The sequence below is a fragment of the Amblyomma maculatum genome, chromosome 3 (genome assembly GCF_055883805.1).
Source record: "Amblyomma maculatum isolate TAMU_Amacu chromosome 3, ASM5588380v1, whole genome shotgun sequence".
NCBI lineage: Eukaryota > Metazoa > Arthropoda > Arachnida > Ixodida > Ixodidae > Amblyomma > Amblyomma maculatum.
This window is the reverse complement of record NC_139346.1, coordinates 72,726,551-72,798,639: the sequence shown is the minus strand read 5'-3', so window position 1 is coordinate 72,798,639 and position 72,089 is coordinate 72,726,551.

The following is a 72,089-nucleotide window of genomic DNA, read 5'->3' as shown; positions in this document are numbered from 1 at the left end:
CGGCATCGGTTTAGATCTTCTAAATTCTGCCGGTCCTATCTTAGACTTGGTGAATACTTCCCTTGGTCCTCCTCTCGGGCCAATTACCGCAATCTTAAGTATAGCGACACTGTTCTATGCACCACACATTGTACAGGTGAAAATTCTAAGCAATGAATAAAAGTTACGAACTTACGCTTAGAAATACAGGCGACTTTACAGACGATAAGCGGTGATAAGTCGCTTAGGAGAACTGCAGTGAAAAGTAGCCTCTAGCTGCTGAAGAGATTATTGTTATTGCAGTGAAGTGCAGCGGGAACCGAGCTAGGAAAAGCTGAAGTAATCAACTAACGCTGTCCGCGTAGATGAGCAGTCCCTAAACCGCACTCTTCCCCGCTCAAAGTGCATCTGCTCCCCGCAGCGCGAGAGGAAGAATACGGAGCGGAATGAGCGCGCGAAGGCGTCTTCTGTGAGCACAGAAAGGCGTGCTGTGTGAATGGGCCTCGCTGCTGCAGCACGTAGAACACCTACACACGAGGGACGAGGTATGCGGAGGAAGAATTCTCGAACAAGAACGTGACCGCTCTTTTCCTTGCCGAGAGACCCGGGGCTGAGTGGATGAAATAAAAGGGGGATTGCATCCTTTCCTCCTACCTCAGTAGTAAGGCCGGCGGTCTAAGATTCCCCCGTCTCATGGTTCTCTAAGTGCCATGAATATTACAAGCAACTTCAGCAAGCGTTTTCAGTGGCGTTCTGTGCGAGGTATGTGTATTAGTACCGCACATTTTGCTTCAGCGGCTTTCTAAAGCTTGATGCTAATTCTCCATGAATGACCGGCCGCCTGGGAAGATGCGTCTTTCTTTGAACAATTGCCAATACTTATACCATTGCACACGTGTTGTTCTTTTTTTCCGATTTTAAAACCCTTAAACCAACTAACCAGTCTGAACACTACTAAGGTTTTGAAACAAATCATAAAGCGCTACGCTAGGGTGTGTTTTGCACGTTAGTTGAATTTGTAATGCTCTGTTTGAATCAGTGTGAAAATGACTACGAATAATTCTCAGCCATTAGCAAGTGGAAATGAAGGCATTGTGCTGACCAAAACAACAAAACAAAACTGTGAGCTAGCCTCAATCATTTGAGGAACAAATTTAGCAGTGTTGAGAAGCACTGCTCGTCCGCAAGTCATTAGAACTGTGAAATAAATGGTGTCTACTTCTAGCGAACGTTAAAGGTCAGAGGCCACTGCATCAATTTTATGTACAGCGCCATGCTGTCAGTTTTCTCCTCATGACAACGCCTATAAAGTGGGGTCTACTGCTACCTATTGGCAATCATGGCAAGAGTAATAGGGTTGACATATGCACATGCGTATCGTTTTTCACCATTCTTAGGACATATGTTTTACATCAAGACATTCATAATACTTGCATTGTTTTTGTTCCCGTACTTATCCGGGATTAGTACAAACGCCATCGGAGTTGACAAAGTGGTTCTTTCCACCAAATAGACCAGGCCCACACGTGTTCTGTGAATATGTGACCAGGAAATAGCTATTGATTGATTGATTGATTAAAACTTTAATTTCCACCGATTTAGGAGGCCCCCTCCCCGCTCCTGGCACGCAGGCCTGAGGAACGGGGGCTGGAACCTCCGCGACTAAGGACTGGCGAATATACATTGGTTATTCGCGGCCTCAGCCGCCAGGCGAACGGCTTTCTGCTGGTCAGCGGGGACTTCGCTTCGCAGCAGGGTTACCCAGGCTTCTCTGCTTTTAATGTTGTCCCTAGCGCCCGGAGACTTAGGGCATTCCCAAATTATATGGTCGAGGGTCCCCCTCGCTTCGCAGGCTTTACATTTATCGTTTTTTCTCTCCTCTATCTGGGTGTGAAACAACCAGACAGGGTTCGGGAAATTTCCGGCTTGTAATCGCCGCCAGGCTATGGCCTCTTTATTATTTAAGCTAGGATCCGGTGGCGGCATCAGACGTCTTCCTAATCTATAATTTTCGATTATTTCTTTATAGGTTTGCAACGGTTCGTCCATCGCCTGGCAGTCGGGCGGCTCCGCGTTTGCCCGGAAGTAGAGATCTCGGGCTAAATCATGGGCCGCCTCGTTTCCGGGGACGGACGTGTGTGCTGGGACCCAAATTAGGGTGATTTTGCGATCGATTTTAGTTGCAGCTTTTAGAATTCCGGCGGCTTCTTGTGAGACCCTGCCTTTTCCGATATTCCAGAGAGCAGTTTTACTGTCGCTAAAGATCAATCTAGCCTTCGTTCCCACGCAAGCGAGCGCTATTGCGACCTCTTCAGCCGTGTCTATGTTTCTACTTCGGATGGTGGCGGAGACGACTGGTGCACCGCTACCATCGACTACCGCGGCGACTGCCGCCCCTGATAGGCCGCTGGCAGCGTCTACGTAGGCAACTTCTTTTACTCTGAATTCTTCTGCACTTTTAACCAGTGCTTCTGCTCTCTTCTCCCGTCTCTCCTTGTGGTATTCTGGGTGCATGTTGCGGGGGAGAGGACGGACAATGATGTTCTCGCGACATTGTGGTGGTAGGGCAACCTTGTCGGCTGTGCCCTTATCTATTTTTCAACCCACCCTATCTAAGATGGTTCGACCCGTGCTCGATCTACTTAATCTGTCATGTTGGGCGATTCTCACCGCTTCAGCAAGTTCCGTCCAGCTATTATGCACTCCCATTTCTATCAAGCATTCCGTAGAAGAGGAGATGGGTAGACCCAGCGCCCTCTTGACTCAACGCCTGATGAGTGCGTCTATCTTATCTTTTTCATTGGTCCTGATGTTGAGGAACGGTGTGGCATAGCATATTCGACTTATTATGTACGTCTGCATCAGTCTCAAGCGGCTTCTCTCTTTGAGGCCTCTGCCTTTGAATGCAATCCTCCTAAATATTACTGTTACTTGCGCCGCGTAGGTAGTGAGTTTCTCTATCGTTCCGTCGTAATACCCGTCCTCTTGAATAAATAGTCCGAGGATTCTGATTTGCTGAACTCTTGGTACGGTTTTGCCGTCGACCCTAATTTCTACGTTAAAGTCACCCTCGCACCTCATTGATTTTGGATTATATATGAAAAGTTCGGATTTTTGCGGAGAGCACGAAAGACCCCTTTCGGCCGCGTAGGACACAATGGTGTCCGCCGCCGCCTGTAGGCGTTCCTCTATGCTACCATCGCTGCCATTGTTCATCCAGAGAATAAAGTCGTCCGCGTAAATGCTGAACTTCAGGTTTTTTATGACTTTAAGAGCGGCAGGAAGGCCTCTCATCACCACGTTAAAAAGGAAGGGGGAGAGCACCGAGCCTTGCGGAGTTCCTTTACTTCCCAGGTGGACAGTGGGGGATTCTAGGTTCTGAAACTTTAGTTTTAACGTCCTGTTTGTCAGGAAATTCATTACGTAATTATATGTCCTCTCGCCGACTCCTAATTCCTGTAGTCCCGCGAGAATTGCCTGGTGTTTTACGTTGTCAAATGCTTTTGTTAGATCTAGTGCTAGAATTACCTTCGCGTCTCTGGATTTCGAGTCAATTATGTCATGTTGTAATCGGAGCATTACATCCTGTGTGCACAGGCCCGGTCGGAACCCGACCATCTCGTGCGGCCACAGGTCGTTTTTCTCCATGAAATCAGTTAGCCTTGTTTGGATTACGCGTTCCATAAGCTTTCCAATGCATGAGGTTAGAGAAATAGGTCTGAGATTTTCCAATTTCGGGGGCTTGCCAGGTTTTGGAATTAGCACAACGTTCGCAGTTTTCCACTGCTGGGGAAGACGACCGCTACTCCATACTTCTTGCATGTAGTTGGTGAGTGCCGTTATGGAAGCGTCGTCTAGGTTTCGTAGCATTTTATTTGTTATTCCATCGGGGCCGGGAGCTGATCGCGTCTTTAAGCTAAGAATTTCGGCTCTAACTTCGGCTTCTGAGATGGGCGCGTCGAGGGCCTCGTTCGGTTGGCCCGCGTATTGCCTAAGAGGGAGGGATGTTGTATCGCCGACATATGTGTCTACGAGTTTAGGTATTAGTTCCGCGTCAGTCCCCTCGAACGCGTGTCTTGCCTTTGCTATTGTTGTGTTTGACTGTGTTTTCGAACTGTCGGGATTAAGAAGATATCGTAACAGGCTCCACGTCTTTGAAAGGCTCATGTTGCCCTCCATTTCATCGCACCTGTTACACCAGTTTTGCTCGCAGAGTTTAATTGCATAATCCTAAATTTCTTTATTATGCCTGGCTATTTTTCGCCTTAGGTTTCGGTTCCATCTCTGACACCGGAGACGTCTTTAAAAACCTTTTTTTGCTTCCCACATGTGTAGGAGTTTCCTGTCGACTGTTTTCGGTGCATCGTCCCCCTCTAGTGTAATGGTAGCGGATTTAACGTGGTGCATGAGGGTTTCTGCCCAATCGTCGATATTTTCAATATTTTCGTCGATGTTTGCAGATTCCCTAATTTGTCTGAATTTCTCCCATTCGATTGCGCTGATGATTACCAGCCAACGCAGATATGCGCTTTATATCCCTCTCTGTCAACAGGAGGCTGGAGGCTCTCAAGATCGGTTATAGGCTTGATGAATTCATACACACTGCCTTAAGCGCATAAATAGGGTCTGTAAAATTTCGTTCTCAGTTTTTATATTTTCTGAGTGGCCACGAATGATTAGTTTTTGTTGCGCATGAGATAGCATTAAACTAAGCACATGGTGGCAAATATACACGCGTCCTCATTTCTCAGCCTTACCATTCTGTGTCTATAAATGAAAACACAGCGAACTCTAATGATACCAAAAATAAGTTTTAATATTACTTTCGGACACGACGTAAACATTATTTTCATAAACCCGCTGCATACTTGCGGTTAACACAGCACATGACCAAACAAGCTTGAAGAAGGCGGACTATGTTTACAAGATCACTGCGTGTATTACTTTGCCAAAGGCAGAGTCAAGCCGCAGTGCGATTGCCTTAAGCGCACTGCACACATAAGCTGACCCCTCCTGCTCAATGCAGTGAATTAAAAAGAGCGTATTAGCAAGCACGTTCGATTTTAGTCCGAAAATGCTTATACGATCGTTTAAGCCAAGCACCGATCTTTCTAATTATTTAGCTAATTGCAGCCCACAGATAAAGAATATAAAGGGCGACTTGTATGCCAAGCGGCTCACGACTACTATTCTGGGCACTGACTTGAACTGCTGGAGCGACACTTGCACAATAAAGATTGCCTCTAAATGCGCCCCTCGTGAAGCGGGTACTCTTTTTCCTCTGCATGAATGAAACTACCTCCTCTTAAACGTTAGGTCAAGCTGGAACGCCTCCACACTTGTGCCGCGACTATTACGAGGCCCTTGCCCAGTTATTAGCAGCCCTGAGCAGCGCACTTCGTTTCGCGCGTGTTTTGTCTTAAATATAAGGACAGCAACACAAATTTTGTGACTTGCTAGTAGGATAACTCGTACTACCGTGTATGGACGCGTAATAAGAAGTCTCCCACATCCTGTATATTTTCGCGTCCCATGGAAAATAAGATAGCCTGGGACAATTCAGTTCGGGTTAATTTTTTGATAGCACGCAAAACGTAATACATAAATCTTGTTCTTTTCCCTCCGTTTTTCTCGTTGATTAACGTTCGTTTCTACTTTTGCTGTTTGATTACATTTATTAGACTATGATACTACCTTCAAAAATGTTAGTTCGTAACTGACATTTAGTTATTAGTGCAAATCACAATAGAGAACATCATAATGACAAACGGCGGAGAGTATAAGGAGACAGGTGCACAACCTGGCAGGAAAAGCTTTGCTCGTCAAATAAGCATTCCTTCCACGCGCTTTTCGAGCGGCGAATCTATGAAGGTTATTTTCTCGTTGAGTATTTCATAAACGTTTGAAATCACTAAACATGCCGCAGCTTTCTTTACCACTATAAATACAGCAGACATCCAACATCAATCTCCTGCTTCGTATTGCAGATACCTGCTCTTTGCGCAAGGCGCGTATTATATTAGAGCTTGAATTCTGAAATCGCTTTCGTAATCGCCATTTTACTGCATTCTTTCCGTGGCGGCTGGACCTCCTAAAAAAGGATTTCACTCCATTTTATTTCCTTCATCGAGGGTAAAATGCTTATAGTTGAGCTGTTGCGTGCTGGACGTGCTGCGAGGGCGTTAAGGGCGTCTAATTATTCCCTGTGTAGTTCGCTTCGTTTATGGTTCTAGCGGGAAAGCTCTTTCTACGACAGAAATCTTTCAGAGAGGCGAAGTTAAGAGTGTTATATAAAAGTGTTCTACCTCGGCAGCTTCATTCTTCTTTAACATATAAGTGACTCTTGGTCGTGTCTTGATCAATACAATTCCTTTAGAATGCTTATTTTATTATTTTTTGTGTGTCATGTACAACTACTCTGGAAAATTGTGATAGGCGTTTAACGTAAACCAAGTAGACACGATAGCGCATCTGTATAGGCTTGTCGACTAATAATCTTGCTTTGTGTTTATAAATCGCATCCGCAGAAACTCTTCTCCTCTTCACAATTACTAGAAATTTCTGTAAAATCAATGTGGAAGCCCCTCTATTGCTGTGTAAGCCAACTGAAGATGGCGGATATTGTTTCCTGTTGCCAATGTGGAATATCACCGGCCTGTTGTGGGTATACCGCGTTTTTCTCGAGTGTCTCATCAGCACTTGACCGACAGGTTAAGAAGCAAGGAAGGAAGGGGGGGGGGGGGATGCGTGTGGGGATGAGGGCACATGCCATTTTCCCTAAAGAGAAAACGGAGAACAGCCCTTTTACTATCGTATAATTTCTTTAATATCTATTTATGCCTAACATTTGATTAATAGTTTAACGTTTTCACGAAATACTTTAAAGATAGAAACACTCTTTCAGCTTTTTTATTCATAATTCGATACATTATTTGCAGTTTTCAGCCAGTAGTCAAGAGGTTTGCTTAGTAAAAGGTGATAAAGCTTTCCAATCACTGTGGATGTTATTGGCAAGAAAAAAATGTTCCTCCAAGGTAATGCCTGCCCTGTTAAGTTACTAAATATTGTCACAAGGAATACAGAGGGTAGGTGTCATGCGGGGAAGGAAATGTTTGTTCTAAAATCTCACTATCCGCAGTTTTTGCCATTCAAAATCGGCAACATCTCTCCGGGGTTTCGTAATCGTTCGCATCATACTCCCATGCTCCTATGTCAATATTTGTCAGGCGTGCCTGTATGGTAAAGCGGTGGATAGGCGCCCACACTTTTAAAGCCAGCCTATGAACGTTGCAAAGTGATGACGTAAACCTCACATAGAGTTAAGGGGAAGAGAAAATTAGATTGTGCGAGCAAATAGGCCTATTAGATCTCTCGAGTCACTGAGTGGACGGTAAGCCCTGAGAAGCGAAGGGAAAGATTCCATCGATTCCCGCTGGGGAAATCGCTTCTTCACACCCCGGGGCATTTTTTGATCTCCAGCGTCGCATCTACTCTCCCCAGGCTTATTTCTTTCTGCTTAGTGCAATGATATGGTTCCTCGCACTATGTTGCCAACGCAAGTTTTTTGCTGTGGCTGTAGCGATGCAAGCAATATATGTGGGAGGAAGGAATCACTCCGAAGCCTATGGTGCGTAAATGAGAAAGCGCCAGAGACGATACTCTCAGGGAAATATATATGTGGAAGCGCAGTCAGCCAATGTCGGATGTTCTTGACCTGCCCAAGTAAATAAAACATTTATGTCGCAACAATTTTGCTCGTTCCATGTGAATTATTTTTCTCGACCGATCATACAATTCAAGCGTTTAGAAACTGATTCTTTCCGTTATATTACCATCTACAGTATGAATTTATTTTATCCCTTTCTCAAATTTGTGACCTAAACAACAAAGCGTAAACTCTAATTCAAAAGAGAGGCATCATCTTCACACGACATCCCGCATTTCAGACCAGTTTTGATATTGGTCGCAATAAATTTGGTGCGGCCGTGACTCAACCATTTCTTTCAAGCTAAGCCATATTACAACATTCTTGCGGCTTATTGTTCTGTTTGAAGAAATTGCTTTTTCTTGCGAGGGAATAATGGCTATCGATATATTCGAGGCAAATATTTTACCGGTCTGTAGTGCATTTAGCACCCGTTCTCGCATGAATGCTCCAGGATCGCCTTTATTCTTCTGTTCCTACCTCTGGAAGAGCTATATAATGCCGCTATTGAATAAATGGTGTGCGGAAGGTTTCTCGAAACGAGCCAGCAAGAAGAATGAATAAGGCTCCTGGAGGCGCATTTTCTTTCCTTCCCTTTCCATTTCATTTTTTTCTTTTGCATGTCGTTATTATTCTGGTCACCCTTAATGCCCACACTGATAAACCAAACAGCTTGCTTTTTATCAGTCCTAAAGGCAAAGGCTGCAGCTCTATAAAAAAGCAGCATAAAATTCCGAGCCGCTCGATTCTGCTGAACACAATTATGAGGCTTTAACTCATGAAGCACCATGAAAAAGTAGGTGCTTCATCTGTAAGAGGTATGCGAATTGATCGATGGCGCCATCTGTTGTCACAATGTTGCGCCATTTTTTAAAAGCTAAAGCTTTTTCAATGATGCCTCCTAGGCGCCGTAACTTTTGTACTCCCCTCTGTAGCTGCATTGCCCTGCGTCAAATGACCTTGAACGTGGAGAAATCACGTGAAAGCTATCACGTCACATAGCCGCCGCCGGAGCCGAACGCTCGCTCCTGCCCAGTAGTGATGTGATAACTTTTTATTCGACCAGATAAGGAGACTCCCTAGTCTGCCCAGTCGTGTGGTAGACATGAAGTCACTCAAGCGCAGCCAGGCCAGAGCTGAAGTAGCGATCGCTTTCGTGGGAACGGAAACTGGCTTAATTACAAGTGAGACCCAAAACCACCTCTGAAATTTCGGAACGGGAAGGGTAAATCGTTATTATTTGTAAACTGGCACACCAGTCCGCCCCTGGCAACGAGGCAGCGCACGAAGTATCCCGAGATCTGTACTTCCGGGTATCCGTGAAGCCGTCGGACAGTAACAGAATCGACGAGAGGTAGCTAACTTATGCAGAAATTGTTGAAAACTACTGATTGAACAAGAGGTCGCGGCTACCACCTGACCAAATATTGAAAATCTAGCGACTGTCACTACAGGCGTACGCAAAGGTGACTTCGATTTTGCTGGAAAACTGGAAAGTGGAGCAAAATTGAAGATTTGAGAGCGCCGAACCGGAATGCTGTGTCTCTTGCTGAAGGCGTCGGCGTTCGCGACGCATCGCATCTACTTACTATTTGTGGTATACAGAGCCTTGTTTTATTACCAGGCAGACCACACCTATGCCTCCGGCGAAACCTTGTAGGCCATATTCGTAGGCGCTGCCGTACGTCCCGTTGTGAGGATTGCCGACGCTTCTGTCACACCGCAGAAGAGTGTGTCGATATCTATGCGGATAAACTGCGGCATCGTGTGCGGCCCCTCGACGACGGTGTATTAGGGCATATAATAAACGCCACGGAAGTTGTCGACGCGGCTGATATCTTTTCAGCCGCTACTATGAACAAGGCTTCTACAGCTAACACACCAGTTGTTCCCCAGGGTACTCCAAGGAGGGTGAGGAGAAAATAGAAGAACGCGAGACGCTGCCTCGTTGTGCGACGCCGAATCCTGCACATATGGGGAGCCGGCCACCTGCTCTAATCCTACCAACGATGCTGAAAGTTATTCTGGCCCCTGAGGTCAAAGCTGAGGAAGAGCTTGCAGGTAAGGCAACTGTGCCTGCAACTGAGGCCATCCCTCCTGTTGAAGAGCATCTTCATGAGCGCCGGGCACATTGCGCATCTGACTCAAGTGTAGATGGTGATGTGGTAAGCGTGTAGCATCGCTGGCTCCCGCGCACGTCCAAACACGAGGGGTAGTGCCAACGTTCGCGTTCCCGCAGTTGTGGCGGAGGTCCGAAAGCGACATTGCCGTTTGAGGACAGACAAATGCAAGTCTAGTTAGCACTTGTGTGGTCACCATTGCGACCGCTGAGGGGCTGGTGTTTACAACGTTGATTCAGGGAGGCCTTAGGTCTCATCAGAAGCAGGCGGATTTTCCAGCAGCATGTGATTTGATCCTATCGCCATCTAGGAAATGAAGATTCAGAGTGAGCATATGCATAGAGGGTACTACGGCCATTTTTGTCTGACTACAATGTTATTGCGACGTATGCTGTTGATTGTTCGACGGGTTGCTTCTTGGTTTTCAGAAAATATCTCCAATATTCTGCGTTATCTCACTGTAGTGACTCTGAAGGGCGGCTAATAAGCTGTGATTTTTCGCTCTACAGGAAGCAGTGGAGTTTTCAATATTTATGCTCCCAAAAGCGCTGCTGAGCCTGTTGATATGTTTGAGCACCCTCATAGATTGTGATAATGATGTGATAATGGACGACTTTAATTGTGTATGTTACCTGAGTGATTGTACCGTAACTAGTGCACACCGAGAAAGAAGTGGTGAAGTGTGGTCGTAAGTTATAGATGACACAGGACTCACTGATACAGCGACCTCATGCCATGCAACTAAACTATTCATGCATATTCAGAGGAGGTCCCACGCGCGCCTAGACAGGACTTTTGTTTCTTCCTCGCTGGTTTCCCGTGATATGTTACGTGAAACTGTATCGGTTTCTTTTTCAGATCATTGTAAGGTGGTCGCTCCACTGGGGAGAACTTACTGTTCAAAATTTAGGCCGCAGTGGGAGCTTTGGAAGCTAAATTCTTTGCTTGAAAATGACCACAAGTTCGCCTTTTGAATACGCTCACAGCTGAAAGCGTGTTGGCAAGTGTCAGACTAATATTTATTGTTTGGAAGGTGTTTAAACTGGAGATGCGAGCAATAGCCATTGAAAGTGCGTATGTTAGGTCCTTTGGCAAGACATTTCAAGGGAGGACATTGCAGAAGAGTTTGTATAACCTCTATGAATTAGAATGTGAGGCACCTGGAGGGTATTTAGACAAAATGGCTAGTATAAAGTACGACTTACAAAATAGGACGCTGAAACAAACAGGGGGCTCGAGCTTGATCTCGCACAAATCCCCTACGCGGCAAGCTCTACTTGACGAGCATCGTCATACTACTGTCAAGTTGATATCGGGAATGATGTCCTATGGCACCCTTCTAAATAAAACGTGTGATATGATCTCTGTGTTTGTCAGCTATTACATGGCACTGTTCAGTGACGCGTCTGCTACTCTCACTTCTGACCTACTAGTTAACTTCAAAGCCCTTATAACGCATTTAACAGATGATGAGTGCTTTGTCATAAATGGTCCTTTCACTTTGGGAGAAATATAAGAGACAATTGACCAGTTACCTCTCTCTAAATTAGCAGTCTTTGATGGCATATTATGCAAGTTTTATAAAGCATTTAAACCTTTGCTGAGCCCTGTATTGGTGCTGATCTTCGCTTTAAGTTTAGATGTAGGGCTTTTTCCTCAATCCTTCACTAAGAATCACACAGTCTTAATTCTAAAGGGTACGAATAAAGGAAAATTGCTCTCAGTGGATGGCTACAGGCCAATCGCTTTGGCAAATGTGGGCTACAAAACTTTGGCGGAAGTTCTATCAAATCGTTGACAACATGCGATGACGGTTGTCATTGGCCCTCATCAGACGTGTGGCTCGGGGCCCGCTCCATACAAAATAAGATGCATATTGAACGTACAATTCTCGAATCTTGCTCTGGCTCTCATGTGCAGATTGCTCTACTCCAGATTGTCCTTTGCGAAGGCATTTCATCGTGTCCGGCATGCATTTCTCGGCACTAAAAGCACAATTAAACTTACGCTCCCTAGCCTCACGGCGTAGAATCGCGCGTCTTAACCTTTTTCATAAATTTTTTTATTCTTTGCCATCTGATAACACGTACATAAAGAGAGCCCACCGTATCTCCCGCTCCAGCCACATTAATGCAGTGTATCCCCCTCAAACTCACACTACTACTTTTCAGCAGTCTTTTTTCTTGCGCACCGCACAGGACTAGAATGGCCTGCCCACCGAAGTCGCTACAGTCATCGACCCCAAAATATTCAAACGGCTCATTGAAAACATCTCATATTGATCATCGACCCCAAAATTTTCAAGTGCATCATCGAAAACATCTCATTAAAATTTTTGTTATACTTATATGCCCTGTAACGCCCACTCCCTCATGTAATGTCTCATCAGAGACCTTTGAGGAATAAATAAATAAATAAATATATAAATAAATAAATAAATAAATAAATATATAAATAAATAAATAAATAAATAAATAAATAAATAAATAAATAAATAAATAAATAAATAAATAAATAAATAAATAAATAAATAAATAAATTAATTAATTAATTTTCTCTTCTCGATCGTGCCAATGTTGGACCGACTGTACCAAAAGGGGTGCAACTTCGTCTCGCCAATTGTTTCACTCTATTGATTGTTAATGGTTACCTCTCAGATCTTGTGCAATTCGATCATCCTTGAAACAAGGCTGTCCTATTTCACCGCTACTCTCTGCCCGCAACCTACAGACACTTTGTTTGAGTATACTGCGAGGCAACAATATCCGTGGTTATGTTGCCTTTAGTGATGAAGTCAAAGTGCTTGCGTACGCCGATGATTTGGCGTTTTTCTGCACAGACAAAGCCAGCATTGACAAAAATATAACCACCATTCAGCAGTTTGGCATTGTATCTGGCGCTCAAATGAATAAGTCTAAGAGTTCGGGTCTGTGGTTTGGATCATGGGGAGCAATGCCGACTCATTATGCTGGAATTGAATGGTCTCGTGTTGCCCCTAAATGCCTTGGAGTTCCCCTTCATGCATTCAAGTTTAGTGGGCGTTACTGAAAAGAGCGGGTCACGGCACTCAAAAGCTGTGCTCGGACTTCTGTTCCGCACCGCCTATCAATTTTTGGCCAAGAACAGGCATGTAACATGTTTCTGGTGACAAAACTTTATTATGTTTTACAGGTACTCCATTGCGCGAGGAATTACATCCACAGTTTTTACCGGACGTTTGCGACGTTCATATGGTCGTCAAGTTTTGAGCCTATGCGGCGCGATAACTTATTCAGGCCTGTTTCTGATGGCGGACTAGGTTTGACACATCTCTATGTCAGACAGTTAGTTGCTCGTTTCCTCGTTTCCTCTTTTTCCGTAATAGCTCCCATCCAATTATCAGAGCATCCCTGCAAACCAAATTTTTGAACCTTCTTTCGAACTGAGTGGTCTCTTCCAAGTTTACCGATTGACCCTTATTATTTGGCTTTATGAAAGAAGTTAACAATTCAGCGCGTTTTCTGGCGTTTCGTTTTTCTTATAAACACTTGTTTTCTGTTTCACAGAAAAAAATTATAAAAATAATTGATATCTATGTTGTTCTCGCCTCCCCTATATCGTTTACTCTACTCTAATTCAATGGGGCATAATGTGCTCACAAGAGCACGGAAAATGCCGATCTCGCCTTCTACTAAATTGGTTTTCTTGAAACTTCATGGCGAAGTTGTACCTGTTAAATTGTGGCTTCAGAAAATATTTTCGTTTCTCCTGTTAATTGTCGGCTATTTGATACACCTAAAATAATCGAACACTGTTTTTATTGCCTGCAAAGATGCAATACTATTTTGGGACGTTCTGCAAAGAGCGCTGTAGGCTTTAGTTGGAATTCCCGCAGTGTGCGTTAATTATAGGCCACCCAACATGGCCATCGACCCTTTGACGTGATTTCCCTCCTTGGAGTGCACAGCCTGTGGAAAACGCGTATGGTAATTCGAAAAGGTGAGCTTCTCGTTTCCCCCCGTACTCCTTTCGGCCAAATGGTGCACCAGCTTAAAGACACGTAGGATGCCTCGATGAACGTCTCATGCTAGTATCGAGACACCCTAGAGACACGAAGATGGGGACTATCAAACGGACTGGGTGCCATTGTTGATGCGTTGTCTTTCTTTGCCACAATTTTAGTGAATTTGCGATAAGTCGTATTCCAGTTGTATGGTGTTATGTTGTATGCTTCAATTGGACTTTTCAGCTACAGGCTTATTACTTTGTAAACAATTTATATAGCTCTTTCCTGCATTTAAAGAAATTTATATACCTCTTTCCTGCATTTAAAGAAAATGTAATAAATACTACGCTGAAAACAAAACCCCAGGCGTCGCGCTGTTGGAAAAGTGCTCAGTTGGTGATGTGGGACATGCAGGTTCGATTCCTGGTGGCGAAGTTTTTTAGAGTGAAAGCCTTTAATGCTTCATCGTGGTCGACAGAAGATTTGTCAGCAGAGGTGTCGCGCTTTCGAAAGCGAGAATTAAAAAAAAAAAATGAACGTTCTCTCCACCGGGAGTCGAACCTCCTTATTTGCATCCCTATCCCAGCGCTCTACAAACTGCGTCATGCGCCGGAGGTTTTTTTCTTTATTGCATTGAAGTACTTCGAGCAATTTAATCAGGTCGCATTCCGCAATCTGTAAATACACAGTTACGCGAGCATCGAATCTTCAAATACTGTTCCTAATATCCGTTTTCTAAAATGAAGATGATAGCGAGCTTCCGCGAGTGGCTGATACTGAGCATTTCCTTTCCTGTAAGCGAATTATAAAACGCCGGTGAACATTGGTGCGTTCAATGAAATGCTGACTATGTTCGACAAGGGGCGGCGGTGTTTAAGTGGTAGTGGTGGTGCTAAAATCTTTAGTGAAGGTCAAAAAATAAATAAAATTATGTCGCCATCATTCCATGGGTGGCCTTCCGGCTGCTGGTCGTGGTCTCCAGGTCACGCCTTGCAGAGACTTCCCCTATCCAGGTCGCAAGAAGCTGTTGAATATGCGGCTCTGAGCTGGCCAAAGCAGCCTACCACAGCTGCGGGCGGTTTAGTTGCCAGGAGACGGGGGGAAAGTGAGCCGGACAAGAGTACAGAATGTGAGCATATTCTGCTCGGGGAGAGTTGCAAAGCATGAATTTGGGCGAGAATTCACCGGGGTGAATAAGGACAAGGCGTACAGGAGAGAGGAAAGTGGGGCCTGTAATGGCGCCACGTATTCTGTTCGATTTTAGATAGGGATTTGTGAGGGTGAGGGAGGGATAAGAGGGAGTTGCGGTAGTGGAGGGTGATGTCATGGAAGGTGAGGAGGTAGTCACGTGTGTCCATCCCGGAGAGGAGGGGGCCAGCTCGGTCGGTCATCTCGTGAGCGATGAAATTTACCGCCTCATTTCCAGGGTACCCTGCGTGAGACGGAAACCAGAAGAGTTGCAACGGGAAGGGGGAGGAGTGCTTAACAATATTGAGCGCAGAGGAAGAGATTCTACCCCTTGCGGACAGAGGTCTTAGAGTCGCTAAATATGAAAAGGGCCGGTGTGTTGGCAATGGCGAAGGCGATTGCTGCTTCCTCTGCGGCAGTGAAAGTGAGAGCAGGGATATGGCGACGGACAGGGAGGCTCGTGAATTGGAAATAGTGACCAGGGCATAGGCGAGGTGCGAGAGGTAGGGTGCCGCATTAACATGCACGGCGTCAGACTGTGTACCTTACTGGCACCAGAGGGTGGAGGCGTGGGCAGATCGGCGAGCCGCATGATGCTCAGGGTGCATGTCCTTGGGAAGGGGCTCGACAGTGAGCATGAAGAAGAGAGAGCTGGGCAAGGGATGGGTGACACAGATAGGGGAGACAGGGGTCAAGCGAAGGGAAGTAACAAGGGCTCTGCTAGGGGTGGTGCGAGATAAACGACCGCGTTGTGCCACGCGATGCGCCTCCACAAGTTCTGAAAGAGTATTGTGGACGCCCATCGCCAGCAGACAAGAGGAGGGGGCCGAAGTTGGAAGCCCAAGAGCCGACTTATAGGTTTGGCGGATGAGACAGTTGAGCTTGTCTTCGTCGGCACGAAATAGAAAGAGGTAGGGGAGGGAGTAGACAAGGCGGCTTAGCACAAAGGCCTGCACAAAACGACGGAGGTCGTGTTCGCGCATGCCGTAGTGTCGGTTAGTGACCCGCCGGATCAGCCGTATAATCTGCTGGACGGTGGTAGGAAGGCGGGAGAGGACAGTAGTGTGTTTGCCATTGGATTGGAAAAAGAGACCGAGAATAAGGATGCAAGAGACAGAATGGATGGGATGTCCGTCGATAGTGATATTAAGGTTTGGAGATGGGGTTGGAACTATGCCTAGAGCTCCGACTTGTACGGGTGGTGGTAAAATTATTTTGATGAAAATGTTTAGGAGGTTGTAGCGGTGGTTGGAGTCCTCAGGCCGGAACCTCATTGGCATAGGCTGCTGTCCGCGCTCTTTCGATGAATTCGTTTTGACCCCTTGCGTCCGAGCTGGTCAGAGCTGCCTCCCACCCCTCCTGCGTGGGCTGGTTATTATAGTGACAGTCTGATTTCGATGGCATGCCCACACAATATGGCACAGGTTGGCCTTCTCCCCGCAGAATTTGCATTGTGAGTCAAATGACTCTGGTTCTATAGAGTGGGGTCTTCGTGGGTTGTTAAAAGTGTTGGTCTGTAGCTTGAGGAGGTGTACCCCCTCCTCCTTGTCTAGTGGCTTTGCCGGTGGAGGGTAGACCCGGTGAGATAATCTTAAGTGTTGAAGTATTTCAGTGTAGGTTAGCAATAAGGTAGGAGGTTCCACGAGATACGTATTGGGTGTCCGAGGGAGAAATGCTCGGGCTGAGGCGTGTGCGCTCTCGTTAATTCCCTGAGATGCCCTAGTGACCTGATACCCATACTAAGTGTCTATGCCTGGGTTGGTTGCCACGGGTGTAACTATCCTGCAGGGTTTTTGCGGCTAGCGGTACAATCGTGCTCCTGAGGTAATTGTGATATGCTGTCTGCGAACTGTAAGAATGTATTCTGAGGTAGTGTGTGTTGCAGCCAGGGCAATCGCCACTTCTACCGCAGTCACTGTGTCTTTGCTGGCAATATTAGTCCATCTACAGTTTGATTTTGGTGCACTACCGCAACGGCCGCCATTCCCTGTTCAGGACCTTCAGGATCGACATAAAACACGCCCTCGCGCCCGCCGTAGTGCCTTTTCATAGCTTTCTCTCGTGCTTGTCGTTTTGGCTGGTGAAAATCAGGGTGCATATTCCTCGGCAGTAAAGCTTCCTTGACTTGTCCTCTCCATGAGGCTGGGGTGGCGCTTTTAGGGTCTAGCTGCTGGGGGCAATTGATGTTCAAGTCGTTCAAGACTTGTCGGCCAGTCAGATGCGTGGAGAGTCGTACCACCTGCGCCATGAGGTGGGCCTCTACTAGCTGGTCAATCGTGTTGTGGACGCCCAGTCGTAAAAGCCGGTCCGTCGATGTCATAAGAGGGAGGCCCAGGGCCTTCTTGTAAGCTGTTCTTAGTATGACGTCGAGGTTCTTGATGTCAAACTTCCTGAGATTGAGGTAGGGTGCTGAATAGATGGTGCGGCTCACAACGAAGGCCTGCACTAGTCGGAAAGTGTCTTCTTCGCGCATCCCTGATCTCCGCGTCGTTATTCTGGCGATCACCTTGGCGACTAGCTCACTCACGAGGCGGAGTTTCTGGACGGCGACATGATTGTTGTCCTTGTTATTGATGCACAGACCAAGTATCTTGACGGTCTGAACTTCCTTTATTTATTGTGCTGGCGGAAGACTAGGAGTTCACATTTTTCGAGAGAGCAGGTTAGTCCACATGCTCGTGCATAATTCGGAACTATTGTTGCCGCTGTTTGTAGTTTTTCTTCAATCATTCCTATACTACCCGTGGTTCTCAAGATGGTTACATCGTCAGCGTACAGGGCGTGTCGTATGCCCTGCATCTGATTTAGAAGAGGTGGAAGATTCCGGAGTGCAATACTGAACAGAAGTGGGGTAATACTGCCTCTTGCGGAGTGCCCCTCGTGCCCATCTTGACAAGCGTTGTTTGTTTAGTGCCGACGCTGATGTTGACCGTTCTGTCTTTAAGGAAATCATAGATGTATGAGAAGACTCGCTGGCCACAGTTCGTGGTCTGGAGGTTCTGGATGATTGTGGAGTGTTTGACATTGTCAAAGGCGACTTTGAGGTCGAGGGATAGAAGTGCTCGGTCACTGTTTCTGCGTGTTGGATCAATGACTTCGCGTTTGCGTTAGCGCATCATGGGTGGACAGATGTGCTCTGAATCCAAACATCGTGTGTGGCAGTAGCTCGTGGTTCTCCAGATAGCTGGAGACGCGCGTGGACTGTCTTTTCCATGAGTTTGCCTGCGCACAACGTGAGGGATATGGGGCGTAGGTTTTCAATGCTGATTTTCTTGCCGGGTTTGGGGATAAAGTGTACATTGGTGTTTTCCATGCCTGTGGAATCGCGCCGACGCACCAGCATTCGTTAACCTAATCCGTTAGTTGCTACAATGCCTCCATGCCGAGGTTGGTTAGAAGTCCGACCGTAATTTTGTCTTCTCCCGGGGCTGTACCTCGGCGCATATCTGCTAGTGCTGCTATGATTTCTTCTAAAGTGGTCTTTATCTAGGTCTTCGTTAGGTTCCCACCGGGTATTCTGGATTTGAGGGTGCTGCGTCTCTGGAAGTGCAGATATACCGACGCGTGAGTTCATCCACGAGTTCGTCATGCGTGCCTTGAAAGTTGTGTAAGGCACGATGCAAATGTCTACGTTGTTCACACTTCGATTTCGGTGGATCAATTAGGCATCGCAGAAGGTTCCACGTAGTCTTGCTGTCTAGACGACCTTTGAGGGATTCGCACCTTTTAAGCCAATTAGTGCGAGCGAGGTCTCATAGGTATTGGTCTGCTTGAGTAGTTAGCTTCACTATTCGAATTGAGTTTTCGATTGTGTCTTTGTTTCTTCCACCATTTTTGAGACTACGTCTAGCTTCCCAAAGGTGTAGGAGATGGTTGTCAACAGCTAGGTGGTCTTCCGTGGTGGCAAGAGTTTTTGTGAGGTTTTCTTTAAGGTCGAGAATGGATACCGCCCACTCTTCGTAACTAGTTATTTGTCCCGATGTAACTACTTTAGTGTCCCTCCTGAATTTCTCCCAGTATGTCACTCTGCTTGCCCACGTGCTTTGCTGTGCTTGTTGCTTTCAAAGATGGTCTGCAGAATGCGGTGATCGCTGCCTAAGGTCTCTCCCGTATTAAGCCACTCATAGTTGCGGGCGTTCCGGACGAGCGTGAGGTCGTTGTAGGTATCCCGAGTTATGCTGGTACCGACTCGAGTCGGAGACTGCTGATCAGTAAGTAAGGTAAGTGCCATGTCAGCGATGGCGGAAGCTATTTTTCTGCCTTTAATGTATTCCTTTGGATACCCCAATAATGGGCTAGAGGGAAGCGTTAAAGTCGCCAACTATAGCGAGGGGAGCTGTATGAGCTTCTCTTAATGCTTTGATAAAGATAGCGTCAAAGGCTAGGCGGCGCTGTTTCCGATGACTATATATATTTAGTATATAGGTGCCCTTGCTATTAGGGTGCTGTGGTAGCAAATTTACGAAGGTATATTCAATCTCGCTGTGTAGATCGAGGTCTACAGTGGTTGCTGTGCATGATTTATGGACCAAAATGCATGTCGAGGGGTTTCTGTTATGTGTTGAATATCCTCTGATCTTAGTCCTCATATTCACTTCTTACAGGGCTATTATTTACGGCGCATGACAGTAAGAGTCTATGTATTATTGTAATATTTCCCTCTTACACTTTAGTCCCCTGCAGTTCCATTGTAGGATGGTGAGTTTAGGTCTTGGTTGTGGCGCCATTTTGAGGATTAGAATGGTGTGCCTGATCCTGTGGTGAATGTTCAGGTTCTTTATTAAGTTCAGAGATGACTAGGTGACGATTTCCCATTTTGCCCTGTAGTTTTGTGCTCTTGTTGTGAGGAACATCAGAATATTCCTGTATATTTCGGTCAATTCTAATCTCCTGCGCTTGCATCTTGATTAGAAAGGGTTCAAGTTTTTCCACCATGGGCTTGATGACTGATTATAATATGCTTTTGATTATCGTCTCGATCATAATTTGTAACTTATCCCCCATGAGATCTTGGACTGTGCTTTCCAAGTGGGCAATGCGATCCTGTGTTTCGGTTTTTTTCGGTAAATGGGGGCATGGGTGCCTGTGGTGCTGCTGCCTGCTGTTGTGGTACCTGCGGCATTGGCGCCTACTGTGACGTCTCTAGTGCAGTTTACCTGTCAATGGTGCCAGTATTTAGCTGCTGTGGGTACGCAGGGTGTACCTCTTCCTTGTCCTCCTACATCGGACATACCTGTTGCTTCAATGGGAGTAATGAGTTGTTCGGGTTAGCTGCGATGCCTAATTCCTCTTTTAGTTTCCTATTTTCTGACTTTAGTTTCGACCTCTTTTAAGTTGTTAGTAAGCCAACGCTTCGGGGGAGGAGGCAGCTACATCTGCCCAGCTCACCTTGCCGTCGTTGCGCTCTTCCTCGTAATGGGGTCCTGTTGTCTTCTCAGCTGGACGACTGCCAGCGGGGCGCGACGCCTTGTCGGCAGTTCCAGGTCATTTGCTTGATGACAGTGAGCCGTATGGTGCTAAGTTGCTGCTGTTGGACTGGGCCTGTTGGGTCAGTCGAACCTCGCTGCTCGATGTGCCTCTGCGGCTGGAGTGGTCTCGAAACTTGGCCCTGGACTGGTGACAGTCTTGACCTGTCTGGTTGACTGGTTGTGATGTTCGGTACTTGTACTTGCATTGATTCGACCCCATGGGATGTGGGCACTCGCACACAGTGCACTTGGGTTGGAAGTAATGGGCTTCTTGGATATCGTCTTGACCACACTGCGGTCGTCGTGACTGCGCAGGGCAAGGGCAGACATCCACCCGGTGTCCATGTTTCCCACAGAGTAAACAGGCTGGTGTTGTTTTCTTGTACAGGCGCACGGGAAGAGCCTCACCGTAGTGAAAGACGTGAAAAGGGACCTTTCTCCTTTCGAAAGCGATGGCCGCTATGCTGGAGAAACCTAGTTTTCTCACGCTCACCACTGGCTCGTCGAGGGGCGAAGCGCTTCCGTGATGTCTTCATTGAAAACCGTAGGGTCCACCTGTATTACTGCTTTACATGTGTCGTCAGAGGGCGGAGGTAGGAGTACACTGCGTGTGCTGTCTTCCCTAGTTTAAGTTCTTGAATTGCGAGGATCTTTCTGATTATTTCGGCGTATCGCACGCCGACGACGATGTTTTGTTCCTAAATGGGCCAAACGCTGAGAGCTGCTGATGTGTTGTTAATGCCTGCTGCCATGTGCAAGGAGCTTCCGAGAGCGTTGCTTCCCCTGAATTTGCTGAGATCCAGCGTTCCTATAGGCTTGATTATGATGACTGCATCTTTCTTGTCGAGACACGGCTGCGGAGGAGGCTTCCAACGCTTGGATTGCATGTTGTTTTTGTGGGTGTAGGAAGAAAAAAAAGAAAATACACGGGCCTGCTACTGGCTCTGTTGCTGAACCACCGCAGCTGCCTCGTGCGGACATAAGAGAAAATAGAGAAGAAAAAGAAGAGGAGAGACAGACGCGCGCCGCAACAACAGCTGTAGTCCACCACCGATGCAGTGGCGGGTGCAATGAGGGCCTACAACAGATAAAAATTTGTTACTGGCTAGCACCCGCCTTAGGCGGCGTTGTCCCACCGTCCCAGCCCCGTAGGGCTAGGAACAGCTACCCTGGCGTTCGTCCTTTCTGCCGTGCCGAGTGGTTGTTACGGGCTGATGCGCATTCCCACTCTTCTATCTTGTGTTGGATATTGGCATCCATAACCTTGTCGAAAAGTGGCGATTTCGCCTGCGGAATGTAGACGATACACATTCCATCCGGGTCGTACCCCGTTCAGATTGTCATGATTTGCCGCAGACTTTGCCCTTCGGAGCCTCGAGGGGCCGCTTCGTCGAGGCCTATCTGATAGGCTTAGCTACTCGCTCAATCCCCTTGAACTTGAAATCCCCAAAGGATTTGAGAAAATGCTCCCATCTGAGAAATGGTGGTCTCATCGTTGTTTTGAAGTGCCCGGGAACAAGTCCTGATGCTTTTCAAGCGCTTTGGGAAATCTTTATTTGGAGAAGGAGCATAAATTCAGCGGAGCCGATGTAACACACGGCCGTCCTTCCCGACTCGACTTCGATAGGGCACAAGCTAATCCGACCGTGCGACCGTAATCGGCGACCGTGTCCGCGCCCGTATGGAGAGCGACTTCCATCTCTCCCAGATTGCCGGTAGTCATCCAGAGTGTGATATTAGCGTAGAACACATGGGAAAGGTTAGGGATGGTTGCTAGAGCACTTGCCATAGGAAAAGGGAAACGGAGAGGAAGTGAAGCCAGCCACCAAATTTTTATCTGTTGTAGGCCGTCATTGCACTCGCCACCGCTTAGGTGGTGGACGACGGCTGATGTTGCGATGCATGTCTTTCTTTCCTTCTTTTAAAGCGCAGCTCTTAGGCGCCCGTTCCTGGCTTTCGCGTCGTCGTTGGCATCGGCCGCGTCGGCCTCGTAACTAGCTCCGCGCCTCTTATCCTCCCAGTTCGAGCCGGCATTTAAAAAAACTGATTTATAAGAACGGAAAGCCGCGGTAACTGTCTCACTTGTTTTCTGTGGACACCTCAACCGCGCCGTAAGGGTAGGGATGAAGGTGGGAGTGAAAGTGGAAAGAGAGAAAGAGGAGCCCTAGTGGAGGGCTATGGAGTAATTGCGACCACCTGGAGATCTTTAAAGTGCGGCGACATCGCACAGAACACGGACGCCTCTTCGTTTTGTCTCCCGGCAGCTGGAGCCACGCAGGAAGATGGGGGGAGGATACTGTACACTCAGCGGTGAAGGATGGGGGCAGGAGCGCGCGCACCAACCGGAGAACACGAGGACAGAAAGAAGGGAGGCGGGTCATCGGAGGCAGCGCTAGCAGCGACTGACGGATGCTGCTGCCGCCGCTAGTGAGTCAAGACAACGTGGCTGCGTAGATTGATTGATTGAAACTGGTGGATTTATTGGAAGGGAAAGGCGCGGTAACTGTCTCACTTGTTTTTGTGGACACTTCAACCGCGCCGTAAGGAAAGGGAGAAAGGGAGGGAGTGAAAGTGGAAAGCGAGAAAGAGGGGCCGTAGTGGAGGGCTGCAGAGTGATTCCTTTAATAATGATAATAATAATAATAATAATAATAATAATAATAATAATAATAATAATAATAATAATAATAATAATAATAATAATAATAATGATAATTGGTTCACAGGAAGGGAAAGGCGCAGTAACGGTCACACTTGATCTGTGGACACCCGACCGCGCCGTAAGGGAAGGGAGGAAGGTGGGAATGAAAGTGGAAAGAGAGAAAGAGGAGCCGTAGTGAAGGGCTATGGAGTAATTTCGACCACCTGGGGATCTTTAACGTGCGCTGACATCGCACAGCACACGGACGCCACTTCGTTTCGCCTCCATCGAAACGCAGCCGCCGCGGTCGGGTTCGAACCCGGGAACTCCGGCACAGTGGTCTAGCGTCTTACCACTGCACCACCCCGACGGGGCCGAGCGATTCTTTTAACGTGCGCTGACATCGCACAGCACAGGAATGCCTCTTCGTTTCCCGCGTCTCTCAGGCTGAGTCACTTTGAGACATTACACCCCACAAAAGCAAAACCAAATCTTCGTTTCACCTCCACCGAAACGCAGACGCCGAGGTCGGGTTCAAACCCGGGCACTTCCGTACAGTAGCCAGGCGCCTTACCACATGACTGCATAGATTTTATTTTTTATGATTTATGATTGATTTATAGGAAGGGAAAGGCGCGGTAACTGTCTCGCTTTCTGAGGACCCCTCACCGCACCGTAAGGGAAGGGAGGAAGGTGGGAGTGAAAGTGGAAAGTGAGAAAGAGGAGCCGTAGTGGAGGGCTGCGGAGTAATTTCGACCACCTAGGGATCTTTAACGTGCGCTGACATCGCATAGCACACGGACGCCTCTTCGTTTTGCCTCCATCGAAACGCAGCCGCCGAGGTCGGGTTCAAACCCGGGTGCTCCAGCAGAGTAGTCGGGCATCTTACCACTGCACCACCCCGGCGGGGCAACATGACTAGAACACCATCATCGCCATGCAGAGAGAGGAGAAGGGTGTCCCCCTCTTCCTGCATGGCGGCGAGGGTGCTCTCCGATTGCCGAAACGCCGGCTCACTATCAGTGAATCACGTGCATCCCGTTGTCACACGCTGAATCGCTAGGGGCGTCAGCGGCATCAGTCAGTCGCTGCTATCTGTTCGTCGCGCAACGTTCCTATGAGCCCACACGCTGCTTCCCGCAACCTTCCGATAACTGAATTGCTCTCTTCATTTCTCCCACCAAAAAGCTTCTTTCATGACAGCCAAGAACTGTAAGTGGAGTGTTTCTTGATGGAATACGTGTGAAAAATTAAAAAAAGTTGTCTTTACTTGTACATACATGTCTTGCTCGAAATCTTTGCCTCAATCTATGGAAAAGGTGAAGCAGCTGATGAGCTGCTCTCAAATTTCGCTAGGAAGTAACATAATCGTGGGTAATTTTTTCTTTATTTTCACTGCTATCCGCATGATGCAGAGGAGGTGGCTCAGCTACAGAGCTAGTAGCAGGAATGTGCATTTTGGTTTCTTTCTTTCTACAGTCATAACAACAACGGAGAGGCATCTGAGTGCTAGGCGATGTCGTTGTTTGTTGTTTGTGGCTGTAAGGACAGGCTTGCCGCGGAGCTGAACAGACGGCCGTGCTTTGCAGGGGCTCCAAGACTTTAGACCTGTTCTACCGGTTCTCCCCAACCTTTCCACTCGATTCTCCACCGATGAATCCATGAAGGTGAGAGGATCCGTGGGTCACCTTCCGTGCTCGATTACGTCCATCTTTGAACATTGTGGACAATGTTTTGTGCTCTGCCACGCCACCGATGCGCTAAGCCTAGAGTCCGGCGTTCGCCACCGAGCCCCTGCGCAACGCGCCGACAGTTTCCTGGAAAAGCGTCTGCGTCTGGCGAACCTCGCGCTGCCGTGGCTGTGAAGGCGGGCCTGCTGCCTCCTCCGCCCGGCGGCTGCCGCCGTCTCTGATCTGCTATCGTCGCCTGTGCCTGGAGCCGCAAACATGAAGGTGCATGTGGCAGGTGAAACTCTGGATCAGCGGACCTACGACCCCCGTGACTGGACCCATATTTTGAGTGTCCCGGCCAGACGGGCTGCCTGCCAGACAACGCCGTCAAGAGAAGCTCTCACCATGAACGCTGGTGCGACGGCTGGCTCGAACGCCGCCGTGAGCGCTAGCTCGACAGCCGGATTGCCACCCGCGACGTCCAATATTCCAACACCAGAAAAGCTGCTTGCTGCATACCTAATGGCCCATAGGTCGCGACAGCAGCCTTCACTCCCCCCTACTGACTTCAAAGGTGGTTTTTTTGCTCCAGAGGAGGCCTCTAACTCACCACGCTGCCCCCCGCCAACTACGGTCCACCCTTTTCGCAGCGCCAGAGCTTCAGGCGCCAGAGAAGGTAGAAATACGCATTCACCCTACAAACAACACGTGCACGGCGAGCACGCCCATCCAAGAAGATGGCATTGCTATGGTCACCATAACAAATGTTGAATTCCAAGCCGCTAGCTATGCAGTAACGGCATACATTGCTCTCCCCGACCGGTCTGTACGTGGGGTAATTAGCAATGCATTCTGGAAAGAGACCCCTACTGACCTCCTGGATGACTTGGTCACAGGAAACCCGCAGGCCCCTACAGTGGATGCCAGAAGAATGGGCAACACAACCTCCATTCTTATCACCTTTCGACAAGGGCCAGTCCCCCAAAAAATTAGATATGGAGGAGGTTTGCACCAGTGCACCCCATACTGAGGCCATATGGACGCGTGCACTAACTGTAGACAGCCAGGACATCGAACAGATGTCTGCACAATACCCCGCACGGGCAACTGTCCCAGATGCGGCACTCCACACCCCAGAGAAAACACACCTCGGGGCACGCCAGTATGCATCCTCTGGGATGGGCCCCACATGACGGGTACTCCTGGGTGCAAGGCTCGTGGTCACCGAGTCACCCAAGCTGGACAATCGACCCACAAATCCCGCAAGGACACTCCACGGCAACGCGAGAAAACCCATGCCAGAGATCGCTTCAGTGCCTCAAGATCACGATCACACCTGAGAGAGGACTCATCAAAGCCATCTACTGCGTCCCCCCACGAATGCTCATGGGCCGACCGAGCTGCAGGCAAGAAACCCAGCGAATCTTATGCGGATCCCAGCGACGAGGAGCTACGGGCCCTAAGGATGTTGGTAAGCCGCATCTCATCCCTGATCCCAGCACCTTCTCAAACCACTGCTCCCCCACCTCTTCCCACACAAACTGCCTCGGCGGCAGCTTTTCGATGGAGGCGAAAAGCAAGGCGTCCGTGTGCTGTGCGATGTCAGTGCACGTTAAAGAACCCCAGGTGGTCGAAATTTCCGGAGTCCTCCACTACGGCGTCTCTCATAGCCTGAGTTGCTTTGGGACGTTAAACCCCACAAACCAACCAACCAACCATCATCCCCTCAACCCCTCCCCCCACACTCTCATGCCATGCTCCCCCACCCCTTCCAATACAAACTGCATCATCCTCTCAATCCCTTCCCCCACACTCTCCTACCACTCATCACTCATCCCATCCCACAAAAGCCCTCTCATCACCCATCCCTAGGCAACCAATCTTTCAATCCTACCCCTCACCCGCCAAAAAGAAACACACAACAGAATTCCCTCAGATCACCCAAGACAATCACAGGAACCTAGAAGAAAAACTCAATGCAAAATTCCAAGAAATGGAGGCGCGTTTCGAGGCAAAATTTAGCTCCATCATAAATCAGCTCACCCACAGATTTGAACAGCAGATGGAACAATTATTCACCCGAATGCTCCAGACGCTGAAAACGAGCTTAGTACCTCCCCAAACTCCAATCCTCAAACTCCCACGCTCCAATATGGCGGGGCAGACCTTTATATCCAACATGTTACCTCTCCTGCAATGTAACTGTCGCAGATTCCGGGGCAAGCGCGCATCCCTTCAACTTCTCCTCCCCACCTTCACCACCACACTCCAAATCCTCCTCCTACAGGACGCCAATACACCCGCCACGCTCCCTAGTCACGTTTCAGTTCACTCCGACACTACCCTTACCCCTAGAGCATCTACCCTCTTACACCGCTCGCTCACATTTCAAACCCATGACATAACATCGGACATGCATTGCGTCATCACAGAGATTATGCATCACACAAACACTATGCCATCTATTTTTATAGCCAACATATACCATTTCCCCTCCCGCCCAATGTCCTCATTGGAAACGCTCCTGCGAGATCGACGACTCGCAGAGAAGCATCCATTGATCATTGGGGGGATTTCAATTGTGCACACAGAGATTGGGGCTATCGGGCTAACTCGAGCCGAGGGAAACGCCTCTGTTCCTTGGTACGTGGGCTCCGTCTCAATGCGTGCACAATAATTTTCACACTCCCACGCGAATCGGCAATAGCGTCTGCATGGACACCAGTCCAGATCTGACGCTCAGCCGCCACCTCGTGGACATCACCTGGAACAGGACACACTATACACTAGGCAGCGACCACTACATTATCTTTCTCGCAGTACCGTTTAAACAGCCTCGTAAGAAATTCCTGACACACAAGCTAACAAACTCGGATGCCATCCGCAAAATGAGAATTGACTACCTAGAGTTAACCATCACAGACGCCGACCAATGGGTGAGCTCACTCATGACCAATGTCTCCACACACACCAAACACATCGAAACAACACAGGACACTCCTTCATTAGACTCTAGACTCGCCCACCTCTTGGAGGCTTATCACAGCCGTCTAGAGCGTTGGAAAAAGAACAAACTTAACCGCAAGCTGAAAAAGAGGCTGGCCGCACTGCAGTCACAAATCATCCAACATGCAGAGGAGCTCTGCCGGTCCAAGAGGTTGGTGTTGACAGGTTTGTGACAGCATGGCCGGCAATCTGTCCACCAAGCGAGCCTTGCAACTCTTTCGACATTTCATCGACTCTAACAGTCCAAAACAGCTACGCAACATCACATCACTCGGCTCATGCACAACACGGACTTAACCCCGGACGTCCTTTTGGACAACCTAAAACAAACACATACATCAGCCGGCCCACCCGACCCCCTTCCTCCCTATACAGGCCAACCAAATTCTGCTCTCGATGTTGAGATTACGGAAGCCGAGGTCCGAGCAGCCCTCCTGACTCTCCGCACCTCTTCCGCTCCTGGTGTTGACAAAATCTCCAACTCCATGCTTCGCAACCTGGATGGTCAATCGATCACCCTGATTGCGGACTACTTTAACAAATGCTGGGCGGAGGGCACCCTCCCCCAGTCTTGGCGTCATGCCAAAGTTATATTTATTCGCAAACCAAAAAATTGAAGGCTTATCAAGGTTAAGCCCAGTGGATGCGAAGCATGTTAAGCAGCTGCCTCAGTGTGGATGGGGCTAAGTAACGGAGACGTGGTTTTAGGTTAATCGTCGTAGGCATCTTGACCGCATACACGCCCGGCGCAAAGACGCTGGCGCGGTTGTGGGCACAAAGACTGACGCGACGGCGGGCGCGCGCCGCTTCATCCCTGGCGTGACATCACATATCACGTGATGCAGCGATGGTGGCGCCGCCGCCGCGTCGCGCGTGACGGCGCGAACCGAAGCGTGGAAGCCTCCGCCGGGCGACGTCCGACGGCGCGATATGAGGACCCATCTGCAGCCGGTGTGACGTCATCACGTGACGTCATACTTCAGGGTCAATGGTGGCCACCGCCGGGCGTCGCGCGAAGGCCCGAAACCTACGTTAATATGCTTCGCATAATAAACCACCCGCACTAGCAAACCTCCGACCCATCTTCCTCACTTCGCGCCTGGGAAAACTTTTCGAACTCGTCGTGCTGGCGATGCTCACTCAGCACATGACGGACAATGACCTCTACGCCCACAGCATGGTCGGCTTCCGCCCCCGGTTGTCCGCGCAGGATGCCATGCTGCAGCTCACCACCGACATTTTTGACCCGGCTATCCCGGGCCATACAAAGGCCATCCTGACTTTGGATTTATCTAAAACATTTGATCGAGTTGATCACACCGCGATCATAACAGCCCTCTCCTGTCTTGATGTGGGTGTGCGTACGCACAACTATATCGGAGCTTTCCTTAACAACCGCACGGCTGAGGCCCACTTTGGCCCACACACATCACCTCCTTACTCCCTTAAAGGGGTCGGTACTCCTCAGGGCTCTGTCCTCTTCCTTTTCCTGTTCAAAGCGGCAATGATCTCACGCCCGCAAACTTACCACGATACCACACCTCCGGCACACCCTCTATGCCGACGACATAATGTTGTGGACCACCCACGGCCGTGATGGTGACATAGAAGGCACACTACAAAGCGCCGCCACATTAACACAAGAACATGCAAGAAGCATCGGATTCTCATGCTCCCCAGAGAAGTCAGAGCTCCTCATCCTCCGCCTCACCACCCGTAACCATCCCAGCGCCCTCATAACCGTTGCTTTTGATGATCGCCCCATTACGGAGGTGGACACTCTCCGGGTCCTGGGGCTTCATGTCCAAATCAATGGAGAAACAGCCTCACAATAAAAAAAACTCAAGCGGGTGACAGGTGCGATCTCGCACCTCATCCGCAGAGTTTCGGGCCAACTGGGGGGCATGAGGGAGCACGATCTATGTTGTCTCATTCATGCCTTTATCCTCAGCCGATTCTAATACACGCTGCCTTACCTCAGACTTAGAGGTGAAAAGAACTCCACCTTGGACGCGATGCTTCGTACCACGTTCAAAACCGCCCTCCATCTACACCTCAACACTTCAACAGAGAAATTACTTCAGCTGGGTCTCCACAATACTGTTGTGGAGCTTGTGGAGGCCCACAGACAGTATATCCGATTGACACAGACTTGCACCGGACGTCACATCCTCAACCCCTTCCCCAAAACTCCCATCCACAACACCACGAGCCCCGCCGCCGAGCCCGGGCAAAGGCGCCCCACAAATATTACGGCTCCGAGACGGATGCCGTATGGGTGGACGCCGCATGCTCGGGCGATGAGGCGGCGGTAGCCGCGGTGAACAATACTCTTCAGTCCATTGCAACTCTCCCCCTCCCCTCTGTTACCTACTCAGAAGTGGCCGAGGAGGCGGCGATCGCCCTTGCAATTGCCCACACGGAAGGTAGGTATATACTAACAGACTCAAAAACTCCACTACTAAATTTCGCACGTGCGCGAGTTGATGTTTCTGCTTTTTGCATACTGACCTCGCCCACTGCCAACCCGCCCCGCCACGTGGAGCTTAACTGGGTGCCTGCGCATTCGGGGAACACTGGCAACAAGGCCGCCAACAGCTTAGCCCGAGGTCTAATACGCCGGGAACGGGCGGTCCTGACGTCGCAGTTCTCGCGGGAGCGCATGCACACGTTTAAAGATATGACTCAGGCCTACCGGATCGAGAGACAGATCTACCCCCACCTCACTCCTCCCTCAGCAATCACCACCAAACGCTATGGCGCCGCCTCCAGACGCGAACCCTCCCATCCCCTTACATTAGGTCCCTTTACCTACCCCCTCTCACCGACCCCTCCTGCACACTTTGCAACCACCCCACTGCCACCCATGCCCACATTCTATTCCAATGCCCAGCGGATCCTCCCCCGCGGGGTCTGGAGCACTTCACCACCTGGGAGGAATGGGAGACCCTGCTATGCTCTGAGGACCCGGCCGGCAATAGACCGCCACAGACCGAGCTGCCGACGTAATGAACCGTAGGAACATGAACGTTTGAGTGTAGTAGGGCCGTGGGGGGGCCCAGGGGCGTGCGCGCCCCGAACTCCTCTGTTAAAATAAATGTTTTTTACTACTACTACTACTACTACTTGTGGCTGTAAAACAAAGGAAAAGAAAATGCACGGGCCTGCTACTGGCTCTTCAGCTGAGCCACCTCCGCTCTCTCATGCGGACAGAAGAAAAATAAGAAAAGAACGAAAAAGAAGAGGTAGAGAAAGACGCGTTCCGCAACAGCCGTCGTCCACCACGAAAGCGGTGGCGGGTGCAATGACGGCTTACAACAGATAAAAATTCGGTGGCTGTCCAGCCTCCCGCCGCAAGCGGCGTTGACCGACCGTCCCAGCCCCGCAGGGCCAGGAACAGGTCCCCTTCACCACCATCTGGTAGTGAAGGGTGCCTGTTCCTGGCCCTGTGGGGCTGGGATGGTAAGTCAATGCCACGTGCGGCGGGGGCTAGCCAGTACAGGTTAAAGATCCTAAGGTGGTCGAAATTACTCCGTAGTCATTTATTCCGTTACTCCGTTACTCCGAAATTACTCCGTTACTACAGCTCGTCTTTCTTTCTACTTTCACTCCCACCTGCCTCCCTTTCCTTATGGCGTTGTTTGGGTGTCCACCGAAGCTATTGCGGCAGATACTGCGCCTTTCCTTTCCTTTGAACCAATTTTTATTATTATTATTATTAAACAAGGGACGCGATATCTACCGCCACCACATGTCATGACGTCACCAGGTGATTCATGCATATCTCGACCTCGACTGAACGCCTCCCCGAAATGGGGGTGCACAACAATTGGACGGAACTAGCGGAGGCTGTGCGCATGGCACAACTAGAAAGAGTGAGCAAAACCACCACAGGCAGACCCATCCTCGGCTGGGTGGGACTGCAGTCAGATAGAGGAACAAGCCACAAAGTAGACATTCCACGAAAGTGTCGCGAATATATAATAGTGCCCCCCCCTACCTAAAAGCATGCACCCTACATACAACAAGGAGAGGAGACAAAAGAGGACCGAGACTCTCGCAAAGAAAGCGGGGAAAATGAAGCCGGGGGAGATTGCCTACGTGGACGCGGCTAGCGGGAAGTCGGGGGTGGCGGTGGCAGCGGTCGTCAACGGCAGCGGCATGCCCGACGCTGCCGCGTCCCTTAGAAGCCGAAATGTAGACATGGCTGAAGAAGTTGCAATAGCGCTCGCTTGCGTTGAAACGGAAGCCAGCATAATTATTAGTAACAGCAAAACAGCTGTCTGGAACTTTGGAAAAGGGAAGGTCTCGAAGGAGGCAGGCAAAATTTTGGAGAAAGGAAAACTTGAAAGAGAGATTCAAATTATTTAGACCCCCGCGCACGAGTCCGTCCCCGGCGGCGCACGAGCTAGCCCGAGCTCTCTACTTCCGGGCAGCCGTAGAGCCGCCTGATTGCAATGGGATGGACGAGAGGCGGCAAACTTATAAGAAAATTTTAGAACACTACAGACTTAGCAGAAGCTCCCTGCCACCAACGGACCGAACGCTAACAAGGAGGCCGTCTCTTGGCGGCGCCTGCAAGCTGGGAATTTCCCAAGTCCCGTCTGGCTTTTCCACACGCAAGTGGAGGAAAAGGCGGACGATAAATGCGAAACCTGCGGAGAAAGGGGTACTCTGGATCACATAATCTGGCAATGCCTTGATTCCCCTTGCGCCAAGGAAAACATAAATAGTAGAGAAGCCTGGGAACTGCTACTGCGGAGTGAGTTCCCCGCCAACCAGCAGCAAGCTATCCGCCTGGCGGCTGAAGCCGCGAAGAAACGCAATCGCTTCGCTTGCTTTTAGTCGCGGAGGCCCCGGCCTCCGTGCCATAGGCCTGCGTGCCGGGGGCGGGGAGTAGGGGGCCTCCTACATCGGTGGAAAAATAAAGTTCATAACCACAACAACAACATGCATATACGAAAGTGACTCTGCCGGGCGTCCGATCCAGCCGTCCGTGCGGCGCTTTTTATTTGCCGCCTAATCGAACGCCACGCCACATAGCAAACAAGCAAGCCCAAATGTGGAGGAGGAGGAATAAACATTTATTTAAACCCAATAAGTAGGCACTGGTGATTAGGTGGTCGTGTCCATTTCAGGCGGCCTCCTCAGTCCAGGATGCCGGCAGCTGCTGCTATCCCACGCGCCCGCTCGATCAGCTGTTGCTGATCTTGCAGGTGTGAGCTAGAGAGTGCAGCTTCCCAAGAGAAGACGGTGGGGTGGGGAATGGGGGGAAGGGTTTGGGAGGGTGGCTGGTCCTGGCCATGCTTGTGCTGGGATAGGTAAATGGTGCTATCAACATCTTATTGCAATTGGAACAAATATTGAGGGCGAAGCCCCCTGCATGGCATTTGGGTGCTCCCTTACCACTTGGGCGACACCCATACAAGGCAAAAGAAAGTCCTTGAAGAGCAATTATCCTAGTAGAACTGGAAATGATCTTCCGTTGGTTTTGACTTGAGGTGCTTTTCATGAGAGACTCCTAGTAAGACTCTGCGACGTTCGGTGATGGGGGATGAAGAAAGGTGGGGCATGTAAGAAGGATGTGTAGGAAGTGTCCTGGTTTGCCACAGAGTCTGCATGATGAGGAAAACTGGTCTGGGTACCGGGCATGTAGTAGTGTAGGGTATGGAGCAGTCCGAGTGTGCAAGATTTGCCAGTGTACGACCTGCGTTACGGGGAGAGGGGCATGGGGGGTGTATATTCCCGTCGTTTGTTCCGGTAATAAAAGAGAATATCGCGGAAGAAGATCAAGCGCTCCTCGGCCTGTAGAAGGGGCTACATTCCTCTAGCCCGTAAAGTAAGACCTCGGGCTACAGTTACCCTCCTTGTTGCAAGGGAGGCCGACATGTGCTGGCGTTCAGATGAGGCTTATGGGGGGCCGCGGCTGCCAGAAGCGTAATATGCGAGCAGCAGTGCGGGATATATAGCCATTGTCAGTATTTAAAATCGCATATTTGGAGTTGGTTGGTTGGTTGGTTCATAGGAAGGGAAAGGCGCAGTATCTGTCACACTTGCTCTGTGGACACCTGAACCGCGCCGCAAGGGAAGGGATGAAGGTGGGAGTTAAAGTGGATAGAGAGAAAGGGGGGCCGTGGTCGGGTTCGAACCTGGGAGCTCCGGCACAGTAGTCGGGCGTCTTACCACTGCACCACCCCGGCGGGGCTTTGAGCAACTGAATATCAGCTTTTTAGTCGTCGCTGCCTACGCTCTTGATTAGGTTTGGTGCTGCACAGCTCCGCGTTGACGTTATTTTTGGGTTGCTTTCCCACGCTCAAGTGTGCTTTCAATCGTGTGCATGCATTTTTACATGTATAAGTACGTGAAAAATATTGAAGTGTGACCAGCATCACCGGTGCTTGAAACGAGGATATGGTGTTGCGCAGAAGACTACTCTTGACGTGGTGTAACATGACGTGGTGACGTGTTGTGTTCCTGTGTGTCGCGGGAACTATGACACTGGTCCCAAGGTGCGTGTTCTCGCGTTTCCAAAGGATGCCAGCAGGAATGAAGCGTTGTCCTCGTGTTTGTGCGTGCTTCTTATGTTGTGTGTTGTTACATGCTCCGCTGCCTTCTTCCAAGAAATGAATCGTGGATTAGAGTTATCCCGCGGAAGTATTTCCCACCCAGCGTGCATTCAGTGGTAAGAAACTGAAGTATAGGCCATACTTCCCATGTCTCACGTGCTCGACCAGAAGATCAGGTAGTGCTTAAATAATGTTTGAAGTGAAAAGACTGGCAGTCTTAGTGAATTTGACCCGGCCAGGGAAAATGAACAGAAGTATGCAGTACTGTGCTGGACTGCTTAATAACATGCAAATTATAGTGTGTCCATATACCGGCAATACGTGACTACATATTTTTGATACATTTCGCAAGTTTGTGAACTTACTTCCAAGAGAAAGACCTAATGAAGAGGCTATCACACATTGATGCAGCAACAGGAAGGATTTTGACACTGACAGGTTTCATCCGATGTCCAATGCCGTACCACCTATTTACCCGAACTCCACAGCTTACTTGAACCAGTCCCAGCCCCGGACGACCATGCCGTTGTCCACCACCGAAGCGGTGGCGGGTGAAATGACGGCCTACAAGATACAAGTCCGGTGGCAGGCTAGTCCCGTAGGCATTTCATTTCTGCGAGATGCCGCCTTGGAAACCTGTAAAAATGGTCACTCACCAGAAACTCTAGTGCGGCATGTAGTGCGCGCCGCAACAAACGTTACTTTGAACAACTTTTGTAAAATAAGAAAGGATAATACTCAAAGTGCAGCGCAAAAAAAAAGCTGCGGACAGAAAAATGAAGACGTCAAGCAAGAAATGAAATTGACCGCTTCCAACCCTTCTTTTCAATAAAACTATTTGTATAAAAGCATTTGCAACTCTATTTGAGAATGCTGTTAAAAAGTCTAAAAGCTACCTTAGACAATGGCGGTGCATGCCTCGATGGTGCGTAAAAAATAAACTTTAGTGTTAGTTACTCCCTTAATAATTACCGAACGCAAAATACTTGCAACAAACGCGCACCTGGGTGTCTTTATAACAAGCAGCCGCGAGATTCAACGCGAACGCCAGGCGGCCGAAAGCAGCGTCCGGGGTGGCGAGGGCAACTAGCGTGACGTCACGGCCTCCGTGGAAGGGCCTTAGTCAAGAGGGTGTTGCCCAGAGTGCCCTCTAGGGCGTTTTTTCATGAGGCGACTACGGCGCCATCAGCTGTGGCGGTTGTTAGGCAACGGCTTTAAATAAGTGCGACCACGGCAAAGGTGCACCACGACGAAAGTGCGAGCACGGCGAAGAGGCGAAGTGACTGGCATGGTGTAGATTTCGCTGCTATTTTGCTGTACTTTTGCGTTGTGATTGGAATACAAACAGGCCACCTTCAATTCAGACCGCAAACTGACAGAAAGAGTTTATTATACGTAGGAATTCAGGGCGCCCAGGTTCCTCCGAGTGCAGCAGGGTCTCCCAGCCCTCTTAGGGCGCCAGATGGCAGGGCGGGGGTGCACCGGGCGAGCCCAGTCTGCTAAAAGCACGGACATGGACTCGGTTTCGTGCAAAATTTAGAATTGCTCTTTTTGAACCTGTTAAAACGAACGGGGCCTCAGCACTGAGAGGTAATGTGATGAGAAGGGATAAGCAGGAACCTACCGCGGCTGAGGTCGTTTCATCACCCGTGCATGTAACATTCCCCCTTAAGGCGTCCGACTCACTGCCATATCGGTGGAGCGTCTTTGCACGGCCTCTGCGGCCCTAATCATGGCAGGGTGGATGCATATTTTTCTTGAGTGTGTAGATACGTTCTCGGTGGTTGTGTCGAGGGATAGAGAGAGGGTTGAGTCGTTAGCCAGTATCCTGATTCCAAGGGAGTCTATCGTATGCCGTCCGCCCCGCCGTGGTGGCGCCATGGTTAAGGCGTTCGACTACTGTTCCCAAAGACGCGGGATCAAATCCCGGCCTCGGCGGCGGATGTCAATGCACGTTAAAGAACACCAGGTGGTTGAAATTTCCAGAGTCCTCCACTACGGTGTCTCTCATAGCCCGAGCTGCTTTGGGACATTAAACCCCACAAACCAACCCAAACCTAAAGTATGCCATCCAGTGGATGTTTGCGTGAGTCTGATGTATTGGACCTGTCGATCGGCCTCTAGAAGATCCCCGATCGTGTTGTGTAGACGCAGGTCTAGCAATGTGTCTGTGGGTGTGTTGAGAGAAGGTGAAGTGCGATCTTGTATGCCTTCCGGAACAAGGCATCCAAAGCGTTTATTTCGTGTTTGGAAAGCTTTAGGTACGGAGTAGTGCAAAGCGCACGGCTGCTAATTTCTTCTTTGAGTTGGGTATTTAATTTCTTTTTTTTTTTGAAAAGTGGCTTGCGACCTTAAGCAGGCCGACATCTGTTATGATGACTTCCATATCATATAATGTTTAACTGGTCCACTGCAACCGTTCAGATTAAAACAATGCACAAAGTATAATTTGAAATGTAAAGCTGGAAACCTCGTAATTGGGAATCGGGAGACTATCTACGGAAGGCAAGATTTAAAAATATTGTTTGAGGTTGAAGCGCGTTTCCCTATATGACATTACACAATTACTATTACAATATTCGTATATATTTGTGGCCAATGTTTCTGCCTTTTTATCGGAATCATGTGCATATTCCTGTTTTGGTCATTTGTCGCCGCTCATGTGAATGTCTTGTGTCAAAAAAACTTTTTCTAAACACACACAGATTAAGTCAACTCTCGATGCCGACCTGTCAGAAGCTAATGTAGGCGACCTATCAGCCATATGCATCAGGAAAGCTGTTGTCGTTCGCAGGCTTTCAACTGCTGAGCAACGAGAGAATGCTGTCCCGAAATGGCGAGCATGGTCAGCTTGTCGGTTGCCAAATGAAGTGCGAGATTATGAGTGGCTTAGGCGCTAGGGTGTCCTCCCCGCGAGACAGCGCCTTGAAAAATGGGGTATCGCACCCAATGACCATTGCGCCAACTGTCGTATGCCGAAAACATCTCGCATGTTTTTTCGAGTGTGTAGTTACGAGAACAATTTTTGGCTCGCATATAGGATGTTTAATCTCCGTGTGAACCCCGGAGTCAGGAGCCGGTGCAACCGTTTCGAACATCTTGTGCTCGCTGTGGTTCTGTGGTGTGTTGTGGCGTCGCAGGTGCATCGCTGATGCGCGCCGCACTGCCACCCGCGTAATGAGCCCAGCCTTGAAGATGCTGTTGTTGTGGCTGTAGGAAGAAGGAAAACAAAATGCACAGGCCTGCTTTGGCTCTGTAGCTGAGCCACCTCCGCTACCTCGTGCGGACAGGCGAGCTATAGTAGCTAAAAAAGAAAAAGAAGAGGGAGCGAAAGACGCGCGCCGCAAAAGCCGTCGTCCACCACTTAAGCGGTGGCGGGTGCAATGACGGCCTACAGCAGATAAAAATTCGGTGGTTGGCTAGCCTCCGCCGTAAGGGGCGTTGGCCTACCGTCCTAGCCCCATTGGCTTGGCCAGCAACTGCCATCCTTCGCCACTAGAACCTGCTCCTCATCCTCTTGAAGTATCTGTCGGGCCCACAGAGTGAGATAAGACAGGAGCGCTGACTCTTGCGCTCTGGAATGCATTCCGCGTAGGACGATTCGGTGCGCGAACGCCGAGCCCGTGTCCGGGGCGCGTATTTGGGCTTACTCGGTACAGTGGTTCCGCATGAGAGAAGACGACAGAAGAGGCGAAGAGAGCGGGCTGTTCCGACTAGCATCTACAGCCCCCAGAAGCCGAGCGGCCTAGCGATTCGTGGCGCGTGGTTTTAGAGCGCAGCTCTTTAGCGTCCGTTCCTGGGTTTCAAGTCGGCGTCGTCGTCGGCCTCGTAACCAGTTCCGCCCCCCTTTCATCCCCCAGCGCTAGCAGCGACCGACTGATACCGCTGGATGCCGCTCACGCCACTAGAGAGTCAAGATAACGTGACTGCATAGAACACCGTCGCCGCCATGCAGAAAGAGGAGGGGAGGGTCCCCCCCCCCCTGTTCTTGTGTGGCGGATAGGGTGCTCTTCAGTTGCCGACGCGCCGGTTATTTCACGTAGGCCCCGGCACGTCGACGAATACGTGACCACCTTCCCACGGCTAGACCTGGTTCTTGGCGCTGCGGAAGCGAGGGTATCATATTGTTTGCGTCGGCATCGGCGGCGTTGTCCCCGAAACCAAATCCGCAGCAGGGGTTGACTCACTATCGGCGTCAGCAGCATCAGTCAGTCGCTGCTATCTGTTCCCTCCTCCCTTTATCGCGTTGTCCGCTTGCTGCGCGCGCTTCTGCCCCTATCGTTTGCCGCTGGGTGTACACGCCGCCCCCCTCCCCCCTCTTCCTGCGAATCTCCGGTTGTCAAAGCGCCGGCTCGAACTTAATTCCTTTCTTCGCTCCTCCTCCAATGCAACCCCTGTGCGGTGGCAATCAGAGAGCCAGATCGGTGGCGGCGGATCTGTATATGTGCACCGCCCGAGCCGAAATTGCCGCTGCCGTTCGCCACTGCGAAATTATATGCCAGTTCTTTCTGAGCCATGAGCGAGACGACCGGTGGAAGTCCTCCGTCTGCTGCTGCTGCTGCTGCCGCTGCCGCTGCCGCTGCCGCCGCCGCCGCCGCCGCCGCTGCGCCCGCTGCCGCCGCCGCCGTCACCGTCACCGCCGCCAGAGCAGAGGCCCAGCGCAAGACCCTGCCGTTCGCACCGCCGAAGCGGAGGCTCATCGTCGCCGCCGTCGAGAGCAACCAGGTGTAAGCGAGGCTGAAGCAGAAGCTCATCGCCGCCGCCGAAAAGGGAGTCTTTGTTAAAGGAATACGTGTGAAAAATAAAAAAAAAATCTGTGATAGCGCATACATGTGTTGACCGCGGCACTACCTTGAGAGAGCCTATAATAATGAATAGGTCAATCTTTATTGATTGTGAGAAATGAAATGAAACAGACGAAAAGTGTCACGGAAGGAAATAAATGAATGAGTAGCATGTCTTATATATACAATCAGAGTATTGTAGAGCACATCACCAAAAAAACAGTAGATAGAGAAAAACAAATAACTGACATTTATTATGGTAATAAAAATATACATAAAATAAACAACCATAAACAACCAAACAATAATAATAATTATTGTTGTTAATATCATTATTATAATAATTATTATTATTATTTGTTTCGCAGGAAGGGAAAGGCGCTGTATCAGTCACACATGTTTCTCTGGACACCTGAACTGCTTGCGCTGCCTCGTGGGGCGGTAGATGCTAATTGGAACAGCCCGCTTCTTTTGTCTCTTCTGTCGGTTCCTCTCTTGCGGAGCCACCGTACCGAGCTAATCCAAGTCCGGGGCTCAGCTTTGCGCTGTTTTGTCTCCCTCCGTTCCTCTTTCCTCGCGGACGCAATGTGGCTCACGCTTTCCTCCTTTCTTTATCTTCCTTGCCGAAAGAGATAAATTTGTGCGCCACCTCTGACTGTTGTTGTTGTTGTGGCTGTAGGAAGAAGGAAAAGAAAATGCACGGGCCTGCTACTGGCTTTGTAGCTGAGCCACCTCCGCTGCCTCGTGCGGGCAGAAGAGAATATAGAGAAGAAAGAAAAGGGAGAGGGAAAGAAAGACGCGCGCCGCAACAACAGCCGTCTTTCACCACCAGTGGTGGCGTGTGCAATGATGCCTACGACAGATAAAAATTCGGTGCCAGGCCAGCCTCATGCCGCAAGCGGCGGTGACCCACCTGTAACAGTCCCATCAGGGGAAGCCCCCGCGCCACCTCTGACTTTTACAAAAGAAATGCCTCTGCGCTCAATTCAGGCGACAGTGTGAGCGTCGCAAAGAATGGGCGGAGCGCAGGCGGAGTGGTAGTTTGCACATGGTCTGCTAGCCGGGAAACGCCCAAGTGGAATCATGATCAGCGTTGTGCTACGCCAACTTGTACTTTTATTGCGAGAGCAATACTGCTTTCACTTTCAAGCCTTTGCGGTTCGACGGCTGTGCACATGAAATGACCTTTCGCACGACCCTGTGTGACGTCACGCCTCAAAGCTGGGCGACCAACTTGCGCCGTCCGTTAGAGACGGCTGTGCGCATGAACGGCGGCCAAATTCCGGCTCTCTCCGCCAGGAGCGCCACAGGTGTTATGACCCAACTCGCTCCGTCGGCTCGCGCGGCGGTAGCTACCAGCCGCATGGCCTCCGAGATCACCTCCACTCGCAAACATGCGCGCAAGGGTGATTTCGGAGGCCATGCCAGCCGCGGCCTAACGCCCGCTCCCTCCGTGAGGGAGTGCTACAGGCGGATTGACGTCATCCCTGAGACTGTTGTGAGATCGTTTAGAACGATGTTTGGGGCGCCTGTTCGGGTACGCCCTTACACACCGAGAGTTAAGCCCAACGTTCATCTAAGGCCGGGCGGAGCTGCTGCAGTTGTGCCACATGCTCCTAAAGCTAAGAATTATGGGGCTGCAGCCGCAGCTACAACTGGGGGTGCAACGTTGGATACTATAGGGGGTGGCCAAGCGGCAGGTGGAAGTTGAACCGATAGAGGGCATAGGAAGAGATTGATGCGTAATTTGAAAGTACCAAAGGCTAAAATCAGCCAACAAGATGGAAATTAAGCTACTCGAAGCAACCAGAAGCAACCAATAGCAGCATCCGTGCTTTCGTATTACTCTAATGTAAATTCTGAATAGCTCTTTAATTTTTTTTAAAGCTAAAATTAAGATAAAGCTCCGCCAGTAACGTTTTTATTTTGTCGTCTGTGTATTCCCTTCAAAATGAGTCAACAGGGGCATGCAGACGGCGAACCACGCATTGAGCTCACCAGTAGGCAGACGGTACGGTACACAGTACACAGCACGGCAGATGTGGGAGGAGCACTTACTGTGCACTGTTTCGTTTTATATGCGGTTGATATAGAGTAGGCAATGAAGTGTTTGGTCGCTGGCTGTAATTCACGGTACTGCACAGGAAACGAAAAAGTCCCCTTGTTTTGGGCCGCCACCTGATTCCAAGCTTTTTGAGCTGGGGAAGCGGAAAATTATTCAGATTGGTCGAAAACTGACTAAAAAGCAGAGGGCATGTGCGCGGCATTTTAAGGATGAATTTCTTTGCCTGAAATATTAGTGCAGCTGTAAATAAAAGAAATTTATTACTTTGCGAAGAAAAACGGGCTAATCGAGGTCAAGGACGCAATTCCCACCGTATTTCAGCAAAATTAAGAACCCAAAGCTGTTATACGCTAAGCGCAGGAAGGAAAACTTGAACCAAGGCTTCTAGTGCACAAGACATTGTTAGTCTTTTAGTATCTTAGCTCTCGCTGTTCTTGTATGATGGATGAACGTCAGTGCACAGGTAGTGGCGGGTTTCTTTTTTCTTTTTCGGAATAAATAAACGTCTAAAATATTCACACTAGCTTTCAGCGATGCCTCAGCATTAAAGTACTTTTTCCCCGGTGTGTGTTTACGTGGACTTGGCTATATAGCCGAAAAACCATTCACTCTTATGTTGCAAGACTTACTCTTTGTCATTTACAGCCATAATTGTTAACTCCGCTCTGAATTATCCTTCTCCCACCGATGCTGCATGTACAGCGTTGAGCTGTTGAAATTTAGTAAACACGAAGCTTATGCGCACGCTGTGCGATGTGAGCGCACATTCAAGAGATCTAGGTGGCCCAAATTGATCCATAATTAACCACTTCGGCTTCTGTTCGCCTATGTGCAGGCACCAGAAACTGAACTTGTAATCGCGTACCGCTTTTTATTCGTAATCCTCACAACACTTCCATCCACAGGACGCTAGAGAAAACACAGAGCCGTAAAACGAGCTGTGTGCATGAAGATCTTCGCATATGGGAAGGAGACAGGGGCATGCCACAGGTGAGCTGTATGAAGTAGGCTACCGAATTTTATCTGTTGTAGGCCGTCATTGCACCCGCCACTGATTCGGTGGTGGACGACGGATGTTGTTGCGCCGCGCGTCTTTCTCTCCCTCTTCTTCTCCTTTCTTCTCTGTTTTCTTTGTCCCTCTTCTTCTTTCTTCTCTGTTTTCTTTGTCCGCACAACCCGACCTCGGCGGCTGCGTTTCGATGCAGGCGAAGCGAAGTGGTGTCCGTGTGCTGTGCGATGTCAGCGCACGTTAAAGATCCCCAGGTGGTCGAAATTACTCCGTAGCCCTCCACTACGGCTCCCCTTTCTCTCTTTCTACTTTCACTCCCACCTTCATCCCTTCCCTTACGGCGCGGTTCAGGTGTCCACAGAGTAAGTGTGACAGATACTGCGCCTTTCCCTTCCTGTCAACCAATATGTCAACCAATTCTTTGTCCGCACGGGGCAGCGGTGGCGGCTCAGCTACAGAGCCAGTAGCAGGCCCGTGCATTTTCCTTTCCCTCTCCCTACAGCCGCAACAACAATAATACAACCGAAAGAAATATATGCCAGTGATGAGGCAGGCCACATACGACACCTCAGTGCAACTCGAAGATGTATTTTAAGTGATGTATTCCCTCGGTGATGCTGGCGATACGCATCTGCAGCGACAGGTGATTGATTGATTGATTGAATGTCCTTTATTGAATGGGAAGGCTCATGGCCATGGATGCGGATAAAAGAGAGTAGACATGATCTTCATTGTTTAGGTCATCACTCGAATCACATTGCTCTAACCAGGCCACTAAGCGAGCCATACTTGGCAAATATCATCTGTGTGTTAGCATCAGTTTCTAGAAGGGAACAGTAGCTCAGGCGGTAGGGTTCATCTCGGGGCGTCCAGTAGAAAAAGCAGGGCAATCCCAAAGTAAATGAGATATGCCGCCGCAGGTTAGAGTGGTACAGTGGGGGCACGTAATCATTTTCTCCGTATACTGACACCAGCGGGCCATAATACGTGGCGTGTAAGCCGCATGGGCGATGAGCTTATTCAAAAATACTTCTTGACTTCGGGTGAGGTGGGTTCTTCTCGTAAAAGATGGGTCTGGTGTGGCCACCTGCATGCGATGCTGACTGAGGCTACGAAGACTGGTCCGAGTATAGTGCATAGGGCAAGAGAAGGGGTGAGGTGCCCGCCCAAGGTCGAAGAAGGATGAAGCAAGGGGGGTGGGGAAGTAAATGTGGACATCCCACCTGCCAAGGCAGCCGCGGCGTGTGCCGCCGCATTGCCCCCTAATTCGTCCGAGTGACATGGGGTCCAGTGAATAGCGACAGTTCTGGTCGCGAGTTGGTGGCGTTTAAGGAGGCGCTTATAGCCGTAGCTGTTGCATCTTGTGAACCCGGAGTAGCGATTTCCTTGTAAGCTTCAAAGGAATCAGTAAGAATACGTATTGACCCAGTTCCGGTGCAAGGCACTCCTGACAAGGCTCCCCAAATCGCGAGTAATTCAGCGTGAAGAGAGGTACCTTGAGGTATATGGCAGGCATAAATGCCTGAAAGGGAAGGGTTGTCATCGCATACCCAGGCCATAGATGCGAATTCGCTTGTAATCGATGCGTCGGTGTATATGTCAGTCGTATCAGGGATTCGCTGTTGTCGGTGATGGGCAGCGAGGAGCTCCCGGGGAATATTCGAGAGCTTGAGTGCGGGCATCTCGGAGTACAGACAGGAAGGATTCAACATCCGAGAAGGGGGTCATAGTATTAGCACGAAACTTGTCCCAGTTGAAAAACGAACGTGGTGTCCGAACGCGAAGACATTTACGATTGAAAGTGAGCAAGATGGGCAAGTTATCACTACCCCAAGAATTAGAAAGGACTTCCCAGCGCCGAAGAAGACGCGGTGATGAGAATGTAAGGTCCAGTGTAGTGTCTGCTTGAGAGGGATGGAGACCGATACGGCGACAGGAAGCAGACAACAGACGCGGAACCGAACTCAAGGAGCGGTGGCGCGGCGGCGGCACGCTTCAACAGCGTCGGTGATAAATGCTTACGCCATCTATCGGGTCGCCTGTCAAATTTTCTTTGATGTAGGTAAACGTCGCCCTTCCCCAGAGAGAAGTTGTTGTTACGGCTCTAGGAAGACGGAAAAGACAAATGTACGGGCCTGCTACTGGCTCTGTAGCTGAGCCACCTCCGCTGCCACGTGCGGACAGAGGAGAGAAAGTAGAGAACAAAGAAAAAGAAGAGGGAGAACAAAACGCGCGCTGCAACAGCCGTCGTCCGCCACCTAAGTGGTGGCGGGTGCAATGACGGCCTACAAAAAAAAACGGCGGCAGGCTAGCCTCTGCCGCAAGCGGCGTTGACCTACCTGGGCGAGCCCCGTAGGGCCAGGAACAAGCAACCTTCGCCACCTCCCAAGAGCGAAGTCGGTGGTCCTGTCTATGCTACTCCGTGGTCTGGCCAGTTAGAAACCGATGGCAAGGCGCGGTTTCTGAGGCGCTGGCGCACGCACTTCAAAGTTGTACGGGGGAGCAGACTTGATATGCCTGTCGTGCATTAGTAGAGCCCTCCTCCCCCCTTCTATTCTTTTACCCACTCTGGGATATCACGTGTCTGAGCTTATTTTGTATAAGTACCTGATAGTGTTCTGTGAAATTGGTCTGAGGATAATGCGCGTTTTTTGTATGTATGTATGTGTGTTTGGTTTGTGGGGTTTAATGTTCCAAAACTCAGGCTATGAGAGACGCTGTAGTGAAGGACTCCTGAAATTTCGACCACCTGGGGTCATTAACGCGTACTGACATCGCACAGCACACGGGCGCCTTGCTTTTCGCCTCGATAGAAAAGCGGCCGCCGAGGCCGGGATTCGATCCCGCGTTCTTAGGAACAGTAGTCAAGCGCCGTAACCACTGCGCCATGCCGGCGGGGCGTATGTATGTATGTATGTATGTATGTATGTATGTATGTATGTATGTATGTATGTATGTATGTATGTATGTATGTATGTATGTATGTATGTATGTTGGTTGGTTGGTTTGTGGGGCTTAACGTCCCAAAGCTACACAGGCTATGAGAGACGCCGTAGTGGAGGACTCCGGAAATTTCGACCACCTGGGGTTACGTACGTACGTATGTACGTGCGTGCGTATGTATGTATGTATGTATGTATGTATGTATGTATGTATGTATGTATGTATGTATGTATGTATGTATGTATGTATGTATGTATGTATGTATGTATGTATGTATGTATGTATGTATGTATGTATGTATGTATGTATGTATGTATGTATGTATGTATGTATGTATGTATGTATGTATGTATGTATGTACGTACGTACGTACGTACGTACGTACGTATGTATGTATGTATGTATGTATGTATGTATGTATGTATGTATGTATGTATGTATGTATGTATGTATGTATGTATGTATGTATGTATGTATGTATGTATGTATGTATGTATGTATGTATGTATGTATGTATGTATGTATGTATGTATGTATGTATGTATGTATGTATATGTGTGTGTATGTAAGTGTGTATGTATGTATGTATGTATGTAAAGTATTTATGTATGTATGTACGCAATAAATTCTCGGTGCGCTTTGGGATGTGGCTATCAAACTAATTATTGTCTACATGAACAATCTTCAAAAACATGGCTCCACGCTGTAAATGTGGACAGCGATAAAGTGAAGTAAAATATTCTAGCGCACTTGAACAGTGAAGCTATAAAACGACGCCCGATTACCCGTAGAGAATTGACATATGTGGATCTAACACCTCTGGCGTCTTTACTTTCCGTGGTCTACTCATGGTAGCCTGGGGTGAATTGAATGAGTTGTTAGACCAGTCTTTCTGTTATATATTTTCACAGAAGCCAGTAAGACTGAGTAGGCTGATTTACTTTCACCTACGCAAAGGCACCGACAAAAGAAGGCACGGAACCAACTGGCGGGCGAGCACCGAGACCGAAGAAGACGAGCGCGTACAAGTCTCTCGTGCTCGCCACATAGCGACGCCAGTAAGATAACATTGCGGCATTGCCCTTTCCGGTGGAAAGGATATCGTCCTGATGCCGAGTGGCAAGGTCGAGGATAACCGCAGTCGGCGAGGATGCCGCGTTCACATAAAGCAGTTAAAGGAAGCAAAAAAAAGTCAAATGTAGTTTGACCAAGCGGGAGTAGAAGGGCTTAATCCTGGTGACATGTACGACTTCTGATTGTGCTCGCCGTCCGGATGAGCGAACAGTTGCTTGCGTAATCACTTCGTAGGTGACGTCATTGAGTTTTAGTTGTACTTCGTACGGGCTGAAGTAGCGGCGCAGAAGCTTCTCGGAGCGACCCCGCTGGCGAACAGGTGTCCACATCCAAACGTGATCGCTAGGGTTGCAAATTACCTCCCTGTGACGAAGGTTATAACGTCGAGCATCTTTAACTTGCTGTGTCCGGACTCTCAATCTAGCCAGCTGGCGGCCTCGGCATGCTGCACGAATTGGTCAGCACCGGCAATCGCTGGGCCGGCAACATCTGGAAGTAGCATTGCATCTAGCATGGTGGCAGGTTTGCGACAATACACTAAACGAAACGGTCTGAAACGGGTCGTTTCCTGGACTGTGGTGTTATATGAGAATGTTGCGTACGGTAGTATCTGGTCCCAGTTCTTACGGTCTTCTTCGACGTACCTAGAAAGCATATCGGTGATGGTCTTGTTGAGTCGCTCAGTAAGGCCATTCGTCTCAGGGTGGTAGGCTGTTCAGCGATGACAAGTTCCACTGAGCCGCATCACTTCCTGGGTTAGAGCTGAAGTAAATGCCGTGCCTCTGTCAGTTAAAACGATCGCAAGGGCACCATGACGAAGGACTAGATTAAAGATGAAAAAGTTCGCAATATCAGTAGACGTGCCTCTGGGAAGAGTTTTCGCCTCACAATAGCGGGTTAGATAATACTTGGCCACTATAATGTACCGGTTGCCCAATGATGACGTAGGAAATGGCCCTAACACGTCCATACCGACTTGGTGAAAAAGTAATCGCGGAGGAACAATAGGCTGCAGCAGGCCGCCGGCTTGGCAGGTAGTATCTTTCGATGTTGGCAATCACGGCACGTCCTAATATAGCGCTGAACAATAGCGACAAGCTTGGGCCAGTAGTACCTTTGTCATACTCGTGCCAAGGTGCGAGAAAAACCGAGATGTCCGGCAGAAAGCTCGTCGTGGCATGCCTGCAAAACGTCGGTACGGAGCGGCTTTGGGACCACCAGCAGATACTGAATGTCTGTGGAAGCGTAGTTTTTCTTGTAGAGGACGCCGTCACGCAAGCATAACGACGACAGGCCCCGCGTGCAAAGGCGAGGCGGTGATGAGGCGGTTCCCTCGAGGTAATAGATGAGGGGCCGGAGTTCGGTGTCGTCTCGCTGCTGTTGAGCAAGGTCTGGCTTCGTGAGAGCGCCGAGGAAAACGGCGTCATCTGTTTCAATTGAAGAACACGGGATAGGGTCTCGGGATAGACAGTCAGCATCACTGTTTCTTGCCGGACTTGTACACAATAGTGACGTTGAACTTCTGCAAGCGGAGATTCCAGCGGGCTAACGGCGTGAAGGATCTTTAAAGTTCGCTAACCAACAGAGTGAGTGATGGTCGCTGACCACTCCAAACGGCCGACCATACAAATACGGCCGAAATTTTTGTTACTGCCCACACAACTGCATGGCACTCCTTTTCGGTAGTAGAATAATTTGAGTCAGATCGACACAGGGTGCGGCAAGCGTAAGCAATCACCCACCCAACGTCATCTTGCAACTGAACGTGAACTGCACCGAGGGCAACATTACTGGCGTCGGTATGCAATTCTGTGTCGACCTCCTCGTCGAATTGGCCATGTACGGGCGCTGTTTGGAGGTGCTTGCGAAGCTCCTCGAAGGCCGTTTTCTGCTCGTCGGCCCAGATGAAAGGCTGGTCTTCCTTTGTTAGACGGTTCCGCTATCTGAGAGAAGACGTGCACAAATCTCCTGTAGTATGCACAGAGGCACAAAAACCGACGCACGGAACTTTTATTAGTTAGGGTCGGGAAACCAGCTACGGCAGCCGTCTTCTTTGGATCAGCGCTAATTCCCTCAGCGCTCCGCTCACAACGTGACCCAGAAACTTGAGCTTTTGGAACGAAAGCGGCATTTTTCTAGTTCTAGTGAGAGCCCGGCCCCGCGGATGGCATTTAGCACGGCCGTCAATCGTTTGAGGTACTCCCCGTAGGTCGCAGAGAAAATGACAACATATTCAAGGTAGACAAGGCAGTCTGCCATTTCAGGCCGGCTATGACAGTGTTCATCATTCTTTGAAAGGCTGCTGGAGCGGAACACAAATCGAAGGGAAGCACCTTAAATTCGTACAGTCCGTGAGGAGTAATGAACGCGGCCTTCTCTCGATCACCTTCATCGACTTCAATCTGCCAGTACGCACTGCGTAGATCACGCGATGAAAGCATCGGGCGTGGCGGAGCCGGTCGAACGTGTAGTCGACTTGAGGCGATGGGTAGATGTCCTTTTTTGTAATTTTGTTGAGCCACCTATAGTCGATGCTGAATCTGAGCGTTCCGTCTTTTTTAGCGACCAGCACAACTGGTGAGGCGCATGGGCTTGCGGACGTCTGCATCACATCATCGCAGAGCATTTCATCAACCGGCGCTCGAATGGCCTCTCGTTCTTTCGCCGATACTCGCTAGGGGTGTTGGTGGATAGGGCACTCGGTGAGATCAACTATAATTCGATGTTTGGCTACTGACGTCTGTTTCACTTTGGAAGAGACGGCAAAGCAGTCACGGTAAGCGCCCAGAATTGCTTGAAGGCGGCGTTTCTGGGTAAGAGACAAAGCAGGATTCACGTCAGTTTTAACGGTATGTCCAGTGCTCTCGGGAGGGTTCTCGTTGGCCAGCGAAAGGGCGCAGTGGGCGGAGGGCGCACTGACTTCGGCACAGTAAGCGATGGCTGTACCTTGCGGTAAATGACGGTATGTGGCACTAAAGTTTGTTAAAAGCAGTTTAGTTCGCTTTTTGGTCAAGGCAAAGACACCCCCCCCCCCAGTGACGAAGACTTGTAGGCTCAACAATAAATTCACGTTCGTTTCCGCGAGGCCTTGAAGGGCGGGAGGGTTGTCGCAATGCACTGTAACAAACAAGTTGGTGCGTGGAGGTAAAGTTACATGGTCGTCGCAGACTCGGAAAACTGGCCTGCCTGCGCAGTCTCGCTGCGCTATGTGTACTAGTCGGAAATTGCGCGGCGAGCGGAAAAAGACACCATGAAAGCACGGAGGTCGATGATTGCATCGTTTTCTGTAAGAAACTCAAGGCCGAGAATCAAGTCTTTGGAGCACTCTGCTAAGACAACGAAGCAACACGAGAAAGTTACGTGGCGAATCTCAACACAAGCGGTGCACACTCCAAGCGGCGTTACCACATGCCCTCCAGCTGTCCTTATCGGGGCTCCGTGCCAAGGAATCAGGACTTTTTGCAGGGTGGTAGCAAGGCCATGACTCATAACGCAAAAATCAGCGCTGGTATCAACAAGGGCAGTCGTGTGGTGGTTATCAACGACGATCGGTACCTCGGCGGAAGGTAGCTCACCGCCGACAAAGTGCGGCGTGTCAGGGATCATCGGGCTGAAGGGTCGTTCGTCGCGTCGAATTGCTGCGTCGAAGGTATGCTGTTGTGATCGGCGGGAGTTCGTCGGACTCGTTGTTCGCGCGGTTCGTCGATTTGGGGCGTCGGAGGAAAGCTTCGGCGATCGTCGAAAAGTGGTCGGACTGTTGGTCGGAGCAAAGGGTCGGAGGTCGGTTTGTGTGATCGAATCGGTGAGTGGAGGATGTCGGTCATAGTGTTCTTCGACGGTGGCCCTACCCCCGAGGGTCGCCGTCTTCAGTTTTCCCGGCGCGGACTTGGGGACTGCCTGAAGGAAGAATGGCGGCTGGAGGAAAACTGTCGCGGCGATGGTGAGCTGGATTGGTGTCGCTGGAGGGACGCGGGTGGGACGTTATGACTGAATGACTGAGGTATTGGTCGATGTTGTCACCCGTTAATAATTAAGGGGGTATTATTAACGATGCGCCCTTAACGGTGCGCACACTCCCAGACACCCTTTGAGTGAGTGGGGGTAGCTGTTCCGGTCGTGCACCACGCGGACCTTCCTGCCGTTCTTAAGCTCAACAAAGCCATCGGCATCTTCTTCCTCTAGGCGATATTCCGACTCTGACGGCGTCCTCGCGCATGCCGCCTGCGGAGCTGCCTTACCAGCGCCGGGACACGACTTGCTTTGTGGCCTTTCTGTCCGCATTTCCAACACGAGGATGGATTGTTGGTTACGAGGTTACGGCAGTTAGGTGCGATGTGGCCTAGTTGTCCGCAGAGATAGCACCTCGGTGGTGACTTTACAATAGGTTGTGTCTGTCGGAATTCGGGCTTTCGAGGGGTTTCCAAATTTACAATTTTGCTCAAATTCTCGCCTCCCTGGGCTTCCAAATACTGGTCTGCGAGCTCCATCATTTCATCCAATGTATGTGCCTTTCTTTCTTTTAAATAAAGCGACAAACCAGGGTGACAGCTACCCAGAAATTGTTCCTTAATTAGGAGTTCGCGAAGTGCGCCATACTCAAGTTTAATTTTTGAGAGTTCAGTCCACCGGTCGAAATAATGACTCAGTCGCGCAACATACTGTGTTGCCGTTTCACCGTCCATAGGTTTTCCAGTCCTGAACTTCTCTCGAAACCCATCCGTCGTAAATCTAAACCTTTTAAGTAATGCAGCTTTCACTTTGTTATAGCTGCCTGCATCCTCAGGAGGAAGTCTTCCAAACACACTTAATGCTTCGCCGCTAAGGCAAGTGCTCAAGATAGTAGTACATTCACTGTCTGTCCAATTTGCATTTGCGGCGATCCTTTCGAAACGCAAGAGGAACGCGTCGAGATCGTCTCTTCTCTCGTCGTACTTCGGGATCAATTTGCTTGCGTCTATCCGCAAGCTGCTATGTCCTTCACTGGAGCTATGCACTTCAGTTAAACCGTTGTTGTTCCCTGAGTTTTGGAGCTGAAGTTTCATAGTAAGTAATTCCTTTTCTCGCTGAAATTCCTCTTCACGCTCCTTTCGAGCCTTCTCTCGTTCTTTTTCTGCTCTCTCTCTTTCTTCTTCGGCTTCCTTTCGAGCCCTCTCTCGTTCCTTTTCTTCTCTCTCTCTCTCTTCTTTTTCCCTCTCTTTTTCCTCTTTTTCTCTCTGGCTAACCCATTTGCGCAGTTCGGCACCGGACAACCCCAGCTGGGTGCCAGCCTCAATCAACTCTTTCAGATTCATATCTGAAGCGCGAACCGTCTGAGTGTAACCTAAAGACTGCTTAGCGAACCTCGCCTAAACGCTTCCGCGCGGCACAACCTCTCGCTATCGCTCTGCTGCTACACAGTTTACGACCTCTTCGTAAACTCTTCTAACTCGTTCTCCGTCCTCTGAGCTTGAATGCACCAAACGTCCTGTCGCGGACGCCAGATTAATTGTCACCCGTTAATAATTAAGGGGGTATTATTAACGATGCGCCCTTAACGGTGCGCACACTCCCAGACACCCTTAGAGTGAGTGGGGGTAGCTGTTCCGGTCGCGAAGGAGATGCCCTCGACCTGCGTGGCAAGCTCAGCCGGAATTCAACTACCTTGTAGTGACAGAAGGGGGTGGTCGTTTGGTGCCCAGCGGTCGCCGGTTCAAACCAGAGAAAGGATCGGAGTCAGAAGTAACAAACAAAACACAATTTATGCACAGCAAGAGACGATACAAAGGAATACACAAGATCACTTGAAATACATAGACGAGAGGTTCACAGAATACAAACGCTAAGCATGCAATTACACAGGTGTCCAATAACGTAGAGGCTTTACAACAGATGAAACACGAGAGAGTACATAAACAAACACCAAATTGTTCACCGGGCACTGTTGCAGTCCGACGCCTCAAGAGTCACGATGTGGCCGCCATACGAGACGAGCGCCGCTCCCTTGAAAGTCCGTGGGCTTGCCAGCAGCGGGTGATTCCCGGGAGTCCAGTCGAAACACAGGCGAGCACGTCGCAAAACACTTGACGAACTGACTGACTGGCTGACTGGCTGACTCAACAAGCGGCGCGGTCGCTTTAAATAGGGCGCGCCGCGTTTGTTTGTTAACACGCGCCAAAGCTAGCGCGCACACACACATAGCTTCGCTGGTTATAGCTCCCTCTTCTCCTCCCGTTGAGCCGCGCGTCGTCATTGGCCAGGTCCCATAGTAAGTTCTCGAAAGGCCTGGCACATTCCTGGCCGATGAACCACCGTCCTCCCCAGGCAATGGGAAAGAGGGTGACGGCAACGCGTACAAATCTACGCGCTCTCCCGCGCGGGGAAGGGGCTTTTCTCTCCATGCTCTCCACGCGACGCCGCGCGCGCCTAGCGCTGTACCGGCTTGATGAAAATGGGCACCGATTTCGTGACAGATGTCCAGAGGTCGTTCACAATAGCGCGGCCGAGGAGCATCCGGTGAAAACCCGCGCAAGCCCATCCGACGGTACGGGGAGTGACGCCGTGCGTGACCGGCTTCGCCGCAGTGAAAGCACAAAGGTTGATTGTTCGGCGTGCGCCACGCGTGTGCTTTGCGAACGGCTGGTCCAGCGTCAGGCACACGAGTCGAAACTGGATATCGGGGCGCAGGACGAGCGGGAGGAGCAGGGTTGCAGAGGGCCGTTGGCTCTGGCGCAGGGGTACGCAACACATCGCTGTACGTCATAATGTACAGCGCAGGCGGCTGGGGTGATGATACAGATGGCGCTGCTTGGCGGAGGTCTTCGCGCACAACATCCGAGATAACTCCAACACGTGGATGTTGCTCGAGAGAGGGCAGCTTTTGCAGCTCTTCGCACACAATGCTTCGGATGAGTTTACGAAGGGCTTCACTATTGTTTCCGGCCATCGGCAAGCGGAAGTCCACAGCAGCGATGTTCGCAGAGCGATCAAAATCTACAAATCACTGATTCAGGCACGCTCGATGCTTGCCGCTTCCTTCGTGAAATCAGCCACAGTACATGGAGGGTTACGTACAATGCCAGCAAACAGCTACTCCTTGACGTCTCGCATAAGGTGGCGCACTTTCTTTTCCTCGAAAATAGCCGGATCAGCCCGGTTGAAAAGCCGAGTCATTTCTTCGACAAACATGGCGACGCTTTCATTATGCCGTTGTGATCGGGGCTGTAGAGCGAGTTCTGCCATCTCTTTTCTTGCGTCGTTGCCAAATGTTCCGAGCCACCGGAAATCCTGCCAGGTAGTTGTGGTAGCCTCATGGTTTTCGAAACACATCTTGCCGGCATCCTCTAGTGCGAAATAAACATTCCGCAATTTCCACTCCTCGTCCCACGCATTAAACACAGTGACCCGGTCGCAGCTGGTCAACCAGTCCTCAACGGCGTCAAACTCTTTGCCATGGAACGGCGTTGGCATACGCGGAGTATGGCAGGTCAGTGGCTGGGCACTCACGGGAAGCTGAATGGTCTGGCTTGCCGGTGTAGTCATCATGTTTCGCGGTGGGGTAACAAGAGGACCACACTCGAGAGCTAAGTCTCTTAAGCGGCGGCTCGCCTTGTGCACAGGTGTCGTGTCCACGGCGTGTAGATGGGCGAAGGGGGCACCCGGAAAATCTTCGCACATGGGATGTACCCGGAAACTCCACCAAAAATGTCACAGAACCAGTAGAACTGAGTAGGCTGATTTACTTTCACCCACGCAAAGGCACAGACAAAATAAGGCACGGAACCAACTGGCGGGCGAGCACCGAGAGCGAGGAGACTAGCGTGTGCCAGTCTCCCGAGCTCGCCACATGCAGGCAATATGAAAGCGTGGTGACGCCACTATGTGATGTATATGTAGTTAGGTACTTATTAAAAACCGTAATCTTCACTTGGAAACACACGCGGGAAAAAGGAAAGTGTCTCGCATTGTTTTCCAGTCACTGTAATACATCATGCGGTTTGCACTTCGCACGAGGGTTGCGAATGTATTTTACCCCTTTCGAAGGACCGGCGTTTTATTGCGGAAGCAATACTACGCCAGGTTTCGCCTTTTCGCCGTACCGGAGCCTACCCTTGACGGTCGCTGGTCGGCCATGTCACAACTGACGTCATACCAAAGCAAGAGACAGGGTAGCAAGTCAGCTCTTCGGCGCACCATAGCTACACTCCACAGTCGAGCGGCGGCGTTGGTCGGTCACGTGACTACTGACGTCATACCAGAGCGAGAGACGGGGGACGAGGTCGGCTCTTCAGCGCGCCGAGCTACCCTCCACGGCCGGTCGACCACCTGCGAACGGAGGCAAGCGATTGACATTCTACAAGTTGCAAGAGCTTGCAGGCCTTGCTGCGGTTCATTGGGCTACAGAAAAAAGAATCTGTGAATGAATAATAAAGTTTGAAGACGTCTAAAAATATACCTTTCATTTCGTGGGTACAAAGGAGATTAGCAATGTGCACCACCACAAGTGAAACACTGCGTAGCCAAGCGGACATTGCTTTCTCAATTTCCAGTGTAAAGAAGACAAAGAACAGAAGACGCTGCGGCATCGCCATCACCATCGCTTATCTCCGGCGCCCATCTCCCGCGCTGAAGCTGTGTCCTGTAGCTGGCAATTTGATCCTGCTGTGGCCGAACTACTGGTAGCGCTAGACGTTCGAACCAACAATTAAATCCACATTTCACTTTGTGGAGGTCAATCTGAGGTTCCCTGTACCCATCTCGTCCTGGAACTTCGCAGCAGAACATTGACTACCCCAATGACGGAGCCGAGTTCATTGCACCTACCTCCACCCGTCATCTGCACAGGTGCCCTTCATCAACGAGACCCCACTACCTTCAGTGGAAGCAGCGATGACAACGTCGACGATTGCTGTCCACTTACGAACGGGTCAGCCGTCTAAATAACTGGGGCGACAATTGTAAGCTCAATAATGTCATTTTTTACTTGAGCGACATCACTAATCTGTGGTCTCGAAGTCACGAGTCGAACTTTACCATTTGGGCGAATTTCAATACCAAATTTTCTGATGTCTTTGGCTGCCCCGCTGTCCGAAAACTCCGTGCGGAACAGCATCTTCGGTCGCGAGTGCAGCTGTCCGATGAAACGTTCACCAGTTACATTGAGAACATTGTTGATTTGTGACGCCGCGTTGACCCGCCCATGACAGAGGCCATTAAGATACGCCGTGTCATCACAGGAATTGATGACGGCGCTTTCAACATGCTCATCGCCAAAGGCCCCACTACGGTCAAGGAAATCTACGACCTCTGTCAAAGCTACGACGAGCACCGCAAGGAGCTTATTTCGGTTCGCCATCCTCATGCATCACTCGCTGGACTAGCCGTGGAGAGGGAGGTATCTAGCCTCTCTGAAGACATCAAGGCTTTTCCATGTCAAGAGGTCACGCGATAACTGTCCCTACAGCCTTATGTTAAGGAGTCGTCACCAACAAGGCCTTGTTCCGGAGCTTTGCCGTGCAATCCAACAACATGTATCTGAAGTCGTCCCTAATCCTGCTCCTCAATCAGCTCCGGTCACACCCTCACCGCCGTTCCCCACGCCCACAATTTCATCGTCCGGCGTTGCACCACTGAGCTCGTCTCCAGCATTCGCGCCGGCTCCTCCTCAGGTATTGCGTCGCACGTATGCCGAAGTAACTTCAAGTCCACCTCCTGAGCTACCATATGCCTATACTTCGCCCCCTATGCGGTTGGCACCACCAGCTTTTGCTCCCCCTTGCTTCAGACAATCTCCATGGCGCATTTCAGACAACAGGCCTATTTGCTACCACTGCGGCATCCCTGGGCACACTACATGTATACTGCCGGCGCCGAATAAATATGGCCTTTGATGCATGGCCTGCGCCACCTTCTTTGGCCTCCCAGTTCACAAGCTCTTCGGGTCCTCCAACAGCACCCCCTGATCCTCCGGACTTCCTCCCTCGTCGCTCGCCATCACCATGTCGCCGCTCCATTTCGCTGATGCGCCGACGACCCGCTACCCAGCCGGAAAACTAACCACCGTAGTTCACGAGGCAAGAACTGCGTATACGACAGAATTTCAAAGTCCTCGTCTTAATCCCGCAAATGTTATTGCTGTCATCGTTGAAGGTGTTCAGTCTCTTGCGCTCGTCAACATCGGTGCCGCTGTATCAGTTATCAGCCAAAAACTCTGCCGCTTCTTCCGAAAGGTGACTACGCCTCTCGAGGGACTATCGCTTCGTACCGCATCCGCTCACAGTATACAGCCGACAGCTATCTGCACTGCTCGCGTCGTTATTGCTGCCACCTTGTACATTATAGAATTTGTCGTTCTCCCCACTTGTTCTCATGACGTCATTGTCGGCTGGCATTTTCTGTCCCAACATCATGCTATCATTGACTGCGCCAGTCCTCAAGTAGAGCTCATTGAATCAAGTGATGCACCGTCTGATTCCCTGCTCCGCGAGCCGCGTCCTCGTTTTGCGCCCAAACTCTCGTTGCTCATGACACGACAATCCCACCCGTTAGCGCTGTTCTGGTTCCCCTCACCGCCTCTTTTACCACCGCCACGACAGTCCTCTTTGTGCCCTCTAACGTTGTCTGCCGCCGCCGCCACTTACCGCTGCCGTTTACCGTCCTTGACGTGAACAACGGCACTGGCACACTTCTGTAGCCAATTCTCTTGCGTCTCCCGCTATGTTGATCGAAGGGGAGTGCCTCGGCCGCATCGAGCCCGTGGACCTCCTGTTCGCCTTTGATGATGTGTTATTCCCTGTTTGTCAAGTTGACGCCTTGACTCCAACTCGTGTGTCTTCCGATCCGCTACAGCGGGACCTTTTTGACTATTCTGTGGACAGCGCTCTAGAGCCGCGCCACCGCGAGCAACTTCTTGACCTTCTTCACTAACTCCGCTCCTTCTTCGACATCCCGCAATCTTCCTTGCGCCGCACGACGACCGTTTCCCACCTCATCGACACTGGCGCTCATCACCTCTTCATCGGCGGCCGTATTGTGTGTCCCCGACTGAGCGCCGTCTTCTTGCCCAACAAGTCGATGTCATACTGCAACGCGGCGTAATTAAAGACTCCTGTAGTGCATGGTCGTCTCCTGTGGTCCTAGGGAAGGAGAAGGATGGCTCCATACGATTTTGTGTTGATTATCGCCGCCTCAACAAAATTACTCGTCATGATGTGTACCCCTTCCCACGAATCGACGATACCCTAGACTGCTTGCAAGGCGCAGAATACTTTTCCTTACTCGATTTGCGGTCCGAGTATTGGCAGGTGCCCATGGCAGAGGCGGGTCGTGTAAGACCGCATTTATTACTCCAGACGGGCTATACGAATTTAATGTTATGCCATTCGGACTCTGTAACGCCCCGCCACATTTGAAGGAATGATGGACACTGTACTGCGCGGCCTGAAATGGAACATCTGTTTATGCTACGTCGTTGATATCGTCGTCTTTTCAACCGACTTCCCGACCCACCTGACTCGACCTCGCCAGGTCTTCACCTGCTTAACCCGCGCCGGTCTTCAACTGAACCTCAAAAAGTGCCGCTTCGGTGCCCGCCAGCTCACAATACTCGGACATATTGTGTGCAAAGATGGAGTTCTGCCTGATCCCGAGAAGCTGCGCGCCGTTGCTGAGTTACCGCAACCGACCACTTTGAAAGAACAGCGAACCTTCGTGGGCCTCTGCTCGTACGTTCGTCGTTTTGTTCGGAATTTCGCAACCATCATAGCCCCCCTTACACAGCTCTTGAAAGGCACCCCTAACCTCTCCTCTTGGTCGCCAGCCTGCGATGATGCATTCGCGACACTGCGCAATGTTCTGACGTCACCGCCAATCCTTCGCTATTGCGACCCTACTGCACCTACAGAACTTCACACCGATGCCAGTGGTGTCTGCCTCGGCGCCGTCCTCGCCCAGCGCTAGCCTGGCTTCTCCGAATACGTTGTCGCCTACGCAAGCCGTGCTCTCACCAAAGCCGAGTCCAACTACTCCGTTACCGAAAAGGAGTGCTTAGCAATCGTGTGGGCTGTAACGAAGTTCCGCCCTTACTTATACGGCCACTCCTTCGAGGTAGTTACAGATCATCACGTTCTCTGCTGGCTCGCGTCTCTCAAGGATCCGTCTGGCCGTCTCGGGCGCTGGGCTCTCAGGCTTCAGGAAATCGACATCCGTGTAGTGTACCGCTCTGGCCGCAAGCACTCTGACACCGACGCTCTTTCTCGGTCATCGGTGCGCTCGCCTAACTTATCGCCCCCTCCTCAAGCATCCTTGTCAGCACTCACCATTGAGGATATGCCTTTCGAGCAATGACAAGATACTTGAGTTTCTAACCTGCTAGATATCCTTGGCACTACTTCCGCGGCTACGCATCCTCGGGCACTCCGCCGACAGGCCTCCCATTTCGCCATTCGGGACGGCCTTCTCTACCGCAGGAACGACAACTCAGACGGCAGAACGTGGCTTCTTGTAATTCTGCGCCACCTCCGCTCCGAGGTTTGTGCCCACCATCACACTGACCGGCAAAGCGCTCATGCCGGCGTCCTCAAAACCTATGATCGAATTCGTCAGAGGTACTACTGGTGAGGAATGTACAATTTCGTACGTCGCTACATTCGCTCTTGTACCGCCTGTCAACAACGCAAGATTTCTCGCCACCCCGCTGGCCCTCTCCAGCCTATACCGTGTCCAGTTCGCCTGTTTGATCGCGTGGGAATCGACCTTTATGGTCCGCTACCATGCACTGCCGCTGGTAATCGATGGGTCATCTTCGCCGTCGACCACCTGACCCGTTACGCCGCGACTGCTGTACTTCCCGCGGCGACAGCCCGGGAGGGAGCCTATTTTCTTCTGCACCACTTCATTCTTCGATATGGTGCCCCTTACGAGCTACTGAGTGATAGAGGTCGTGTCTTTCTTTCCAAAGTAGTCCAAGAGCTCCTGTCGTCTTCAAAAATCGATACATCGAGCTACAACCGCGTACTACCCGCAAACAAACGGTCTCACGGAGCGCTTTAACCATACGCTTGAGGACATGCTCGCAATGTATGTTACATCTGAATCTGGAAGCTCCAACTGGGACCAAGCACTGCCATTCGTAACGTTCGCGTACAACACTGCCACCCAAGCAACAACTGGCTTTTCGCCCTTCTTTTTCTTATACGGCTGTGAACCATCTTGTACTCTGGACACAATTTTGCCATACCATCCAGATGCCTCTGAGTACAGTGCTTTATCAGATATTGTACAGAAGGCTGAGGAATGCCGTCACCTATAGCTCGCACGTTTACCTCCAACACTCAAGGCTATCGCAAATATCAGCATGATATCGATACCCCTGCTCTGACGTTCCTGGCCGAAAGCTTCGTTTGGCTATGCGTTCCTGCCACCAGGGAACTAGAAACCAAATACCACAGACCTTATAGCGTCTTCGAACGCACGTCCCCTGTAAACTACGTCATCGATGCAGTCATCCCTTCTTCCGACCACCGCCGTCGCGGCCACGAGTTTGTCCATGTTAGCCGCCTCAAGCCGTATTACAACCCTTTGGTCGTCTCTTCCCCCTGAGTCGTCAGGATGGCGACTTCTTCACGCAGGGGAAATGTAAAGCAGACAAAGAACAGAAAAAGCTGTGCATTGCCATCGCTTGTCTCCGGCGCCCATCTCTCGCGCTGAAGCTGTGCCCTGCAGCTGGCAATTTGATCCTGCTGTGCTCGAACTGCTGGCAGCGCTAGACGTTCGAACCAACTATTAAATCCACATTTCACCAGGCTTAACTAAAGCTAAGCCCCAGCTAATTTGTTTTTTACTTCACACTACTATATGAACATTTCCTTGAACGGTCAGCTCGTGTCAGCATCGAACCTCATTTAAACGCTGATTCATGATCCATCCCGCATTGTAGATTTTCCTGCTGCTGCCATTTTTATTTTCAGGATCACCAGTTTCCAGCTGGGAAATAAACATCGAGTGAGTCAGTAGGCGAGTTAGGGAGTGAATGAGTGAGTGAGTGAGTAAACTTCTCTTCGCCTCTTTAGCCGAGGCTGACGAGCAGGAACATTTTTTCACTCCTTGAACTACGTCTTTCTCCCTGCATTTCATCTTCGGAAGCAAATGCGTATTTAAAACCAGACAGCGATGATTGCGCTCCCGAGATGAAGACAAGTCCACATTCGAAACGCTGGCTCGGCTTGCGAATTGAGGCTCCCCATGTGCAGTTCAGTGCTTTTCATACTGTGTAGCCATCTTTTTTCTCTCGTTCTACCCTGGATCTTGAACGGTAGAGATATACAGCCCAATGTACGTCATTTGTACTGATGTTAAGCATTATTGAGTCTTAATTACCCGTATTTTCAGGCGAAAGCCTTTGTTGGCTTATACTGTCGGCGTTCGTTCGTGGTTACACTATAGTTCTAAATCATCCTGATAGCCAAGTCGGTCACGTGTGAAACGTATCTTAATTCTTCTCCAGCGTCATGTCAGCGTGGTTGCCGTGACGACCGTCGTCGCTGGCTAGTAGTAGATAGTTACCGATAATGATAGTGGTCGATGGTGATAGTGATGATGATAATGGCAGAGATGTCTAGAATGCCATCACCTGTGTTGTCATGACCACTCATGATAGCATCACGACGTCACATTCGGACATGTATAATAACTACAAATAACGTCATGATGACGTCACATTGGGTATGAAATCATGGATGGTCCTGACATTGCCAGACGACTCATGCATATACGAAGCTGACCCCACATAGCATCCGAGCCTGGCGTCCGTGGCGTGCCTTTCATTTGGCGCTTCTCCGAACGCCGCACCACACAGCATGCAGCAGCAGACGCGGTAGAACAGGTGTCCCGAAACCGGCGTACATTTTAAATTAGCCGGCGCGGCGTGAAGCTCGCGCGGCACCGCATCGAAGGTTCGACATATTTTGAGAAACGCCTCCCTCTACACGCGAGAGAGCGCGTAGCCTGGGGCGCATCGGCGTCACCTTCTTACTCATTACTTGGCGATAACGGTGACTCAACCGGCCGGAATGTGCTCATCCTGTTCAGATTATTGTTGTTGCTGTGGCTGTAGGAAGAAGGAAAAGAAAAACATTGACTCAAGGCTTAGCTTGGTTAAGCCTGGAAGATTTCGAAAGCAATACCCTTGGCTGCGCCTTGTTTGGCGGCTGCACCCCGACTACTGCGAGGAGCCGAGCCCCAGCCTCATTTATCCTCCTAGCGTGACGTCACAAACAGCAAGTGCCCTCTCTCGGCTTTGACACAGCGCCGTGTATGGATTCGCCGCGGTTTCGAGCAGGTCTTTCGACTCAGGACATTATGTGGCAAATTCAACAAGGCATTGTAGATACAAATCGCATAAGAGCCACGCGAACCATCCTGGAACTCGATGTGAGTAAGGCCTTCGACAATGTGTCACACGCTTCCATCCTCAATCACCTCTCACAGTTAAACGTAGGCAAATGGACATACGACTACATCGCTGCCTTTCTGAATGCGCGTACGGCTACGCTCCATTTCGTTGACAAAGTTAGCGACAAAATTACACTAGGGACTAGAGGAACACCGCAAGGCGCCGTACTTTCACCTTTTCTCTTCAACATCGTTATGAGCGGCCTCCCGCGTCAGTTAGATGATATCCAACACATACATCATTCCGCATACGCCGACGACATCACCATATGGACCAATCCTGGCTCCGATGGAGATATTGCAGTCATTACAAAGAGCTATCGACACGGTACAGTCTTATGTGCAGGAAAACGGCCTTACCTGTTCACCCGCTAAACCAGAACTATTAGTTATAAGGAACAAACAAGCTTCACAGGTAAAACCAGATTCTCGAGAACCTATCCAGTTACACATTGACAGCCATCCGATACCCCCGGTAGCCACGATCAGAGTTCTCGGAATGTTGATTCAGAATAATACGCAGAACACAGAAGCTATACGCCGGCTACGCGTCACGGCGCACCAGATAGGTGGGCTGGTGAGACGCATTGCCACACGTCACAGGGGTATGGGAGAAGCCGACCTGTGCAGGATCATTCAAGCCTTTATGATAAGCAGAATCATGTATGCTTGCCCGTACTATCATCTGCATCGTAGGGACGAACATGCACTTAATAGCATAATTAGAACAGCATACAAAGCGGCCCTTAGCTTACCAGTATACGCTAACTCAGATCGACTACTGCAGTTAGGAATTTTTAATACGCTATCTGAACTAATTGAAGCCCATAAGACAGCACAAGTGACCCGCTTGTCACGCAGCCTTGCGGGACGCGTAATTCTCGACAAGCTCCACATACACCCCACTGAGGAGGTGTGCGCAACATCCCATTTCTCGGCTGACGTAACTAGTAGACTAGTTGTTAAACCAATAGCCAAAAACATGCTACCAGGTAGACATGATGCCCGCAGGAAGACAACGGCATAGACCCTTGAGAAACAGTACGCGGACGAGTGTACGTAGACGCACCTCAACACATCAAAAATGGAGCATACGTGGCATGTATGGCCACTCCAAAGTCAACCTCCATTAACGCCACAACATTTCATGCTCGCTCCATATGCTAGGCAGAGGAAGTAGCTATCGCACTGGCCATTGCGGATCCCCGCACCAAAACAATTCTAAGCGACTGAAAAAGCGCCGTTCAAAATTTTGCCAAAAATTCTGTAAGCGCACTCGCGGCGCGAATGCTGCGCAACCGATCTCTCAATCACAACATCAATCTCGTATGGGTTCCGGCTCCCGCGGGTAACTCCGGAAACGAAGGGGTCGACCGTCTAGCCCGAGGCTAAACCAACCGGGAGACGGGAGATCTATCGGGAACGGACGCGCCTGTCGAGGCACCGCGCACATACGCGGAGGTAACAAACTTTTATCGCGAGCTAAGATGCACGTACCCCGCCCCTCACCCCGACCTCTACCGGGCGCAAGCCACGACAATCAGACGCCTACAAACTCTATTCTTAGCCCCTACCGATTATCGTTAATTACGAACGGAGAATTCAACCCTGCCTGCCGGCACTGCGGTGACGGGACGCAGGCCACTCAAGACCATATACTGTGGGAATGCGCCAGCGATCCCCCTCCAAAGGCACTCTTGCCAGCTCCCTCAGCGGAGGAATGGGACAAGCTGTTGGCCAGCCCAAGAAAAACTACGCAACTGGCCCTCGTCACGCGAGCTCAAGAGGTCGCTCCCGACTGGAGGCCACCCTAGACTAGCCCCAGCCCGAAATAATTCCTTTCATTTCGTGGCAATAAAGGTTGTTACCACCACCGCAATCCGATGGCGCGAGCTGGGGCCCCGTCTCTGGGTCTCGCGTGACGTCACACGGTCACGTGAAAGGTCATGTATGGAGGCGCTACGACACGCCAAAGGCTCGAAGTGCTAGCAGTTTTACTTTCTCAATAAAATGCATGGGCCTGCTTCTGGCTCTGTAGCTGCGCCACCTCCGCCGCCTCGTGCAGACAGAAGAGAAAGTAGAGAAAAAAGAAAAAAGAAGAGGGAGAGAAAGACGCGCGCCGCAACAGTCGTCGTCCACCACTTTAGCGGTAGCGGGTGCAATCATCACCATCATCAGCCTGACTATACCCACTGCAGGGCGAGGGCCACTCCCGTATTTCTCCAATTAACCCGGCTCTGTGCTATCTGCATCCACTTAACCCCAGCGAACTGCAAGGTATATATTGGATAGTCAGGTCGATGCTTAAATGAAAGGCTGAGAGAGCATCGTTCCACTGCGGGATCTATATCAGCTGGGGGGAATCTCGCTGATAACTGCAAGCGGTGCCTCATCCAAAAACACCCCGGCCCCCCAAACCCCGTACACTGCACACCGATCCTTCTGAAGACGCGCGTACTGGCAACAAATAAGGCTCCATCAGAAAAGGAAATTGTCGAAGCCCTGTGTATAAATAAGAAAGGCCAAAACTGTGTCAGCACTCTATCTGTGTATCTATCTGATAAAGAGTTATCGTAACTTAAGCGTGGCACCCTCACTACGCGTCTGTGATGTTCATTTTGAGATCGTATATATGACATGTTGCTTCAATAAACGACAGTTGAAGACTAGCGTCCGTCCTATTTTTTGTGTTCCTCCTTCGTCTAATGTCCCTTGCGTGTTAAAGAAGCGCTAGAAAATATAATTTCAAATGCTTTCCAACTCGCCCAAGTTTCCGCCTTATTATGAACTTCTTAACCTCCGCCGCCCACCTAACTTTCTGCCGCCCTCTGCTACGCTTTCCTTCCCTTGGAATCCAGTTTGTTACTCTATGCGGCGGGTGCAATGACGGCCTGCAACAGATAAAAATTGGTGGCTGGCTAGCGCCCGCTGCAAGCGGCCTTGACCTACCGTCCCAGCCCCGTAGAGACAAGAACAGCCACCCTTCACCACCTCCTCCGGATTGTTCGACAGCGCCTAGCCAGTGAAGACGCGCTGCTCGACGGGAGGAAAAGGGAACGCTTTAACAAGCGCGCTGGAACAGACAAACGCGTCGCGCGCCCCATTTATGGAGATCACGTCGCTTCGGTCAGTCATTGTTTAGCTAGTATTGCAGCGTGTTCGCAAGTGCTACAGCTGGACTTCCGGGGATCACCCGTTATTGGCAAGCCAACAGATCTGCGAGGGAGCTGCACTCGTATTAAATGGCCGCCACATTGTGACTCTCGAGGCATCGGTCTGCAACAGTGCCCGGTGAACAATTTGGTGTTAGTTTATGACGATTACAAGCTCTTTATTTACTCCCAAAGAAGGGGAACCGGCCGAAAGACTGGTTGCACTGCTTAGAGAAGGTCACCAGGGATCCCTTGGGACTCTGCGGCATCCAATGCGCGCAGAATGACCAGGCGCTGTTGGGCGAGCTCGGTGGTACGCAGGAGGGATTCCCACGCATCCACTGCAGCTGTATTGCCTGCCTCGTGTCGTGTACATATCCACACCATGTGAATGAATGTGGCCGGTTGTGAGCAGTGTTTGCAACTAGGTGCAATAAGATTTGGGAAAATTTTGTTATATAGCCATAGGTATGGAAAGTTTCCTGTTTGTATTTTGCGCCAATTGGCGTCCTCGCGCCGGGGTAGTTCCCGGTTTGCAGGGGGGTATAGACACCGTTCGAGCCGATAATGCTGGAGGATGTCTGTGTATGTAACAAGGCGTAAATGAGTGCCTTGGGGAGTGTCGGAGGAAGCGGCAGGCTGAGGAGGGTGCTCCGCCCGGTAGCTGAGTTCTCGGGCTAGAGCATGCGCCTGTGCGTTCCCGCTGATCGCTCCTCTTTCTCTCTTTCTCTCTTTCCACTTTCACTCCCATCTTCCTTCCTTCCCTTACGGCGCGGTTGCGGTGTCCACAGAAAACAAGTGAGACAGTTACCTCGCATTTCGCTTCCTATAAATAAATCAATAAATCAAACTCATGGGCTGGGGCTCATATGAGACGAGGTGTAGATGGTAAGGGGAGAGATCGGAGGATAGCGCGCGCCTGTCGGGATATACGACCTGCATCGAAGTTACGAATGGCTCATTGGGAATCACTAACGACTACTTTGGTGGAGGGGTCGGTAAGAGCTAACGCGATGGCAACCTCTTCCGCGGTGGTAACAGTTGCGGCGTTGAGGACGCTGTAGGTGTTGTGCCAGTTTCGGTGCGGTGCCAGTGCAACCGCAGCCATAGCGGGGCGAAGGTGGTGGTGGGAGGCATCGGTCTAGTACGTCGGGGCGACTGGTAAAACATTTGTGGTGTTGCCAGTCTCGGTGGGCTCTGTGCTCTGTATGATACTCTGGATGCATACGTTTGGGAAGCGGAGGTATACGAAGACTGCGTCTCTGCTCAGGCGTGAGGTCCATATACGTAGATGTCGCCCTCAGAGGGGTGATTCCTACCGGGTTCAGTACTGCACGGCCTGCATGCGTCAGCGAGAGGCGCTCATATTGGGAAGTTAGAGTCGCTTCAATCAGCTCGTCGACTGTGTTGGAGATCCCGAGGGTCATCAGTTTGGTGGTGGAAATGGACATGGGTAGACCCAATGCGTTTTTGTATGCCTTGCGTAGTGATGCAACCAGTCGCTCCCGATCTGTTCGCGTGAGGCGAAGGTAAGGGGCAACGTAGGCAATGCGCGTACAAAGAAATGCTTGTACGAGGCGCAAAAGGTTGGATTCGCGCATGCCCTTATGCTTGTTGGCTACTCTCTTGAGAAGGCGGCTGATCACTCTCTCGTGTTTGATCTCTGCTGTAAAGCCTCTGCGTTATTGAATACTTCTGCAGTTGCATGCTTAGCGTTTGTTTTTCTGTGAACCTCTCGTCTGTGCATTTTTAGTGTTCTTGTGTATTCCTCTGTATCATCCCTTGCTGTGTATAAAGTTTGTTTTGTTTGTTAATCCTGACTCCGACCCTTACTCTGGCTTGAACCGGCGAAAGCTAGGCACGAAACGGCTACCCCCTTCTGTCACTACAAGGTAGTTGAATTCCGGCTGAGCTTGACACGCAAGTAGAGTTCATCTTCTTTGCGACCGGAACAGCTACCCGTACGCCCTGTAAGGTGTATGGGAGTGTGCGCACAATTAATGGCGCGTCGTTAATAATCCTGTAATTATTAACAGATGTCAGCAGGGGGGGAGTGAAGGGGTCTGTGCCTGGAATTGGTGAAGGGTGTCTGTGCCTGGTTCTGTGCGGCTGGTACAGGTAGGTAAACGCCGCTTGCGGCGGGGGCTAGCGTGCGACCGAAATTTTATCTGTTATAGGCCGTCATTGTACCTCCACCGCTTGGGTAGGGGACGGCGTATGTTGCGGCGCACGTCTTTCTCTCCTCTTCTTTTTATTTCTTCACTTTCTCTCTTCTGTCCGCACGAGGCAGCGGAGGTGGCTCAGCTACCCCGCCGGGGTGGTGCAGTGGTAAGACGCCCGACTACTGTGCCGGAGTACCCGGGTTCGAACCCAACCTCGGCGGCTGTGTTTCGAAGGAGGCGAAACGAAGAGGCGTCCGTGTGCTGTGCGATGTCAGCGCACGGTAAAGATCCCCAGGTGGTCGAAATTACTCCGTAGCCCTCCACTACGGCTGCTCTTTCTGTCTTTCCCCTTTCATTCCCACCTTCCTCCCTTCCCTTACGGCGCGGTTGCGGTGTCCACAGAAAACAAGTGAGACAGTTACCGCGCCTTTCCCTTTCTATAAATTAAATAGAAATTAAAATTAAATTGGTGGCTCAGCTAGCCCCGCCGCGGTGGTGCAGTGGTAAGACGCCCGACTACTGTGCCGAAGTACCCGGGTTCGAACCCGACCTCGGCGGCTGCGCTTCGATGGTGGCGAAACGAAGAGGCGTCGTGTGCTGTGCGATGTCAGCGCACGTTAAAGATTCCCAGGTGGTTGAAATTACTCCGTAGCCCTCCACTACGGCTCCTCTTCCTCTCTTTCTGCTTTCACTCCCACATTCCTCCCTTCCCTTACGGTGCGGTTGCGGTGTCCACAGACAACAAGTGAGACAGTTACCTCGCCTTTCCCTTCCTATAAATAAATCAGTTTTGGCTCAGCTACAGATGCAGTACCAGGCCCGTGCATTTTCTTTTCCTTCTTCCTCCAGTCGCAACAACAACAAGATTTGATCTAGGAGTCCGTGCGGCGCATTTCATATGTTGCTTCCTTGAATGCCGCAGCACAGAGAATAGGCGGTGGTAGCAACGTTTATTGCCACAAAATGCAAGGAATTAATTAGGGCTGGGGCAAGTGCTGCGCGGCCTCCAGTCGGGGCGACTTATTGAGCTCACGTTATGTGGGCCAGGAGGAGGAGGAAAAAACTTTAATAAACGAGCGAGTTTGGACCCTTCAAGGGCCCAGGGCCACCGCACGGCCCTCACATTACGCGCATGTGTCCAGGTCACGAGGGCCATGTTGCGTCGTTTTTCTTGGGCTGGCCAACAGCTTGTCCCATTCTTCACTGAGGTAACTGGCAAGAGTGTCTTCAGAGGGGGATTGCTGGCGCATCCCGATAGTATATGGTCTTGAGTGGCCTGCGTCCCGTCACCGCAGTGCCGGCCTGCAGGGTTGTATTAATGAATCAATCAATCACTCAATCAATAAATTTTTGTTTTAATCACAACAAAGCCAACACAAGTAACATTGCAACAAGCATCTGGATTCCTAGCTCACAGGCTAGTTGGGATTCATGGATATATTGTTTAAAAAAAGTAATTAGCAGACAGCACAGACATTTGGGAAAATTTCAAAGGACTAAAAGCGCAGAACCTATTATAATAGTACGACATCAGCAGTACAGGTAAGTTGGTATTTTTGCTTTATTTCTATAGGAATTTCATTCCATATTGTACTCCCTGCAGATAGAAGTTTTTTTTTGCCATACACATCTTTTTGCTAATCGGGATGAGAAAATTGTTTTTCGCTGCGCTTCGTAATCTTTATTGTGAGGAGAAATAGTGAGATGAGGGATTCTCCGTCGGAAATTAAATATAATCGATAGGGACTACGAATGACCTTTGTAGCGTGGCTTATGCCCGGTCTAGATCGGGATGAGGGGCGGGGTACGTGCATCTTAGCTCGCGATGAAAGTTTATCTCCGCGTATGTGCGCGACGCATCGACGGGCGCGTCCGTTCCCGACAGAAATGCCATCTCCCGGCTGGTTAAGTCTCGATCTAGATGGTCAAACCCTTCGTTTCCGGAGTTACCCGCGTGGTGTTACCCGGAACCCATATGAGATTGATGTTGTTTTTGAGAGATCGTTTGTTCAGAAGTCGCGTCGCGAGTGCGCTTGCACAACTTTTTTTCGAATTTTTGAGCGGCGCTCTTTGAGTCGCTTAGAATAATTTTGGTGCGGGGATACGTGATGGCCAGTGCGATAAGTACTTCCTCTGCCTCACATATTGAGCTAGCATGAAATGCTATGACGTAAATGAAAGCTGGCTTTCGAGTAGCCATACATGCCAGGTATGCTCCGTATTTGATGGGTTGAGCTGCATCCACATACACTGCTTGCGGATCGTCCTTGAACTTTTTCTCAAGGCTCTGTGCCCTCGTCTTCCTGCGGGCATCATGTCTGCCTGGTAGCAGGTTTTGGATATTGGCTTAACAATTAGTCTACTAGAAATGTCAGCCAATAAATTGGATGTTGCGTACACCATCTCAGTGGGGTGTATGCAGAGCTTGTCGCGAATTACGCGTCCCGCAAGGCTGCGTGACAAGCAGGTTACTTGGGCTGTCTTATAGGCTTCAATTAGTTCAGGTAGCGTGTTAAAAATTCCCAGCTGCAGTAGTTGATCTGAGTTGGCGTATACCGGCAAGCGAAGGGCCGTTTTGTATGCGGTTCTAATTATGCTATTAAGTGCATCTTTTTCCCTATGGTGCAGATGATGGAAGGGCCACAAGAACATGATTCTGCCTATCATGCGGCTTGAGTGATTATGCACAGGGCGGCTTCTCTCATACCCCTGAGACGTGTGGCAATGCGCCTCACCAGCCCACCTACCGGGTGTTGCGTGACGTGTCGCCTGCGTATAGCTTCTGTATTCTGCGGATTATCAGGTATTATTCTGAATCAACATTCCGAGAACTCAGATCGTGGCTACCCGGTCTGTTAGATGGTTATCAATGTGTGACTAGATGGGTTCTCAAAACTCTGGTTCTGCCTGTGAAGCTCGTTTGTTCCTTATAACTAAGAGTTCCGATTTAGCCAGTGAACACGTAAGGCTTTTTGATGCACGTAAGACTGTACCGTGTCGATAGCTCGCTGTAAGACACTGTAATCTCTCCATCGGACCCAGGTTGGTTTATATGATGATGTCTTCGGCGTATATGGAATGATGAATGTGCGGGATTTTATCTAACGGACGCGGCAGGCCGCTCATTGCGATGTTGAAGAGAAAAGGGGAAAGTACGGTGCCTTACGGCGTTCCTCTCGTCCCTAGTGTAATTTTGTCGCTAGGTTTGCCAAGGAAATGGAGCGTAGTCGTACGCGCATTCAGAAAGGTAGCGATGCAGTCATATGTCCGTTTGCCTACGTTCATCTGTGAGAGGTGAGTGAGGATGGTGCGTGTGTCAGATTGTCGAATGTCTTACTCACATCGAGTCTCAGGATGGTTCACGTGGCTCATAGCCTCCTCTATTATTTATGTGCCTGCCGGATGCGCCCTCCGCAGCCATCGATGTGACTCTGTTGATTACGCTACCTAACGCCGAGAGGTGGGGCAAGCCACGTTGGGGTTCATCTTCATTCGCACCAGCTGCACCACACTGTAATGTCCGTTCGCCTACGTTCATCTGTGAGAGGTGAGTGAGGATGGTGCGTGTGTCAGATTGTCGAATGCCTTACTCACATCGAGCCTCGGGATGGTTCACGTGGCTCATAGCCTCCTCTATTATTTATGTGCCTGCCGGATGCGCCCTCCGCAGCCATCAATGTGACTCTGTTGATTATGCTACCTAACGCCGAGAGGTGGGGCAAGCCACGTTGGGGTTCATCTTCATTCGCCGCAGCTGCACCACACTGTAATGTCCGTTTACCTACGTTCATCTGTGAGAGATGAGCGACGATAGTGCGTGTGTCAGATTGTCGAAGGCCTTACTCCAATCGAGTCCCAGGATGGCTCACGTTGCTTATAGCCTCCTCTATTATTTCTGTGCCTGCCGGATGCGCCCTCCGCAGCCGTCGACGCGACTCTGTTGATTACGCTACCTAACGGCGAGAGGTGGCTCTAGTCACGTAGGGGTTCATCTGCATTCGCCGCAGCTGCACCACGCTGTCGCTCAGTCGCGCGCGCGCATTTTGATCCTAATACACTCCCACTTCAGTCTCTTTGGCTCACACGTGCAAAACTCTTAACATTGCTGGCGTTCGTTATTGTGTAAGCACTGCTTAGACGCTGAATGGAGAAGTGAAGGTTTCCGAACGTCTGAAGCTAGCGCTCTTCCATTTTTATGGATTTTCTATCGCTGTGAGCTATTTGTGATCTCTTCATCCTTCGGGATGGCGGGCGCACGACCCCTGCGTCCACCCGCCACCATCGAACATGCGGCGGCGTACTCGACGGGTCACCTCAACGTCGCGGACGTGGAGCTTCCAGACTCCGCAGATGACTCCACAGTGACTGAGGTGGATTCTGACAGCAGCTAAGCGCCTGTATAGTCGCGCCGCCTGAAAAGGAAGCGGCGCCGAACATCAATAATGAGTGAGATACCAAAGATAAATGCTGAAAAGCAAGGGATATTTTCCGTGGCCTCCGTACCAACAACGGCAATGGCGAATCTGAATGCTATAAGCAAACAGCACCTGACCCACGTTTTCCATCAGCTGGTTCCCGGTGAAGTGTACGAAGTCAGAATTAATCCCTGGAAGAATGTCCTGACCGTGGATGTTAAATCTCAGGCTACATTGGACAAGCTGAAAGGAATTGGTGCGCTTGGCAACATGCCGGTCCGTTCCTTTCTTGCAAATGGGAAAAAGACTACTGCGGGTGTAATCACCGACGTCGCCCCAAGATAAGTGAAACCAACCTCTGCACGCTGATCAAATCTACGGCGCGCATTTTGGATGCTCATCGTTTCGGCCGCTCAAGGTGCGTTAAATTAGTCTTTGAAACTGAATCCCTCCCATCCCACGTTAAAGTGGGCTATGTGAGACACCCAGTCCAGATGTATGTTCCAAGACCTGTTCAGTGCCACAAATGCCACAAGATCGGATATGTGAGTGCCGTTTGTCGAAACGAGGTATCCTGCCGTCGATGCGGTGGTACGCATCCTCATGACACCTGCCAGACGGAGTGTGCGAACTGCTCGGTTGCCCATGAAACGACCGCTAAGGACTGTCCTAAAATTAGGAACGAAAGACATATACTAAAGAAGATGGTGCAATACAACTCGACTCATCAA